At 42.0% G+C, this 72,089-nt stretch overlaps 1 protein-coding gene across 6 annotated transcripts; it reads right to left on the reverse strand.

The window, feature by feature from the left end:
- Nucleotides 1–23,361: 23,361 nt before the first annotated feature.
- Nucleotides 23,362–30,341, reverse strand: LOC103696020 (nuclear transcription factor Y subunit C-4-like). 6 transcript variants are annotated; one of them, XM_026800751.4, is made up of 5 exons: nucleotides 29,774–30,303; nucleotides 29,611–29,670; nucleotides 28,369–28,401; nucleotides 28,214–28,285; nucleotides 23,362–24,463 (listed from the first exon to the last, which is right to left on the reverse strand). In XM_026800751.4, exon 5 carries the CDS (start codon nucleotides 24,411–24,413, stop codon nucleotides 23,583–23,585), a length of 831 nt encoding a protein of 276 aa, XP_026656552.1. In that variant the 5' UTR covers nucleotides 24,414–24,463; nucleotides 28,214–28,285; nucleotides 28,369–28,401; nucleotides 29,611–29,670; nucleotides 29,774–30,303; the 3' UTR covers nucleotides 23,362–23,582. The 6 variants fall into 6 exon arrangements, with proteins under 6 accessions (XP_026656552.1, XP_008775728.1, XP_008775727.1 ...); XM_008777506.6 differs by having other exon boundaries at nucleotides 28,369–28,391; nucleotides 29,774–30,301; XM_008777505.6 differs by lacking the exon at nucleotides 28,369–28,401 and having other exon boundaries at nucleotides 29,774–30,341.
- Nucleotides 30,342–72,089: the final 41,748 nt, after the last annotated feature.

Consider the following 72,089-nt stretch of genomic DNA (forward strand, 5'->3'; position numbering starts at 1 on the left):
TCATCTCAGAACCTGTCAACGAGTCGACTCCTGAAGAATTCGAGTCGACTCCGATGCTTGCCGAGTCGACTCCAGCATAGTACGAGTCGACTTCATGGAGTAACAGACAGAAAGACAGATAAGCCATTTTGGACTCTGAGAGCCGAGTCGACTCCCGAAGAACTCGAGTCGACTCCGACGGTTGGCATGTCGACTCCTAAGGAAGCAAGAGTCGACTCCCAGAGAAATGCAAGGCTAAAAGTCAGAGAGCCAACTTCGATGTCTGAGAGCCGAGTCGACTCCCGCAAAGTCCGAGTCGACTCCGAGGCAGTTCAACTCCAAAGACAGAAGATTGGTATTTCGTGTCTGAGAGCCGAGTCGACTCCCGCAAAGTCCGAGTCGACTCCGAGACAGTTCAAGTTCAAAGACAGAAGACCTGTCTTTCCGGCTCTGAGAGCCGAGTCGACTCCAAGGAAATCCGAGTCGACTCGAGGAAGTAAAATCGAGAGGATGAGTTTTGAAGCCCTGAAGATCGAGTCGTCTCCAGAAGGGAAAGTCATCTCCGGACAATTGGCGAGTCGACTCCAGGTTCAGCTGAGTCGACTCCAGAACGGGACGGCACTCGATTTCAAATTTTGAACAGTGGCCGAGTCGTCTCCAGCAAAGCATGAGTCGACTCCAGCAACACTCCAGTCGACTCCTGATCGAGCGAGTCGACTCCGATCCCAACGGGCATTTTGTCAGGAGTTGCAGAATGTGTAGAACGGCCTTGAATCTATGTCTAATGGCTATTTTTCTTTGGGAATGGTTTAAATAGCCTGAGTGAACAGTAATAGAGTAAAAAAGAGAGACTCCATTCAAAGCTAAAGGGATTTCCACCAACCAAAAGCTCTCTAGAGTGATTACACGAAAAAGAAGGAAGAAGTGCATTGAAGTCGACTCTCCAACTGTCTTCCTCACATTCAAGGCTCTCCTCCTGACAGCAAGTCTACATCTAATTCAAGAGGAGTCAAAGAGTTTGAAAAGCCCCTTCCTCCATCTCCAAAATCAGTTTAAGGGCTTCTTACTCTTCCTTGCTTAAATTGTTTAAATAAGCTTTTGAGAAGCTTCCTTTTTGTTTGTGTCAAACTATTTGTTACTTACTTGATTCAATCAGGGGATTGAATCAAGGGTGTTAAGGTTTGTTGGTGAGCCAAGGTTAAAACCAATGGTGTAAGGGTTTGATTGTGATCCCGAAAAAACAATCGGGTGGTTCTAGTCGGTGAGCCTGTGAAAACCGACCGAGTTCGTTGTGATCTCGTAAAACAACAAGTTGGGTTGTGAACTTGTAAAACAACCGGCTGTAATCCGAGGGATTATAGTGAACTCCCAAGTGAGGCTTGGGGAGTGGACGTAGGAGCAAGGGTTAGCTCCGAACCACTATAAAATTGCTTGTGTTTGTGATTGTTTCATTGTCTCTTCCTTTTTCTTCATCCACTGCATATAGCAACTAATTAATCCACTCCAAAAGTTTTAATTAGTTACTCACAAAGTCTTTTAATTGCAATAATTATTTTAAAACCCAATTCACCCCCCCTCTTGGGTTGTCTATCTGGGCAACAAGTGGTATCAGAGCCGGAACTCTTTTACCAAAAGAGTAAAAGATCAAAATGACAACCCCATTTGGATCTTCTCATATTGAGGGCCAGTCCACCCATGGACCACCATTCTTCAATGGATCCGACTACTCATATTGGAAGGCTAGGATGAGAATATTTATCCAAGCACAAGACTATGAGATGTGGACCACCATACTTAATGGATCATACATCCCATCAATTTTTGTAGAGGGTGTTACAATACCCAAACTTGAAAAGGATTGGAATGACAATGATATAAGGAAGGCACAACTAAATGCCAAAGCAATGAATGTACTTTATTGTGCTTTAGACTGAAATGAATTCAATAGAGTCTCTACTTGCACTTCTGCAAAAAAGATTTGGGATAGACTTGAAGTGACCCACGAGGGCACAAATCAAGTAAAAGAATCTAAAATAAATATATTAGTTCATAAGTATGAATTATTTAAGATAAATTCCAATGAAACTATCACTTGCATGTTTACTAGATTTACTGACATTGTCAATGGCCTAGAAAGCCTTGGCAAAAATTATACTAACAGTGACCTTGTCAGGAAGATTCTTCGTTGTTTGCCAAGGTCATGGGAGGCCAAGGTGACGGCAATCCAAGAAGCCAAGGACTTGAACAAGCTTCCACTTGAGGAGCTTCTTGGATCCCTAATGACGCACGAGCTCACAATGAAACAACACAGCGAAGAAGAATCCTCTCATAAGAAAAAGGTAATAGCTCTCAAATCTACTTCTTCTAACAAGGATTTATCTTGCAGTAGCAGCAGTGAAGAAGAAGATCATGAGGGAGATGATGATGAGGCTCTTCTCGTGCGTAAGTTCAAAAAATTCATCAACCGAAAGAAGTCCTTTCATCAAAGGAGAGGTCCCTCAAGTTTCTATTACAAGGATAAAGGTAAGGAAAGGAAAAATGAGGAAATCGGATGCTACGAATGTAAAAAGCCGGGACACTTCAGAGCGGACTGTCCTTTGCTCAAGAAGGCCAGCAAGTACAAAAAAAAGAAAGTCCTCGTCTCCACCCTATCGGACTCCGATTCATCATCATCATCATCGAATGAGGAACAAGAAGAAAAGGCCAACCTATGTTTTATGGCAAACAAAAATAAGGTAACATCTGAAACGCATTTAGATTTTACCTTTGATGAATTGTATGATGCGTTTAATGAATTAATGGATGAATATAAGACAATAAATCTTAAGAATAAAGAACTAAAACTAACCAATCAATCTCACCTCCATAAATACGATAAATTAGTTAAGGATAAAGAGTTTATCATTAAAGAAAATTTAGAACTTAAAACAAGCAAGCAAATGTTAATTCAAAAAACTAATACCTTAATTAAAGATAACGAAAAACTAACCAAGGAAATTTCTGAACTTAAAAAGGATAAACAAACTATTAGAGATAATTTCACAAAAGACTTAAATGCACTAAAAACAGAAAAACAAAAGTTGGCACTAGAACTTGAAAAGTACAAACCTTTTGTAGAAAAGTTTATATATAGTTCTGAAAAATTGAAAATGATACTTAATAGTCAACGAGCTGTGTTCAATAGAGCTGGTTTAGGGTATAAACCTAAAAATAAGCAAAAGCTCCTTAATAATTTTTTTGTAAAAGCAGGGGAAAGCAAAACTAAGAAAATAACCTGTTTTTGCTGTGGAACAGTAGGACATAAAGCTAATGTGTGTGATCATAGAAAAGGAAAAGCTAAAGAAAAAATTAAAAGGGTTTGGGTTCCAAAAGGAACCAACATTACTAACCATGAAGGACCCAAGAAAACTTGGGTACCTAAAATTGTATGATTTCCTTGTGTAGGAGTGTCTTGCAGCCAAGGTCGACAAAAACTGTTGGTACTTGGATAGTGGCTGCTCAAGACACATGACGGGTGATAAAGACCAATTCTTCACCCTTGAGCCTAAGAAGGAAGGTGCAGTGACATTTGGAGATAATAACCAAGGTCACATCGTTGGTATAGGTAAAGTACAAATCACCTCCTCAACCTTTGTTGATAATGTACAATTAGTAGATGGTCTTAAACATAACTTACTTAGCATAAGTCAATTATGTGATAAGGGTTTTGATGTTTTGTTTAAACAATCCTTATGCATCATAACCAACTCAATTGATAATAGCTTAGTATTCAAAGGAATAAGACGTGGAAATGTCTATGTAGTAGATCTAGATGATCTTGCTAAAAACAGTCCTTGCTTAGTTGCTAGTGATACTAAGGAGAATGATGCAAGTTGGTTATGGCACCGTAAATTAGGACATGCAAGTATGGATACGATATCTAAGTTAGTTAAAAGAGATTCTGTAATAGGTTTGCCAAAACTAAAATTTGAAAAAAAATAAAATCTGTGAAGCGTGTCAATATGGCAAACAATCAAAAAACTCCTTTAAATCCATAAATTGTGTCTCTACCTCTAGACCTCTTGAACTACTACACATGGATCTATTTGGACCAACTAGAACCACAAGTCTAGGTGGAAACAAATATGGTCTTGTTATTGTAGATGATTTTTCTAGATATACTTGGGTCATGTTGTTAGCTCATAAAGATCAAGAATTTTCAGTATTTAAGAAATTTCATAAGGAAGTAACTAATGCTAGAGATGCTTCAGTCATAGCTATTAGAAGTGACCATGGAACAGAATTTGAAAATCATCTATTTGATGAATTTTGTAGTAAAAAGGGGATAACTCATAATTTTTCTGCACCTAGGACACCACAACAAAATGGAGTTGTAGAAAGAAAGAATAGAACCCTAGAGGAAATGGCTAGAACCATGCTATGTGAAAGTAACCTCCCTAAGTATTTTTGGGGAGAAGCCATTAATACATCATGTCATATATTAAATAGAGTTTTATTGAGACCCATTATAAAGAAAACACCTTATGAACTTTGCAAAAATAGAAAGCCCAAAGTAAACTATTTTCATGTTTTTGGATGTAGGTGTTTCATTCATAATAATGGGAAGGATAACTTAGGTAAATTTGATTCTAAATCTGATGAAGGTATCTTTTTGGGATATTCTACATCAAGTAAAGCATATAGAGTATTTAACAAAAAAAATCTTGTTATTGAAGAGTCTATACATGTTGTTTTTGATGATACTAGTGATATCTCTTCTAGCAAGAGAGTTGTTCCTGATGATGATGCAGAAATTCTTGAAGAAAAGATTGATGAGATGACATTACAAGAAGATGAACAAAAACTAATTGGAAATGCATCAACAAGCCAAGAGGCAATTGTGGATCATGGGCTGACTAAGGCTTGGAGGTATGCTCATGGGCATCCTAAGGAATTAATTTTAGATGATCCATCTCAACCTGTTAGGACTAGAGCATCTCTTAGGAACTTAAATAATCATCTAGCATTTGTCTCACACTTTGAACCTAAACACATAGAAGAAGCTGAAAAGGATGTAAATTGGATAAATGCAATGCAAGAAGAGCTAAACCAATTTACTAGAAACAAGGTATGGAACCTAGTTGAACGACCCTCTGAATATTCAATAATAGGTACCAAATGGATATATAAAAATAAACTTGATGAAAATGGAATTGCGATTAGGAACAAGGCTAGACTAGTAGCAAAGGGCTATAATCAAGAAGAAGGTATAGACTTTGATGAAACTTTTGCTCCTGTAGCTAGACTTGAGGCAATTAGATTGTTACTAGCATTTGCATGCTCTAAAGACTTCAAATTATTTCAAATGGATGTAAAAAGTGCATTTTTGAATGGGTATATTAATGAGGAGATGTATGTAGAACAACCTCCTGGTTTTGAAAATCATCAATACCCCAATCATGTTTACAAACTAAATAAAGCACTTTATGGTCTAAAGCAAGCTCCTAGAGCTTGGTATGAAAGACTTAGCAAATTTCTACTAGACCATGAGTTCTCTATAGGAAATGTAGATACAACACTGTTTTTAAATAAGAAAAATAAAGAAATGTTAGTAGTGCAGATTTATGTTGATGATATTATTTTCGGTGCTACTAACAATCGCCTCTGCGAAGAATTTGCTGACTTGATGCAGAGTGAATTTGAAATGAGCATGATGGGAGAGCTGAACTATTTTCTCGGGCTACAAATCAAACAATCTAAGGAGGGCATCTTCATCTATCAAGCGAAATACATCAAAGAGATGCTCAAGAAGTTTGATATGGAAGGAAACAAGCCAATCAGCACACCCATGGGTACGTCATGCAAACTTGATAAAGATGAATCAGGTAAGTCAGTAGATCAAAAGATGTATAGAGGTATGATAGGATCTTTATTGTATCTTACTGCAAGTAGACCTGATATCATGTTTAGTGTATGCATGTGTACTCGATATCAATCTAATCCTAAGGAATCACATTTAATAGCTGTTAAGAGAATCTTTAAATACCTAATAGGAATAAAAACCATAGGTCTATGGTACTCTAAAGATTCAAGTATAAATTTAATTGGGTACACTGATTCAGACTTCGGTGGTTGTAAACTTGATAGAAAAAGCACCAGCGGATCATGTCAATTCTTAGGAGAAAATTTAATCTCTTGGTTTAGCAAAAAACAAAACTCGGTTGCATTATCTACAGTTGAAGCCGAATATGTTGCTGCCGGGAGTTGTTGTGCTCAAATCTTGTGGATTAAACAACAACTTGAAGATTATGGCATTAAACAAGATAAAATTCCCATTAACTGTGATAATACAAGTGCCATTAATCTAACTAAGAATCCAATTCAGCACTCAAAAACTAAACATATTGAGATAAGACATCACTTCATAAGAGATCATGTACTGAATGGTGATGTGACACTTCAATTTGTGTATACTGATGATCAACTTGCTGATATCTTCACAAAACCCCTGTGTGAGGATCGATTTTGCATACTTAGAAGAGGGTTAGGAGTGATTGATCCATTCTTGTGATACTCTCCTCTAATTCATAGATTTTGAGGATTAGTCTAAGGTAAACATAGGACTTCTTATCTATGATCATCAATTCAGCTCCTAAAGCATAGATAAGTCTATAACTATCTCTAGTGGCATGAAAATAACATGATTTTTGGGTGCGTGCTAGAGTTCGAGTCGACTCGGACACATTTTAGAGTCGGCTCATGGGGGAGTCGACTCGTGTATATTTTGGAGTCGACTCGAGGTCGATGCCATCATGGGGGGAGTCGATTCGCGCATATTTTAGAGTCGACTCGAGGTCGAGTCGACTCGCGACTTACTGGAGTCGACTCGAGGTCGAAAATCCGATGTTTTAACCCTAATCGAAACGTTCAATCGACACTTTTATTCACCGCCATCACTGTTTCAAAAACCCTAGAGTCGTCTCCGACCTCGTCTCCGACCCTTGTTAGGCCATTTCCGTCGAGTTTCCCTCCGTCCCTTGTGTCCTTTCCCCCTCCTTAGGTCTAGGATGCCTCGCAAAGCCACTGTCCCGAGCCGGAAAAGGCCCCATTCTGCGAGCGGCACCGAGCGACAGTCAAAGGCTCGGAATGAACCCGCGAGGCCACAACCTCCGGTTCCTTCCCCGCCGAGGCCGGTTCCCTCGCGTCCGTGCACCGGGAAGGCGGTCTCCACCGGGAGAAAAGTCAACTTTGACTTTCTCTCCTGGGAAGGCTTTACCCTAGGGCATCGGTTAAGGGCTCAAGGATTAGAAAGGTTTTGTTCCCTAGATCTCCCTACTTACCCGGGGTTAGTTAGGAAATTTTACGGTACTGTAGCTAGGGATAATGGTGGTATTCAGGAAACTGTAGCGGATGTCCCTATATTTATTTCGGAGGACTTCATTGCTCAAGTCCTCCATCTTCCCCAAGTAGGGGTGTCTCCCCCTCACCCCGTGGATAGGACTGAGGCCCTTACGGCCATACTAGAGAGTCCACCTCAGTCCCCCCTAGAAGAGGTGTCTGCAAATCAGCTATCAGCTGAAATGCGGCTCCTCTTAAGTATCATATCTAGGACCCTCTTTCCCAAGACAGGCCGTTTTGACTTTGTGTCTGAGAGGGACCTAGCCCTAATGTTCTATATACTTCAAGATACTCCAATCAACTTTCCAAAACTCATCTACAAATACCTATGTCAGCCTCTAGACAAACCTAGGCTCAGTCTTCCCTATGGCATGCTGTATACCTTGATCTTTAGGGAGTTAGGGGTTCCTATTCCTGAGGGAGAACCCTCTTGCTCACTACGTCACACTGACCGAATGGGTGAGGGGACTCTCCATAGGATGGGGTTCCATAGAGTCGAGGGAGTCTGGGTACGGAGACCATCCACTTCCACACCTTCTGTCCCTACTACTCGACACTCCCCCAGCCCTGATCATAACTCAGATTTTTCCACCTATCCCTCCACTTCAGCACCATCTACTTCAGCCGGACCCTCCACTGCACCACCTTCTCAGCCACTGGAGGTCCGGATATCTCCTGAGCAGCTCCGGGAGTTGCGGCAGGAGATCGTGAGGGATCTCCGAGATGATCTACTGAGGGAGATCCGAGGCCCTCAGAGTGCTCCCTCCACCCAGCTAGTACCCTCCTTAGCAGCCGTGACAGAGATGGTTGCAAATCTGAGGGAGGAGATATTCAACATTCGAAGCCTAGTTCAAGGACAATACTGGAACATAAGTGACGTCAAGGACGACACAAGGGAGATGCGAGATAGCATCAAAAAGGAACTAGGCAACCAGAGTCAGGGTGCTGAGAGACTAGCCAACGCACTGATCTTCAAGCTCGACACCCTCCAAGAAAGTGTGAACAACATATCGAGGACTCAGTCTAAAACCACCTCGGAGATACTCGAACAACTGAGGAACATCAATGAGGGGTTAAGCATGGTCATCCAACACACTAGACTGAGCAAGGGAGCCACATCCTCCACCACAAAGAAACCCTAGTATCTTTTGTTCTTTTTACTTTATGATGTACAGTCCCTTGAGGACTCACTTGATATGTAATCACACTTGTACTTAATTTTGGATAAATACAATGAGTAGAACTTCTTTTCAAAAATTGTGCATTCTTGAGTTTTTTGCATCTTACTGTGCTTTCTGCCTTTTTGCTATGATGACAAAAAGGGGAAGAAAATATATTGAATAGACATGTAAAGGGAATCAATAAAAAGAAAACTTTTAAAGCACAAAATAATTTGTTTTAAGTGGATTCGATACCTCGAGGCTCATTATCTCTCTGTTGGGGCTCCTAAAGGAGTAATCTCCAGAATCTATTCAATGGATATTCGGAGATTAGTTGAATCATACTCAAGAACAAATTGACAGATTTTCCCTCTAAAACCAAAAATTTAAGTTCAAAAGCTTCAATACACTAAAAAAAAATTCAGAGAATCTAAACAAAGTTGAATGCATGTGTTAAGGGGGAGAATCTGAAATCTTAAGAAAGCAAACTCATTAAATATATATAAGCCAAACAATTGATTGCATGACATGAAGGCTTATATAATTCCAAATGAAAGGGGAAGCTTTAACTTCAGAATTTACTGTTTCACACCTTTCAGTTTTGGATAAATTAAATGACTAGACACTTGAATTCATTTTAAAACTTTACTATAAATCTCCTTTTTGGTTGAGCAATTCACTTTACAAATACTCAATGTTTTGTCATCATCAAAAAGGGGGAGATTGTGGAGTGATTGATTATAACCCTATTTGATTTTGATGAGCTCAAAGCATTTGAGTATATCTTATGTTATACTAATGAATTCAATCTAATGTTTCAGTCAAATATTTGTGAATTTATGTTTAAGTGTCTCAAGCTTTGATTCAATACACTTTGGATAAGTATGGAAATCAATTTGAATCAAAGTCTGAATCACGAGTCGACTTCGGAAGATTACGAGTCGACTCCAAGCGTATCAGAAGCACTGGCACAAGCTCGAGTCGACTCCTGCACATTACGAGTCGACTCTGACTGAGAACAGACAGCCGGACAGAAAGATTCATCTCAGAACCTGTCAACGAGTCGACTCCTGAAGAATGTGAGTCAACTTCGATGCTTGCCGAGTCGACTCCAGCATAGTACGAGTCGACTCCATAGAGTAACAGACAGAAAGACAGAGAAGCCATTTTGGACTCTGAGAGCCGAGTCGACTTCCGAAGAACTCGAGTCGACACCGACGGTTGGCCGGTCGACTCCTAAGGAAGCAAGAGTCGACTCCCAGAGAAATGCAAGGCTAAAAGTCAGAGAGCCAACTTCGATGTCTGAGAGCCGAGTCGACTCCCGCAAAGTCCGAGTCGACTCCGAGGCAGTTCAACTCCAAAGACAGAAGATCGGTATTTCGTGTCTGAGAGCCGAGTCGACTTCCGCAAAATCCGAGTCGACTCCGAGATAGTTCAAGTTCAAAGACAGAAGACCTGTCTTTCTGGCTCTGAGAGCCGAGTCGACTCCAAGGAAATCCGAGTCGACTCGAGGAAGTAAAATCGAGAGGATGAGTTTTGAAGCCCTGAAGATCGAGTCGTCTCCAGAAGGGAAAGTTATCTCCGGACAATTGGCGAGTCGACTCCAGGTTCAGCCAAGTCGACTCCAGAACGGGACGGCACTCGATTTCAAATTTTGAACAGTGGCCGAGTCGTCTCCAGTAAAGCATGAGTCGACTTCTGATCGAGTGAGTCGACTCCAATCCCAACGAGCATTTTGTCAGGAGTTGCAGAATGTGCAGAACGGCCTTGAATCTGTGTCTAACGGCTATTTTTCTTTGGGAATGGTTTAAATAGCCTGAGTGAACAGTAATAGAGTAAGAAAGAGAGACTCCATTCAAAGCAAAAGAGATTTCCACCAACCAAAAGCTCTCTAGAGTGATTACACGAAAAAGAAGGAAGAAGTGCATTGAAGTCGACTCTCCAACTGTCTTCCTCACATTCAAGGCTCTCCTCCTGACAGCAAGTCTACATCAAATTCAAGAGGAGTCAAAGAGTTTGAAAAGCCCCTTCCTCCATCTCTAAAATCAGTTTGAGGGCTTCTTACTCTTCCTTGCTTAAATTGTTTAAATACGCTTTTGAGAAGCTTCCTTTTTGTTTGTGTCAAACTATTTGTTACTTACTTGATTCAATCAGGGGATTGAATCAAGGGTGTTAAGGTTTGTTGGTGAGCCAAGGTTAAAACCAATGGTGTAAGGGTTTGATTGTGATCCCGAAAAAACAATCGGGTGGTTCTAGTCGGTGAGCCTGTGAAAATCGACCGAGTTCGTTGTGATCTCGTAAAACAACAAGTTAGGTTGTGAACTTGTAAAACAACCGGCTGTAATCCGAGGGATTATAGTGAACTCCCAAGTGAGGCTTAGGGAGTGGACGTAGGAGCAAGGGTTAGCTCCGAACCACTATAAAATTGCTTGTGTTTGTGATTGTTTCATTGTCTCTTCCTTTCCCTTCATCCACTGCATACAGCAACTAATTAATCCACTCGCAAAAGTTTTAATTAGTTACTCACAAAGTCTTTTAATTGCAATAATTATTTTAAAACCCAATTCACCCCCCCTCTTGGGTTGTTTATCTGGGCAACAAAGATTATAGAGGAATCTACTACAATATCAATCAATATGCATAAGTGGAGTCAATTCACACTTGGCGACATTCATAAAAATGAATTAAGAATGCTCATGGTGCAAAGTACATGACTCCCACTTACCTGCTAATCCGGCACGGTCTTGATACACCTCCAAGATCTACAGTAGGTGATAGGAAATTTCTTCCTCTTGTTTTCTAGCTTCTTGCCCAACTGTGATATGCATTAATTATACATTCAGTCTTGTATCAAGGACTCATAATCTATGTATCAATCATAAACATAGAAAACTTTAATTGACTCAACTTTCCCCTCACTAAATCTTCCTTTTTCTATTAATTAAATTGCTATTTATGTGTATTTTGATGCAGGAGCATCTCACTCACACCTTGGGCCATTGCTGTTGGGGCAAGGTGCGATAAAAAATTGAATTCTTTCTCTTTCTAAAATTTTCCTGACTCCCGAGTCGTCTCCGACTTTTCGAGTCGACTCCGCTGAGGCTCGAGTCGACTCCGGCACCTTCCGAGTCGACTCCGCCTAGCTCGAGTCGACCCCAATCTGTGCCGAGTCGACTCCAGTTGACCTTGAGTCGACTCCGGCGTGTTTTGAGGCAACTTCCATCATTTTTCTCACCCACTTCATCCCGGATGAACAGTAACATGGACTGATATCCGGTTACTTCACCCCGGATTCGATCCACTTTTCAAACTCCAATTTTTATGAAATTTATACCTAATACTTTACACTCATAGGGATTTCCAGAATGGTGGCATGCATCCCCATCGGAGGTCGATTGACCTCCGAAACAATTCACTGAAATCAGAACTTCGACACAGGTTTTCCACAGCCTCAGAAAATCTTGTCGAAATCCAATTTCCTCTCTTTTAACGCCCTCTAACACTTCTATCTAACCTCTCTAGACCACATTCACCCTTTGTATAGCCTAATTTCATTAGAAGACTAGGTAGGGATGGGTATTTATCTTTTTTTTCTCTAAAAACTAGAATTTTTGCATAGAGGGGAAGGAGACCTACACTTTTTTCTTCAGCTGGCAGCGCAATCGGGGCTCCCTTCCACCTCAAACTCCCTTCCTCTTTCTTATTTTTCTTCCTCTTCCTTCACCGCCTGAGACCTCCTCTTCCTCTTTTCTTTCTGTGTCTCCCTCTCTGTCTAATTTCCACCGCCACAGCACAAATCACATCAAGCACTGTTCACCCTTTGTTTAAAATTATTAAATTTCCATTTTGCCCCTAACACTTCAACGCATCTACTGTTATGCCATTAACTTTTGTTTCCTTCCAATTTTACCCCTTATATCAATTTTAAGGACTATTCTATCCTTCTTTATATAGAAAAAAAAATTTGAGGTTATTACAGGAAGCCTGGATTCGAGCAGCTTTTAGGACTGGTTGATATCGCTCAAAGATTACTTCGAGTGATACAATATGAACAGCGAGAGAAAGTTCGGTTTGTGAAGATAAAACTGAAGGGCCAAGTGCAAGTTTGGTGGCATGGCATGGAGGAGAAGGTTTATTATCTTCGTTAGCCTCCTATCACCGTTGGAAAGAGATGAAGCTTTGGTTGAAAGAGAAGTTCCTTTCTCTAGATTATGAAAAGACCCTCTTTGAAGACTTGCTGAAACTTTGCCAAGGGAGTTCATCTGTGGAGGACTACATAGCCCGAAACTGACGATTCATAGCCATGTTATGAAGATGGAGCGAAAAGCCTTGGCTCGGTACCGATCCGGACTGAGGGAGGACATCCAAAGAGAGTTGGTAACATCTCGATTTTTTAGTTTGGAGGCGTATCAATTTGCTCTTCATGTGGAGGCACAACTGCAACAAGGGCGCCCTGTCAATCCACAAGTTGAACGACACCCTCCAGCACATAGCAACAAGGGCGCTCCTTTTTCTCGAGGTATTCCCCTTTTCACAAGGCCTGAAATTTCTGAAAATAGGGGTACATATCTAGAGCGAGGAGTAGCAAGGACCAGCAAGAAAGAAAAGGTCCTATGCTGCAAAGAGGAAGCCAAATCGATTGCTGCAAGTGCGGCGACAGAGGGCACTTTGTTATTATTTGCCCCACCAAAAACCAGTGTTTTGCGTTGGTTTGCGAAGAAGATGAGATAACGGAGGCATCTAAAGTACATCCTAAATCTGCTGAGAATATAGAAGAGGAGAAAGTTAATGAGGAAGAAGCCAACGCAGTGGAACTAGAAGATTCAGATTTACCAGTCTGTGTTGTTTGTAGGGTCTTTTCAGGTCACAAGCAAGGTGAGGACTTGGAGGATTGGCTACATACCAACATCTTCCACACCCATGTCAAGCACAAGAACAAAGCAATGAACCTCATCATCGACAACGGGAGCGGGATGAATATCATCTCCTACGAATTGCTGAACAAGATGAAGTTGAAATCGGAGCCCCATTTCGAGCCATACCAAGTAAGTTGGATTCACGATACTTCTATTTTCGTGAAGTAGAGATGCCTAGTTAGTTTTTGACTAGGCAAGAATTTTTCTGATGAAGTATGGTGCGATGTTCTACCCATGAAAGTATGCCACAACCTTCTAAGAAGGCCATGGTTGTATGATCGACAGGTGAAGTATGATGGCCATTCCAATTATTATTCCCCGATTCATGGTAATAAAAGAAATAGTCTTAAAGCCACTACGGGTTGCTGATTTCAAGCCCAAAAATCAAGTAATCCAATTGCTGTTATTTATGAGGTGATTCGAGGAGATCAGCCATGAAGTTGGAGCCATGTTCGCATCGGATGCTAAGGAAGTCGGTTCTAAAAATTTAGAGGAGATGCCATTTGATTTAAGAAGGATAATTTGATTGTTAGTAGAAGCCGAGAGGAGCAAGCGTCTAACCATGTGTGGTGCCACGCCCAGCGCCCACACACAAGGCTGCAGACAAGTGCAACAGCAATAATAGTCGCACGTAGTATAGTCTCCTAATGTTCGCCTAGACCCGCATCCCGTGCACACCAGACCCGCATCCGTGCATGTCCATCCAGCTGGCAGCCCGCCAGCACATGATGAGAGCACAAAAGTGCGATCTACATACCACTTAAATTAGTCTTATTGTTAACAGATGATGATAATATTACAGAGTTAATATTATATTTTTGTTTCGCATAGGTTATCATAAATCAGAGATAAAATGCACATTTGATACAGATTTAGTTCAAGAAGATGCATAGCCCAAGCTGTGCGCACCCAATCTCGCCATGGCCTAGTCGAACCCATCATTTATCAAGCTCACAATTATGGGCAACAGCCAAGCCTGACCATATTGGAGCGACACTTGGCGACCATCCACATGGAATGCACAATGGAACATCTACGATCCCAGCACTTCTGCGTGCAATCTCCCGGATACCCAGCACTCGTCTGCGCCTCCCAGCTTTCTCGCATGACATATGCCAAAGATCCCGTGGCAGATTCCTTCAATCATCCGAATCCCAGCATCCTCCCTGCGTCCGCGAGTCCACGCTTCATTTCCAGCTTATCCACGCCCAGTGTTCCCAGCTTTTCGTGGCCAAAGAAAGAAATCAGAAGCAACATTTCAATCATCCGAATCCCAACAATTCTGGCTCAACATTCTGGATTGATCCCAAGCGCCCGTGTCCGTGATTCACTTCCCGAATTTCACCCGTCTGCGTGCAATCTTCCGCGTCAACATCACATTCCTCCTTCTGCAAGCATCTCAGCTTCACTCCGTGTCCCAGCCACCTCCCAGATTTGAGAAATTCGTCCCTTCCGAATCAGCTTCCGGATTCGCGACCCAGATTCCAGCCTCATGCGTCCGAAGATCCTGCGTCCAGCCATGATGGTTTCCTTCCATCTTCGCTTTCCATCCATCCGTCCGACCGCATCCTAAGCGCCCAAGATCTAGCCGTTCGCCTCTTCAGCATCGATCTCCAGTGTGTTCCCAAGATCCATAGAGGGGGAGAGTTGAGTATAAGAGGTAGTCGGCTGAGAGGGAGAGGGGGGCCTCTGCCATTCAAAAAAAGAAACGAAGAAATAGAGGAGGCTCTGTTTTCCAAAAAGATAAAAAAAAGAGAGAAGAGATGCTGATGCCTGTAATGAGAAGCTAACTCTCTTGGTCAAGGGTGATGGAAGAACCCTTGGCTTATTGCTCTCATGAAGTAAACTCTAAACTTTGATTTTAATTGATTTACATCTTTTTATATGTTCTGATTCTCTCATATTTATTTATTAGATAGATTCATCATGTTTTATATTTATTGATGCATGGATCGCTCTGATATTTGATTTGTTGTAGACATAACTGGCACGATGAATGGCTTAGACATTGAGTTCATGTATTCAAACGATATATTCCATGATTAGAACTAGTTTATTTATTTGATCCTTGATCGAGAATCGTCAAGTTTATTTGTTGAAAGTAATATTGTCAAGGAGGATTCCAGATCCCTAACCGTCTCTATTTCATTGAACTTTATTTATTTACTTATTATTCTCTGCTTTTAATTTCTGAAAACCATCTAAAATTGCATCCGAAATTATGCTAATAATACATATACCGTTTCCTGAGGATTCGACCTCGGACTTTCGAGTTTTACTGCTTGTGCGATTCTCCTGCACTTAGAAGAGTAATTTTACGAATGCATCAGCACACTAGCCTAGAGTCCCAGTTCTGCCAAGACTCTCTCAACATGCACCAGCCCGCACCGTGCATGCGCTAGATGGTGGATCCTAGCGCACCCACATGTCCAACATAGTGGCAGCAGCCCAAGTTCAGTTGGGCTAGGAATCTTCAAGCCAACCCCAACTCGACTTCTTTCTCAGCTGGAGGAAATTGATGAAGGAGCATAGGCCCAAGCATGAGGCATACATGGATATTGAGTCCTCTTCCTTGGGCGTGTTTAGTTACATTGGGTTCTAGAGTTTTAACGCCAAATTACATTGAGTCCATGTGGCATTGAAGAGTCCTAATTTATTTAGAGTCTTGAGTTAAGGAGTTTGGGTCTGACATTGGGTGTGTTCAATGTTACACTGAGTCTAGAATTTTCAGCCTAAAGTTTGAAAGAGTCCTTTATTGTTTGTTTAGTTGTTTGCTTGTTACTTGTTTCAAAAAAGTCTGAATTTAGGAATGGAACTAAGGCATGCATGAAAATCCTTCATGGGCGTGTGCAAGCTCAAAATCCTAGTTGATTCGAGAGTCCTAGTTATTTGGGAGTCTTAGTTGATTTCGTCGGTTGATTTAGTTAGTTGATTTCGTCAAATGATTGAGTCTTTGTTAAAATAGAAGTTTGATTTCTCTTTGGTTGTAAAATTCTAACTTTTCCAATTTCTTACTCTATATAAAGAAAGTATTGAAGAATAAAATTCGATTGAAGATTGAATTGAGTTTAGAAAAATTGAGAGCATTCTCTTATGAAGTGAGATGCCTCTCTTCTCCCCTTGGTGCGACACCAAGATCTTTGGAAGAAGTTCAATGAAGGTCGGACTCTTTCACCCTGTTCATGCCAACCCTTGGAAGTTTGTGTGAGAGTAAGACTCTTTCACCCAAACCTCCTAGTTATCCTTCCCCTTCCACGCCGACTACCATTCTCATGCCATATCTCTTCCTTCCCATGCCCCCTTATTTGAGAGTCTTAGAAAAGTAGGACTCCTTCCCTTCTCACGCCATAACTCTTCCTATTTCCACGCCATCTTAGTTATTTCCTCATTCTCATGCCACATTCCTTTCTCACACCATATTCCTTTCTCACGCCCCAAATTAAAGAGGTTGAGTGCCATTGGGACTCTTCCAATTAGCCATGCCACATTCATTGAATCATGCCACAAACCCAATCCCCAAATTGGGTCCAACCCAATCCCATCACACCCTCAATTCCCTCAAGCATGACTCACACCCAATTGATTCTTTCCCACACCCAATTAACCATCTTCCTTATCCCTAACCTAGTCATCCGCAAGGAAGAAACCCTAGCCTAACCAGCCTCCAAAGAGAAAAAGAAAAAATAGGAGCTGCAATCTTCGTCAAGGCCGGCCTCCTTTCCATCTTCATCACGTTTCAGCATCCCTTTTTCTTCCAAGCCGCAGTCACAATCAAGAGAAAAAATATTGCCATGCCCGCCATCCCCATCTTCATCCTTCCCCTTCCCATCCCCGTCTGCGTCAGCAAGGCTAATAGAATTGAATAGGGTCTGAAATATCTTATCCGGTCTCTTTTATCATCTCACCTCTTCAGTAATTATAAAAATGTGTTGGAAAAAGCCCTAAATGTTGAATTAGATTTGATGAGATCATATAAGGAAAGGGGCAACAAGAAGAGGCACAGACTTGCAGGAACTCAAAACGATCAACACAAAAACTTAGAAAATAACTCTAACAAAAAGAACGGATTAAACGCTTGTGGGTATTGTGAAAAAAATCATCATGGACCTTGTCCTAAGAAGCTGGGAGTATATTTTTCATGGGCGAGGTGGGACATATGGCACGAGATTGCCATATCAAGAAAAAAGGATAATCTAAAACCTACCAAACTAGCCGATCAAAAACAAAAAGAAAATGCACGAGTGTTGTGTTCTTTTTGACCCAGCAGGATGCTAGTGCAAGTGATCAAGTAGTGACAGATATCATTCTAGACAACTCTATAAATGTTCATGCACAATTTGATTATCACTCTTCTATTTCTTTGCATCTTCTAAGTTTCTACCTTTTTAGAATGCATATTCGAAGAATTGAACCTGCTTTTATGTGTTGCCATCTCTCTTATTCTTATAGATGTTTTGTTTAAGAATTTGATCATTTAGATGAGAAAGTTAGGGTTAGTACAAATCGGTCAAGAGTTTTAAGCCATAGAAGAGTTGGTTTTGTTAAGAGTTGCACATCGGAAGTACAGTCGAGTAGATGCAGACTAAGTATCCTTATCTGTTAAAGAATGAAGATGGGTTAGGTTTTGAGGACGAAACTCTTTTAAGAGAAAAAGAATATGAGGACCTAGTCCACTGACCGACACGCACTTATATTGGGCTTGTGGGCCGGCCCGAAGAGGCTAGGCTAGCCCTTCACGTGCCCTTCACATGATGAATCAGGAGAGGAGGACTCCAACTGGAAGTCTCCGTCCTCTCTAATTTCGATCGCGATCAGAATAACTAAGTTCCAAGCCTAATTGAATATTAAAAGCTTGGATCTTTGTCTATTTAAGACTCCCCATTCTTCCCCTTTTAGATCCATCAAAGAATAGGGGTTGTTTGCTCTCGATTTCAAGCTTTCTTCTCAAAAGTCTTCCTCCATTTTCCACCAAGAAAGGTCACTAGGGAGTCTCATCGAACCTAAGTACGAGCTCTCCATCTTTTCCTCTTCATTCCTTTGCATTATGGGTTCTCGTTCCCTTGGATTTGAGCCGACAATCATCGAAGACGTTTCCGAAATAAAGCACCTCTGTTTCTATTTCTTCCACCGGGTTTGGGCACCCTCGGCCGCCTGAGGTCACTGTCAGGTGGGCAACCAGGCCATCGTGGCTGCCACCTATTGCCGGCGAGAAAAAAGGAAGAAGGAAGATGGAAAGAAGGATTCTTCTCTCTTTTTCTCTCTCCTCTTTCTACTTTCTTTCTCTAGAAGATCTAAGAAACTTAGAATTGGGTCAAGTCGACTTAATCTACAAACCTGAGTTGATCCTTGAAAAGAGGCCCTAAACAGTCCTAGTATTCGGATCGCCTACTGGACCGATCACCCAGCCTTGTCAAGTGTCTATGGAACCTATGATGATGAGCTATATTAAATGACTTTGGCCATGATCAAATCTATACCTATGATTTATTGATTGAATCGCTCAGGCCTGGACCATCCAGAATCGCCGAATGCTATTATCCGGCTAATCATCCATATTTCCTATTATTCGATTAAAATCGTCAAACAGAAATTAATTTTGTTTTTAATGTTTTTAATAGGGATAACTGAATTGCCTTGTGAAGTTTGACGGTTTAAGACGAAAGAGCTAAGTAGACCTTACACTTCTGATTATTTTTTCAAATGATCATGATTTCCGTGCTAAAATTTGCTTGTGAAAATATCATACCTTTTTTAAAATTATGGTTCAACATGTGTGTTATAAAAATTATGCTTTATTATGAAAAATAGTTCTATGAATATTTTAATAAAAATAGTTTTTTTATGATATATGAATTTGATCATACCATTTAGTGTTTTTCATCTATTTATATGTATGTTTTATGAAATATAAGCTTTCTAAACACTCTCAGATAGCTATATATGATTCTTAGAATTAATAAAATCGATATCCGGAGATAGCATCCATACGAACACTAGCCCCGCCAATAGATATAAAGTTGGCATACGAAGCACGAATCTATGTCGATTACGAACATGGGCCCTGTCACGGGTATAAAGTCATTGTAGCACGAATATCTATGAGTAATGTTTGAACTATGATATGGCTAAATGAAAGAAGAATGATTTATATATTTATTAGCAAAATGAACTTTGAGACATGTTTATGAAATAAAAATGATTTATGCACGCACGATTGAGTTGTTTTATCATATTGTATTATGTAATGCTTATTTTAAATGATGCATTAATATGAAAAAACTTATGCTTGATCCAGTACGGTAGTGAAAGGTTTACTTACTGAGCTATATATATTGCCCGTACTCTATTTTTTCTCTCTCTCTCTAGGTGAATAGGGTTGATAGAAAACTAGAGGGGGAAAAAAGAACAATAAGAGAAGAAAACTAGAGGGGAAAGAACAATCAGAGAAGAAAACTAGAGGAAAAAAATAAAGAATGGAAAAAAAGAAAAAAAAATTCACCTCGGAGAGTTTGCCGCCAACATCAGCTGGGGGGGTGGGGGGTGGCGTAGGTGTAGGTGGTGGCGATGGAGTTGAGCAAGCCTGAGCTTGGATGGGCTCGTGAATGGAGGAGTTGGACATGTAGGATCGGAGATACCTCACAGCAAGCTAAAACTTTTTCACTCAGACCCAAGCAGTACCATTTCTAAACCAATTGAATTGAGCGGTTCAGCTCGTAAAAAGTTAACGAAGCCACATTTTTCAATGTGCATCATGGATGCCTTGATCCTAGCATCTAGAAACAACTCAAGACAACTGAAAATGAATAAAATAATGAGAAATATAAGGATAAAATGTCTGATTTCTTTATGTGAACTAAAAATGAGCGCAAGAAAAGCAACAGAGTGACAGACAACAATACACAACGATAACAAACAATCAACAATAGTAGCAATCTATGTTACATAAGCATTCCTTAAATTATTCATCAACGAATACAAGATGTGCATTGTACTTTGCAGAATAATTGGGTTGATAAAAAAGTCTTAAGCAGTCTTAGATTGCTCTTGTAATTACAAGAAATATTGTTCCCATAGCCCATATTTGGTCTAGTCCCAGGATGGAGAATTGCTTATATCCCTATGATATAGGTTTCACACAAGGCCAAAAATATGTGTCGAGCACATGTCCTCTAGCTCCATAATCTATTGGTTTTGTTGTCCGTTTGCTGATATCTTCTTGGAAATTCATAACTATTAAAACAAGACTATCTAAATCAAAGGCTCATATCCTTTAAAAAAAAAAAAAAAAAAAAGAAGAAGAAAGAAAACAGTGGCTTATCGTAACCTCGAAATAGACCTAAAATGTGATCAATCTTTTACCTACATTGTATGATGGACGAACATTCTTAAAAAAAACTCAAAAATGATGGATGGTCACAGTCCTCCATACACTCGGGAGCAAAAACTATGAATGATGCTATAGGCAATCAGATACTAAATAGTTCCCATTGAGGATGACTTGCAAGAATAGGAAAAACGCAAGAGCAGCAATATTAGCGATATTCTTTATACAAGTGAGCAAGGCAAATGACTGAGAGAAGCCAAATATTAGTATCAGAGCTCAAGTGTGCAAGCCGACCTCACTTTTAGAGCAAAAAAAATTGGTATCAGAGCTGCAAGAAGATAAGCAACAATAGAAGGTTGTTCGAGAGGAATGAGGTTCCGATTGCTGGGATAGTGTAACACCCCTAACCCAGCCTCAAACTCAGCCTCGACTCCGCATCAACTCAAATGAGTCGCATGGCGAACTCACCAACTAGAGCTCAACGACCCAGCTGCGCGAGATCATAGCTTGGTGATGAGGCAGGGGGTTAATTCCCACTCGAGTAGAATGGCCGTAGCTGCAATCCATGGGAGGACCCTGAGTCTGCTGCAGAGTGCGTAACAGTCGCTGAAGGCGTGTGAAAACACCTGGATCAATCTCCCCCGTTCCTTTATTTCTCCACCTTCCTCCCTTTATCTTTCCTACATCAAAGCAGCCACCCACCGATCCACCAACTCCTCCAACCTCCTCAGCCCTCGACCTTGTGCCAGTCTCTTTCTCCTCGCTGGATTCCAACGAGAAATCAGACCGCCACCTTCCCTGTTTGGAAGGTTGTTCCCTGAGATGACAATCCAAAAGGAAGGGTAAATTGGGTTTTCAAAAGTTCAACAAAGCCTAATCGATCACAACCTGCTACTTTTTTGGATAGGCAAGGCTCACAAGGCAGCTAATTTTTCATAATATCAGCTACACCAAAAATTCTATACGAGATTTTCTAATCTCGTGCATGAAAAAAAAAAAAAACAATATAACCCCTATAAAAATTGGATTTATGCCATTGTAGTTTGAGTTTGATTGCTCTAAATATTGGAATCTTCAAGTAAATAGAATTCAACCCTTAGTTCTTTTTCTTTCTTGCTGGCTCTTGATTCTATGATGGAACTCAATAAATAGATGTTAAAGCTCTCTCTATATAGATATTTGAAAATTTTCTTTAAAGTTGGTGAAAGCTCTAAAAATGGTCATTTTTCATATTAATATTCAAGTTGAAGCTCTAAAAATGGTGGTTGACTTGTATTCCTTTTTTTCTTTTCCTTATCCACTCAATCTCTTCAATCCACTACTCCTCCAATTGAATTTGAAAGCATTTATAGCTTATAAAACTATTGGACAGCCGTTTCTAATTGTTAGAAGTTATTTTGTACGTTCTATGCTCGTAGAAAAAATAGCTGTTGGAGCTATCACATGTAAAGGGATCGACGCCTAAAGTCATAATGTTAACTTTTGAAATTCTAAGATAAACTCCTAAAATTTTGGGGTCGATTTTTGAAGTTTTGAAATCAATTCCTGAAGCAATTGTTGTCTTCTATTTTTATTTTTAGCCTGTGGCTTCCTAGAGTCAGACTCTTGGAGTTCTAGGATGGACCTTTCTTAACCTTGGGTTGACTCTTCCACCGCAGAAGCTCCCAAAACACTTCAAATACTTCTCCAACTTTGGAATTTTATTCTTGTAGGTTTCTCCACACTTCCCTAACCTTTTAAACTCATTGAGCTTTCTACAAAACTCAACTTTTCTATTTCTAAGAAAGTCAAACTATTAATACTTGTACTCAAAAGTTTTGCAATCATTAAATTCAATCCTTTAGGTCAACAAAGATAAAGAGCTACCTCCCTTTCTCCTATTTTCACCTTATATCTCCTCCTTGTGGGCTCCTCATAGAACGTTCATGCTCATCGGATCCCGTTGCTTGGCTAGCGGTCAATCCTGAGCTATTCTCAGGCACCATGTTTCAAGACAGGGCACCTTGTTCCCCTTTCCTTATTTTGGAGATCCAACACCATCCAAAATTCCTCCTTCAACTATTTATCATGCCCTATCCCACTGGCATGAGCAGCATGTGATAGACGACCACATATCCTACAAGGTTTGACCCACAGGACATGCAAGGCCTACCTAAAATATTGAATCTTTTCTCGATCCTGCATAACATCGTGTAGTAGTAAAACTGAAATATTTAGAAAATATTTAAAGTTCCATAGTGAAAACAAATTCAACAGTCACTGCCTGATGTTATGCAAGATCCAAAAAAAATTAATATCTTAAATAGGGCTTGCTTATCTTATGGGTCGAACCCTGTAGGATGTATAGCCATATGTTATATGTCACTTGTGCTGGTGGGACGAGGCATGATAGATTTAGTGGTCTCAGAGCGATCAAAGACTACTTCAAACGAATTCTATACCAATTTCTAACTACAGACATGAGGTACTCCAAACACTAAGCTAGTAAGCTTTTGCATGCATTCCATGCGACTCCCATCTTTACCACTGTAACATACGATGAGCAAATAAGAACTGTCTGAAGATCCAAAACCATGGTCCCCACTCCCAGTAAATCCTCTCGAGATCACCAATATCAGTTTTAGATTAAGAATGTTATTCCCTACCACGTCAGAAAAATACAGGTTTTTTTTCTACTTGACCTACAAACCAACAAGAGGTCTATTGAAAGCTAATCATAACAATCACTTGTACAGTAGGTGAGTCCATGCCATTCCATCGAGCAACCTTCCTTTTTGGGACTGAAATTCCTGACCCATTAAGTAGCTCCCTATCCTTTTCATACATTTAGCCGCTGCCAGGCATTTGTTGTTGGTGCTGCGCCTGTTGTTGCTGAGGCTGTGCCTGAGGCTGCTGCCACATGTAAGCCATTGGATGAGGTGGCTGGGCAGCGTACATTGCTGCCGTGGTTGCTTGATCAACCGGCTTCCCCATGATCAACCCTGGTCCTGCCACCTGATGCTGTGCTGGTACATAGTAATAGGGGACTGAGTCAGCAGGAGCACCCATGGTAGGCAAAGCAGCTCTGGCAATCCCAATGCCCTCTTCCTTTAGCTCATCCCTGGGAACTATATCAACTAGAAAGTCAAATATGTCAGTCCTGGTTATAGCAGCAGCTATATCATTCTTTTGTAGTGTCCTTCTCTTGTTCTCCTCCGTATGGATCCACGATCTTAGTGTCAGCTCCAGTATAAACATCTCGCATGCCTTGGCAAAGATCACAGGGGCCTCAGCTGAGATCATCCTGACATCCTCGTCAGCCTTCATGATTTTCTTTATCCGAGCAAGCGGCAGGCTATGGTTCTTGAAATCCGCAGCTTGTTCGATCTCTAACATCTGGTTGGCCCAGAAGGCCTGGAGCTGCTGCTGTTGTTGCTGCTGCTGCTGGTGATGGAACTGTTGCACCTGCTGGTAAGCAAGCTGGTGCTGGCTTGTGAGCTGGGCCGGGCTAGTGGGGAAGGTTGAGGTTGGTTGTGCAGGGGGTGCCATGGCTCCAATTACTGCTGGAGCCCCAGTTACCATTGCTGCAGATTGGTAAGTAGGAGCAGCATATGCTATTTGGGCAGCACCAGTTACAACTCCCATCACCGGCTGAGATGGCTGCATGGACTGTTCCATGCTCAGAGCGCCCGGTCAGTGTTTCAACTACTTGAGTTTTGACCACATGACTGGAAATATAATAAGATATTTAGAAAAAAAACTAAGAGCATCAGCAGTTACAGACTTACAGATTTCAAATGTTGCAAATAATTTGATGCTTGATGTTAAAACCTAATAGTATGGCAAAAATTTACACTTTCATATGCTTACCAATTACAACAAGCAAACAAACTATGAGAGTTATTAGTTGTATTACATTTTTTCCTCTTTATAATAATTCCATTTATGTATTTGAACATGGTCAGCAATGAAGCTGTGATATATTCCATACTCTGAAATAATAACCATCAAGCTTTGTGCCAGTCATACAGGGCCAGCTTATGGATTTGCATTCGCCAAGAATTCCTTTAGTTGCTTGTTAATGGGTTTTACTGATGACAGTGTTTATTCTTAATTATCCTTGATCACCTTTCTTTAGTTCAGTAAATATTAAATTATTGAGTGACCAAAAAACATATATTACTGCAATCTCCACATTCAGAACCCTAACCACTTAAGACCTTCCACCCTGACAGTGTACTTTCGAGCACACTTTTCAAGCCCCTATTATCTAATGAGTCAATTTCTCAGAGTCATTTGTATGTCAATTTAAGTATAGAATGACCGCAATCATGCAAAGATTGATGAAACTCTTCTTCCCCGAAACCATATTGATCCATCATCATAAAGTGAGTTAAGATATTAGAATTTGAAAAATGGCTGCCCTCACTAGATGCATGACCGGTAGCCACTTTCACCAGATCAGATGAAACTTATGTACAACTGGTTCTACCCAACAATCCAATTCCCTGTGCTATCAAGTGTTTCTAATTGCATATATTTTTATTTGTTATAATCAATATCATTAATACTAAAAGATTTAAGACTACTAGGGCAGGAGTCCCTAAGGCTGCCTTCTTTCCCATAATAAAAGCTCTTCTAGTATATCATACAAAGGAAAACTATGGAAAAAACAAGGCAACTATTGAAGAAATTTGACCTAGGAATGCATATTGCGGTGTAACTTTACGGACTCTATGCTTCAAGAGTCACAGACTCCTCAAAATTTTGTAATCTTCTTGACTGCTCACCTACAGATTCTAATAATATGGTTTCTAACAACCATATCCTATTCCAAATGACAATAGAAAGCATCCAATTTCATATTCTTTGACACATTTGAGTTCTTTCAGTAATGTTGATTATGCTCATCATTCCTGCAATTGTCTTTGTAGCTTCTAGAAAATTAGGCCAGTTTAAAGAAATTTCAAAGGATTGGACAACAGCTTTGATATCCATTGATAAGAGTAGAGATAGTACTCAAGTTCCAAAATGTATCAGCAATACCGAAACTGCGCTTTTGAGCTACATAATGAAGTCAAGGGAAAAGTCGAAAGAAGAAACATTATGATAAATAATAAGGACCTTAAGGAACCAAATTAAACAAAGAAAGCCAACAAAGGAGACTATCACTTAGAAAGGCAATTGATAGATTTGGAGAAGAGGGGATAAACATATACATGGCTTTTTCCAGCTTGCAAGAAGCATATGAAAATATGAAAATAGTACCATTTAGGGTTCACCAGCAGATCTCATTGGTCCAGAAGATCTTCTCTGCTGGTCCTTATGGTTTACCAATAGATTGAAATCAAGTTGGATCGAAGAAATTGACGAAGCCAGGCAACAACTAATCCCTATCTCTTAGGGATAAGATAAATCACCTTGAAAAAAAGGATCAAATCTCCCAAAAAGAGATGCCCCTGCCAGGAAGATCTTATCAGAACGATAGGATCTTCTGTATCCCAACAGGCCCTTATTGTGAACTGGTGGATAACTGATACAGTGAAACTGTTGAAGGGCATCCATGTTGAAGCATTGATGAGTGTCAAAAATAATTTTGGTGAAACAACTGTGTTTCTAATCATGATCAGCATGCATTGAGGGTCAGCAATATGTCCATATTTTCTTTAAAATTCAAACGATACAGATTTGCTCACTGCTAAAATTCAAGATGTATCAAGATAACTTATACTTGCAAATAATATAGTGATTTATGGGAATGAGGACTAAGTTAAATGCTATATTGGAGTTTGTGAATGAAAATCTAAGACAAACAAGCCTTTCAAAATAAGAAGAATGGAATAGAGAAGGTGTAACTTTAGTAGAAGTGAAAACAAAAATGAGGCCCCTTCAAAATTAATGGCTAAGAGATACTCCATTTCAGTGGTTCTTATCTTAGTCTTATGAAAAAGAATACAGAGACAAATAAAGGCATATAACATGATCTGATCAGGAGATGTAAGAAGTTTAACCACTTGATCTAAACCATGATGGACCTTAATAAATCTTTATCATAAGAAAGAATATTATCCTAGAAATATATTCAACCTTAAGCTGGATTCAACATCCCAACCAATAGTAAGTATCATGCACATGCATAGCAAAGGAAAATATGCCTGCAAGACATATAACAGATACAAAAGGATCAACTCAACTACTTTTTTCTACACTTTGAAATGTGACCACATGACTGAACTTATCCATCCAAACTTTAAAAGATCTCCTTAACCTATAGATATAGTTTTAGATTTACAAAACATGCCTATCCTTTAAATTAGTAACTACAAAGTTGCTATATTATACTGGGGCATTTTCAGCACATCCACCCCTTCTCAAATTTCGGAGGGCTTGCACAAAGGTTCTAGACTCCAGGAGCAAAGCCGAGCCAAGCCAAGATATTTTAGGCCCAATGACTTCTACGATGAGCTTAGGTTCTCTCCCAAATAAGATTACCAGACCTGAATCCTAAGTAGTTATAAAAAATATAAATGTAAGAATGTATATTGATATTACCACCTTGAAAATACCAATTAGAATTTCCAAATTAACTGTTCTACCCTTTCAGGAGAGAGATTCGCCTCCTTCCCTCATCATCACTGCATTGAATATTCAACAGCCCAACCACCAAGGGACACCTGTCATGAGATTGAGAGGATGTACACATGCTGCCACCCCTCCTTATCGCTCTTTCTTCTCCTCCCTTCTCACTGCCAGTCTCAATCCCACCTTCCTACGGCCACCATAATCAATACCTTCATCACTCATCCAGTTCCCCTCCATCTCCCTTGACCCCCCCTACTCTCTTCTCCATAACTAAGCAGCTCATGAATTGAAATGAACCAAGGATTTTTCTCAAAGTCAGATTATGTTTTTGATCTCAGTCTATATTGCTAGCTTCCAACAATCATTTGAAAAATGTTAAGCCACTAATAATGTGAGCAAGGATGACATGATCGAAAGAGGCAAGCTTTAAAAAAAAAAAACACTTACCTTTTCTTCAGGAAAATTCAAGAACTTTAGGATGAACATGTTGTGAAGTAGATTATTGGTGTTGCTAAAGAAAAATAAGAAATTTCTTCCTTTGTTTGATACAACTCTACAGCAGAACCTATTAATAGGATAATCTCCTGATGGAGCCCCTTTGAAGTTCTAGGATACCCACTATGATTCTCCAATATGTTTTGGTTTAAAATTGTTTTGAAATAAGAAGTAACAACACATTTATTTACATCTGATTTTCAGAACTCAGAAAAGGCAGTAATTTTCTTGTGTTTTTATCAATGCAACAGACAAGCTGAATAAAGAATAGAGAAAAAGAGCGAATATATAAGAGGAGAAGTAGAACAAGAAAAGGAAGAAAGGTAGGAAACAAGAAGAAGAAGAAGAGCCTGCAACCATTTTGTTTATCAGTTTTCATGCTCAAATTTAGAAATACATACTTGACCAGAAACCGACCCCAATGGCCTTTCAAATAGACTCAGCCAACCTCCTTCCCTTGCCTCACTAGGACTCTGAAAAAAAGAGAATCATAAATCTCAAACCAGCTGGCCAAATGTATTCCTCAATCGAAGTAGCCATCCAGTATTTGCTTTACCAAATTGAGCCCTTTTAGGCACCCTACAATCAACTAAAATCTTCTCAGACTAATAGACAGATGTTATAGAAGAACTAAATCATAATTAAATAAGATGACTTGCATCTCAAGCAAAGAGCTGGTCAAAGCCATTTTTGAATGCAATGATCATCGAACCAGCAGGAAATGGATAAAAGAGGAAATGGATAATCTTATTAAGGTCGTACATGCCTTCAACACTTGGCTGGTAAAATTAGGAGAGGGTGCAGAAGAAAGTATGAGTGCCAATTCAAGAAAGTGGATATTTTAAAACCTCTTGAAGCCAGAAGTGCTCAGGAAAATGTGCAGGTTCAAGTTTCCATGGAGATTCTGAAGCTGAGTGTCACTACTAAGCTTTAACATCCAACTTCACTTTGTTTTCACCAACTTCATGTCTGAAATACTTCTATACCAACTTCTACTCCTACTTGTTTTTTACCAGAAAATGACAAAGACAAGCTTGATCAAAATTTTGAATACCTTATATGAAAATTGCATTTCGTCGTTGCCAATGTATCATACCAACACTATTAGCAATCATAATATGTTAGGGAACAAAAACAGTGAAATATATTTGAAAACAGAAATGCCTTCAAATCGCTCTTAACTACTCCAAAGAAATATATTTAACATAAGAAATGCCTCCAAATCGCTCCTAAGTACTCCATCCAAGTCAGCCTTGGACACCTCTTTATCCAATATGCCTCCTCATGAGAACTGTCTTGGATCTGTGTTGCATATGGCCAAATCACCAGCCTGATCCTATCATCTACACATTCTAGTTGATGTCCTCTGGCACTTCCAACTCCATCATTAGTAGTGCAGCCACACATCCACTTCAACAATCTCATCTACTCAATGCACCAGATCACCTCTTAATTAGTTCATTGATATTGTTAGGAGTAAATATATATATATATATATATATATATGTCAGTAGTATTCAATAATCGCATGAGCAGCATGACATTCAAACAGGATATCTAGCATTCTTTCCTTTAACTAATTAAATGGATCCCCAAAATTCCCTTTTCTTTTACTGATAAAAGATGTAAAAGATTGATATATGTTAGAAGTTTACTCATACTCACTGAATCTAAACGACACCATGCAATCAGTACTTCCTTTTAAGGCAGTATGATATTATTGTTCAAGAAATTGGAAATATACAAATTAGTGCTAGCAAGTAAAGTGTCACTTCCACCGGAATACTGTCTTTCATACCTTCAAGAATGGAAAATGTGTGTATGAATCGAGCCCAAAATCTCAAGCCACCCAAAGAACCTGCAAATTGTGTCAATAGTTAACCGCACATCCATCTTAAGCCTTAACAGCAACAGAAACTTATAAATCAAAGAACGATATAAAGAAAGGAAAATGGAATTACCAGAGCTAAAAGTAAATCCAAATTCCACAGACAGTTAACTCGACCTCGGCTTAATCAGTCTTCAAGCGTAAATCGAGCCGAGCTCGAGCTCTCATCCAGCTCGTCTATATCTCGAGAACAAAGCGGGGGAATGGAAATATCACTTCTTCATATAGGATGAAGCGAGGAATCACCAGATCAAGCACGGAGGCCAACGTTTCGAAGGTCAGCAGCGAGCCGTCGGATGGAAGACTGGGGCTGGGTGGTGGTCTCGTGGGCTGTTGCTCCAGAGAGGTGAGGGACCGCCGGATCAGCCTTAGAGAACCGCCGTATCGGCCACGAAAGCCGGCATTTTTATGATCAGCGGCGCGGCGTCGACCGCCGGACGGAGGATAGGGCTCGGTGGAGAGCGGAGGCGTTGCTCGAGATAGGTGGAGGACGCGGGACCAGCGCGGAGACCGATGGTTCGAAGGTCAGCAGTGTGGCGGCGGCCCTCGAAGAGAATAATTGGGAGTATTGGAGGTTTTGCGGCTGTTGCTCGAGAGAGTTAGGCGAATAGACGAGAGAACGGGAAATTTGAAGGCGGTCCGATTCTCGGAGCCGTGTTGGCTTCTAAACTCTAATTTATGGTACGAAGAGATCCGCCGTTGGATTCAAAATCTAAGCTCATCACAAGTTATTCCGTTGTTAGATTGAAATCTAACAGCCAACCTGATAACTACTTAGAGCGTGTTTACTGTTAAGGGGATTGTTCCGTACGAAACTCCAGGTCAGTTTGGGTTATTAAAAAAATGAAGTGTTCTTTGACGTGTGTGTATATATATATATATCCACTTCGTATTGGAATTTATGTAAATATCCGTTCAAATTAATATTTACATATATATATATATATATATATATATATATATATATATATATATATATATATGTATGTATATATCCTCATTAAATACTTATTTTGTATATATATTCTTCTATTTTATTTTTTTTTTTGCATATATACTAATGTTATCTCACGCCGTTAAGAAATTAGTGGTGTAAAATTGAAATGACTGAAATATTCTTAATAGGAGGATATTTGCAAAAAAAAAAATATTTATAAGAGTATACATGTGAATACCAACTTTGAGAAGGTATTCATGCAATTTCATATATTTATGAGAGTATACATGCAAAAAAATCTAATTTTATTTATATCAATTTTAACTTTATTTTTTTTAACACTGAGATTAGTTTGATGCGTGCTTCTTAATATTTTCTATAAAAATATAGCTTAGGAAAAGATAGATTTGACAACTAGATAACAAAGTGTTGGGAATTGTATCCTAAATGTCAATCGTCAGCATATTGATGATTGAATATTGTAAATAAATTGACAAATTAATAAAGTATTATTTGGCATTATTCATCATTTCATCTTCAAATGAACTCTTATATGATGAAGTCCTTAGGACTTATGTTATGATAAAGGAGGATTTATCTTTGAGTCCTTAAACTTGTTCGCGACCAAATGATATGTTGTTACTAGGACGACAACATTATCGAGATTAGGTCGTTGTGTGACATATACGTTGGTTGTCCTCTTAACCAAGGAGTGTGGAGACACTGGTATGCCATACAGGTGAAGTGTAGGAGTACATTTCACTGAACGTGACCAATTCCGGAACGCTCTACTGTCGAGAGATGTTCCGAGTGAATATGGGTATAAGTTTGGCCCTCTGACCTGAGACCGCAATCTGTGACTAGCAAGCAACTCACTGTACTTTGGTACCGGACTACCTGAATTTCTAATTCAGTGACGGAAGGTCACTGGGTGCAGTCAAGTACTTGCGTAGTCAGTTGTGAGTCAAGATGGAATTGACCCCTCCTGCAAACAGGAGATAATGTCTTGTGACTAATTTAGCAAAACCTTGGCCAGGGTAATCTCAGTGAGGAGTCACGGGATATCTAAAGTTAATCACATAATGGATGTACTAATTATAGGGTTGACAGTGAGCTCTAAGTCATCCTGGCATTAAGAGTCAAAGGGATTGAATTATACAGTAACCATAGTTCAGGGTTCCAGAATATTTGCTTCGCATATATTCGGCCTATTCGGACGTCGGGTACCATTGCTAGATGGTCACATCGATTAGTGTAGGAAGTCGTTCCTATACTACCGGCTTAGGTTCGAACCTATGAGGTCACACGCATAGAAGATTCCTGATTGATCAAGAAGGCTGATGAATGATTAAGAATCATTCAGGGGTAATTTGGTCAATTCGATTGGCAAATTATCTTATAAAATAATTAAAGTAATTATCGGAGGATTAATTAGTAATTAGATTGCTAATGAACTCAATTGGATTGAGTAATTAGACTAAGGATGAGCCAAATTGAATTAGATTCAATTCTGGGCTCAATCAGGGTTTTTGACCTGATTGGATTAGGTCTGAATCAAGAGGACTTAGGTTGACCAAATTAAATTAGATTAAATTTGTGCTTAATTAGGGATTGACCTAATTGGATTAGGTTCAACCCATGGTAATTGAATCATTCTAATTGTTAGGATTTAATTAAATTAAATGGGTTTGATCTGAAACTATTCGGATCTTGAAATCCACTTGTCACATATCCATGCATGGCGCCATAAATTGATTTTTAATATGATTAAAAATTAATTTAATTTATTTAATGGTGCCATGGGACACTTGGCAACATCAGGGACCTCTTTCATCATTAGATGGGTCGAAATGGAGAGATAAATTCATGAAAAGAATTGGATAAGATCAAATTCTCTCTCTTCATGACATATGCCATCCTTATCTTTATCTTACTTCTAATTAAGGTTGAATTTCGAATTTAATCACCACAAAATCACCACGTGACCCTCTAATCTGATTAGGGGCATGGGAATTTCGAAATTGAAAGAGGGAAGTGGCAACATGATGAATGGTTTAGATTAGATCAAGCTTCATCATGTAATGGCACATGAACTTGAATTTTGAATTCAAAATTCAAAACCCCACAAAATCCTCCACAAATATGGGATGGTTGGCATGAAGTTAGGTAGGAGAGCAACATTAAAAGGACCTCCATTATCTGGTGGTCGAATTCAAGGAAAAAAGAGAGAAAAAGAAGAAGAAAAAAGGGAAAAGAAAAGAGAGGAACCCTAGTTCATGCATGGAAAAATTCTGCATTCAATCTAGCTGACTTCTTCCTCCTCTAAGTCCATCGCGCCATTAGTGTTAGGGGTCCCTGATAAGAGTCTTTAGATCAGATCTAAGTCCTCTTCAATCCCTTTAAACCTTTCCTCCAAGTTCTTCCAAGAAGGCGGATCAAAAGTTGATAGTGTTTGGAAGATCAAATTTCAGCCTCAAGAAATTCTGCGCAAGCTAGCACTTCCGCAGGATTGGATCTCTTCAGGAACTTCGCGTGGACTTCTCGTAGAGGCCATTCGTGTGCGTGGCTGCGAAGTCGAGGATCAGATCCACAAGTTTCATCCATCATAAAAGGTATTAATCCTACATTAATCTTTTATTATGGTGTCAAGATCTAGGTCTGATTCCCCGAGGTTTTACCCTCTTTTGGGGCTCCTCACGGAGATATCTCCAGAATCCATTCAATGGATATTCGGAGATTAATCGGAATAGAGTTCTTAAGTTTCAGATCTGATAGTTAATCATGCATGAAAGTTTTAGCATAATTGTTTAAACGATTCCGGCATAATCCTATGTGTTCTTAAGGTGCTGATTTCTAGATTTGATCTTGTAAGCATGCATGAATTAAATTGTTTGATTCGATTTTTTCGCTGCATTTTAAAACTTAAAAAGAACTACGTATGGCTTGATCCCCCTTATGAAGGAGTACGTAGGCAACCCGATCAGGTTCAGCCATGGTTTTTAAAAAAAAAAAAATCCGCATGCTTAACACCGAAGAACCTAGGATTCACTAACAGTGGTATCAGAGCCAGGTTCATGTTTAAACTTTTATGTTTTAATTCTTGTAATTAAATCTGAAATCATGAGCATGCTTAGATTAGATCTAAAGTATTTTTTATGATTGATTTAATTGCTGATTATGCATGATTAACTAGATCTGAAATTTTGAATGCATATGATGCATGTTTGTGTTAAGATTTGTAACATAAATAAATCTGAAATCATAATATTGTTTAGATTAGATCTAAATAAAATTTATGATTCATATGATCTCTGATTTTAATGAACAAATCAGATCTGAAAATAAAAGTGAAAAAACAAATACATAAGATGTATGTTGTTTGTATTAATTCATGTTGTTATGTATATGTGATGCATGAACATTAAATATAATGACTTAAACATGAATTTAATCTGATTACATGTGATTAATTACAAAAACTCAGATCTGAAAATATGTTTTAAGAACTGAAAGATTGTAATTAATATGTAATTAAAAAGAAATATGCAATGATCAAAACTTTCATAAGTCTAAACTTAATTGAGAATTAAGTGTTATGAAATAGAATTGTAACTCAATTAATTGACATTGCATAATTCTTTGGGCATATGGGTTAGCTTGAATCAAGTTTCTAGGATTGGGTTAGACCTAAGGTTAGAATCATACATGGACAAATAGAATTAATTGATCAAATCTAATTAAGTAGTAACTAGATTAGGTCAAGAAAATTCTAGATCAATTTACAATAGTTGTAGATGGATCAAGTCTATGTCTTTGATTAGACCAAGATGGAACTTGATTTAGGCTCAGAGGTGTAGCCCGAGTCATTTGAGTAATCAAATCGAAATTGATTAACCAGTCGGTGTCTAAGGTAAGTTTGGCAGTTTTGACCGGTGGTTTTTAATTGGGAGCTACTCGCACTGATTCGTCTTTGCCGAGTTAATGGCATATCCCTTCCACCGATCTCACTTACCTGGCCGACATGGTCAATCACATTTTGATTGGATCACTTAATGATTCGAGTTAGCCCATGCCTATAAGAAAAATCAGTTTGACTGATTTAGGTGTCTCCTTAACCGGTTTGAGTCTAATCTGATTTGGTGAAGTCAGTGGGAGAAATTAGACTAACCGGATCTTCTCATCTATCCTAATTATGAAATCCTCTAAAATTATTAGGTCCTTAAAATGAAATGGTTATGGGGATAACTAGGTCATAGCCTTCCATTAAGTTGGGTGATAATGGGTCCAATATTTTGATAATTATTGGAGGCGCGACACGCCTGGTACTTATCAAGCATTGGAATTGTCATTCAATATATGATGAGTTAAGTGTACCTTCAATAGGCGGTCAGGTGAGCCGAGCCACACTCGGGCTTGGTCGTCTATTAGTTGATTAGACTTAACCCTATCATTTAATGGTTGGACCTGACTAGGGTATTCGGTGGAGGCGCCACACGCCTGCCGAAGAACCTAGGGCAAAATTATCACTAGAAGTTGCTTGGTGAAGCAACTGGTTTAGAACCTACCAATAGGTGCATATGGGTTAGCCGAGCCACACTCGGGCCTATATGCGATCTATTGGGTTCTAGTGCCCGCTAAAGAATTAGGAGTAATTTTTCGAATTGGAGGTAGAGGCTACCAATTTGTATAAAATAGTGGGAGTATCTTTAGACTAAAGTCCAAGTCTACTGTGTTTAGTCAATTCATATACTAATAGCCAAATTTTCTTTTATGTAGAAATGGCCACAAGTTTGTCACTTCGCTCATTATTGGATAATGACAAGTTGACTAGTCCTAACTTCAATAATTGGTATAGAAAGCTGAAAACTCAGCATAGTCAGACCAAAAGGATTAAGGATGACCAAAGTCAGGCAGAATGCTTCTATTGTAAGAAGCAGGGGCATTGGAAGAGGAATTGTCCTCAGTACCTTACCTCACTTGACCCGAACAGGCTAAGCAAGAGAAAAGGGCAATCAGTTGCTGATCAAGGTATTTATATGATAACACCTTGTAATTTCTCTATATGTGATAATTCAACCTGGGTATTAGATACTGGAAGTCCGTTTAATATATGCAATTCATTGCAAGGACTTCAGGTCAATGAGAGATTTGAAAACAGCGAGAGATTCCTGAATGTTGGAGATGGAAGATCTGTTCCAGTTCTAGCTTTAGGAAATCTCAAACTTGTTTTCAATTCTCATGTAGTTGTCTTGAGTGATTGTCACTATTGTCCTGCATTCTTATTGAATGTAATTTCCGTAGGCATTTTGGCCATGAACGGTTATGAAATTTCAATAAAGAAATATTCTTGTGATATCATTATGAATGGTGTTACTGTAATGAATGGACAATTGAGCAATGGCATCTACTTGTTATCACAACCTGTTAATGTAATGTACACGTCAAGTAAGCGTCCTAGAATAGATAATGTCACGGATGTCTACCTTTGGCATCATAGGCTAGGTCATATTAACAAGAACAGGATGAACAGGTTAAGTAAAGAGGGAATCCTCAATGTTAATGATTGTGAATCATTGACAACCTGTGAGTCATGTCTTCTTGGTAAGATGACCAAATCACCTTTTACCGGAAAAGGTGAACGAGCCAGTGATTTATTGACCCTTGTACATTCTGATGTATGTGGGCCAATAAGCACAGATGCTAGAGGTGGGTATTCATATTTCATTACGTTTACAGACGACCTTTCTAGGTATGGTTATGTCTATTTAATGAGACATAAATCTAAAGCATTTGAAATGTTCAAATTGTATCGTAATGAAGTAGAAAAACAAACTGGAAAGAGTATTAAAACTCTTCGATCAGATCGAGGAGGCGAATACCTTTCCAATGAGTTTTTGACATATTTAGGAGAGAATGGGATTCTCTCCCAATGGACTCCTCCTGGTACACCACAGTATAACGGTGTATCAGAAAGAAGAAATCGAACTCTGTTAGACATGGTTCGATCCATGATGGGGTTTGCAAGTCTGCCCATATCCTTTTGGGGATACGCACTTGAGTCAGCCTGCTACATTCTAAATAAGGTTCCAAGTAAGTCTGTAAATAAAACACCACATGAGATGTGGACTGGACGTAAGCCAATGCTGTCTCACCTTAGGGTTTGGGGGTGTCCAGCATATGTCAAACGTTTGAAGACAGACAAACTTGAACCCAAGTCTGACAAATGTTTCTTTGTTGGTTATCCTAAAGAAACTAAAGGATATTACTTCTACTTTGCTGAAGAACAAAAGTTATTCGTAAGCAATAGAGCTGTTTTCTTAGAGAAAGAATTCCTTAGTGAAGGAACTAAAAGCTCTAATGTTGAGCTTAGGGAAGTTCAACATGTAGAAGATCCGACACCATCTACTGAACTAGTTGAGTCAGATTTGATTAGATCAGATCCAGAACCCATCTTAGATGCACCATTAAGGCGATCAGGTAGAGTACCACGTCAGCCGGACAGATACTACGGTTTCTTGGTCCAGGACGGGGATCCTGTCGAACTTGATGAAAACAATGAGGATCCGATCACCTATATGGATGCTATGCAGAGGCATGACTCTGATGCATGGCTTGGAGCCATGCAATCCGAAATGGAATCCATGAAGGTCAATGATGTATGGACATTAGTTGACCCACCCGAAGGGATTAAACCCATAGGGTGTAAGTGGATTTTCAAAAGAAAACGGGGCGCAGACGGAAAAGTAGAGACCTATAAAGCCCGTCTGGTTGCCAAGGGATATCGTCAATGTTATGGTATTGACTATGACGAGACGTTTTCTCCTGTGGCAATGCTCAAATCCATTCGGATTATGCTTGCGATAGCAGCACACTTAGATTATGAAATCTGGCAGATGGATGTTAAAACCGCTTTTCTAAATGGAGATTTAGAAGAAGAGGTGTATATGATGCAACCTGAAGGTTTTATATCTGCAGATGAGTCTAAGGTGTGCAAGCTTCAAAAATCCATTTATGGATTAAAGCAAGCTTCACGGAGTTGGAACATACGATTTGATAAGGTGATCAAATCATATGGCTTCATTAAGAATGAAGAGGAACCTTGCATTTATAAATGGGCAAATGGTTCAGTTATTATATTTCTTGTTTTGTATGTGGATGACATTCTTTTAATCGGGAATGACATTCCTGCATTACAAGGAATAAAGGTTTGGCTATCATCTCAATTTGCCATGAAGGATTTGGGAGAAGCATCTTACATCCTAGGGATGAAGATCTATAGAGATAGATCTAGAAGATTGCTTGGATTATCCCAATCCACATACATTGATACTATACTGAAAAGGTTCAGTATGATTAATTCCAAGAAAGGCTATCTTCCAATGGGCCATGGAATTAACCTCTCTAAAAGGGATTGTCCGACAACCTCTCAAGAAAGAGAGACTATGGATAGAATTCCATATGCTTCGGCAGTGGGATCTATAATGTATGCCATGACATGTACTAGACCAGACGTGGCATACTCACTAGGAGTAGTGAGTAGATACCAGTCTGATCCAGGTAGCAACCACTGGAAGGTTGTCAAAACCATCCTTAAGTATTTGAGAAATACTAAAGATCAGTGGCTTGTCTACGGTGATTCTGACTTAAAACTTGAGGGATATACCGATTCAAGTTTTCAGTCAGATCAAGATGATAGCAAGAGCGTGTCGGGATATATCTTCACTCTTAAGGGTGGGGCCATCTGCTGGAAGAGTTCCAAGCAGCATACAGTGGCAGATTCTACATGTGAAGCAGAATACATTGCAGCATCTGATGCAGCCAAGGAAGCCGTATGGTTGTGCAAGTTCATCACCGAGCTGGGAGTGGCACCTTCCATTGATGGTCCAGTTCCTATATTTTGTGATAACACTGGAGCCATAGCTCAGGCAAAGGAACCTAAAGCACATCAGCGGACCAAGCATATTCTGCGACGTTATCACCTGGTTCGAGAGATTATAGAACGAGGTGATATTGATCTTCAGAAGATTGACACAAAAGAAAATCTGGCTGACCCATTTACCAAAGTCCTCGGCATCAAAGAGTTCAACGAACACAAGTCGAAGATGGGTATTAGATACTGTGCCGATTGGCTTTAGGCTAAGTGGGAGTTGTTGGGAATTGTATCCTAAATGTCAATCGTCAGCATATTGATGATTGAATATTGTAAATAAATTGACAAATTAATAAAGTATTATTTGGCATTATTCATCATTTCATCTTCAAATGAACTCTTATATGATGAAGTCCTTAGGACTTATGTTATGATAAAGGAGGATTTATCTTTGAGTCCTTAAACTTGTTCGCGACCAAATGATATGTTGTTACTAGGACGACAACATTATCGAGATTAGGTCGTTGTGTGACATATACGTTGGTTGTCCTCTTAACCAAGGAGTGTGGAGACACTGGTATGCCATACAGGTGAAGTGTAGGAGTACATTTCACTGAACGTGACCAATTCCGGAACGCTCTACTGTCGAGAGATGTTCCGAGTGGATATGGGTATAAGTTTGGCCCTCTGACCTGAGACCGCAATCTGTGACTAGCAAGCAACTCACTGTACTTTGGTACCGGACTACCTGAATTTCTAATTCAGTGACGGAAGGTCACTGGGTGCAGTCAAGTACTTGCGTAGTCAGTTGTGAGTCAAGATGGAATTGACCCCTCCTGCAAACAGGAGATAATGTCTTGTGACTAATTTAGCAAAACCTTGGCCAGGGTAATCTCAGTGAGGAGTCACGGGATATCTAAAGTTAATCACATAATGGATGTACTAATTATAGGGTTGACAGTGAGCTCTAAGTCATCCTGGCATTAAGAGTCAAAGGGATTGAATTATACAGTAACCATAGTTCAGGGTTCCAGAATATTTGCTTCGCATATATTCGGCCTATTCGGACGTCGGGTACCATTGCTAGATGGTCACATCGATTAGTGTAGGAAGTCGTTCCTATACTACCGGCTTAGGTTCGAACCTATGAGGTCACACGCATAGAAGATTCCTGATTGATCAAGAAGGCTGATGAATGATTAAGAATCATTCAGGGGTAATTTGGTCAATTCGATTGGCAAATTATCTTATAAAATAATTAAAGTAATTATCGGAGGATTAATTAGTAATTAGATTGCTAATGAACTCAATTGGATTGAGTAATTAGACTAAGGATGAGCCAAATTGAATTAGATTCAATTCTGGGCTCAATCAGGGTTTTTGACCTGATTGGATTAGGTCTGAATCAAGAGGACTTAGGTTGACCAAATTAAATTAGATTAAATTTGTGCTTAATTAGGGATTGACCTAATTGGATTAGGTTCAACCCATGGTAATTGAATCATTCTAATTGTTAGGATTTAATTAAATTAAATGGGTTTGATCTGAAACTATTCGGATCTTGAAATCCACTTGTCACATATCCATGCATGGCGCCATAAATTGATTTTTAATATGATTAAAAATTAATTTAATTTATTTAATGGTGCCATGGGACACTTGGCAACATCAGGGACCTCTTTCATCATTAGATGGGTCGAAATGGAGAGATAAATTCATGAAAAGAATTGGATAAGATCAAATTCTCTCTCTTCATGACATATGCCATCCTTATCTTTATCTTACTTCTAATTAAGGTTGAATTTCGAATTTAATCACCACAAAATCACCACGTGACCCTCTAATCTGATTAGGGGCATGGGAATTTCGAAATTGAAAGAGGGAAGTGGCAACATGATGAATGGTTTAGATTAGATCAAGCTTCATCATGTAATGGCACATGAACTTGAATTTTGAATTCAAAATTCAAAACCCCACAAAATCCTCCACAAATATGGGATGGTTGGCATGAAGTTAGGTAGGAGAGCAACATTAAAAGGACCTCCATTATCTGGTGGTCGAATTCAAGGAAAAAAGAGAGAAAAAGAAGAAGAAAAAAGGGAAAAGAAAAGAGAGGAACCCTAGTTCATGCATGGAAAAATTCTGCATTCAATCTAGCTGACTTCTTCCTCCTCTAAGTCCATCGCGCCATTAGTGTTAGGGGTCCCTGATAAGAGTCTTTAGATCAGATCTAAGTCCTCTTCAATCCCTTTAAACCTTTCCTCCAAGTTCTTCCAAGAAGGCGGATCAAAAGTTGATAGTGTTTGGAAGATCAAATTTCAGCCTCAAGAAATTCTGCGCAAGCTAGCACTTCCGCAGGATTGGATCTCTTCAGGAACTTCGCGTGGACTTCTCGTAGAGGCCATTCGTGTGCGTGGCTGCGAAGTCGAGGATCAGATCCACAAGTTTCATCCATCATAAAAGGTATTAATCCTACATTAATCTTTTATTATGGTGTCAAGATCTAGGTCTGATTCCCCGAGGTTTTACCCTCTTTTGGAGCTCCTCACGGAGATATCTCCAGAATCCATTCAATGGATATTCGGAGATTAATCGGAATAGAGTTCTTAAGTTTCAGATCTGATAGTTAATCATGCATGAAAGTTTTAGCATAATTGTTTAAACGATTCCGGCATAATCCTATGTGTTCTTAAGGTGCTGATTTCTAGATTTGATCTTGTAAGCATGCATGAATTAAATTGTTTGATTCGATTTTTTCGCTGCATTTTAAAACTTAAAAAGAACTACGTATGGCTTGATCCCCCTTATGAAGGAGTACGTAGGCAACCCGATCAGGTTCAGCCATGGTTTTAAAAAAAAAAAAAATCCGCATGCTTAACACCGAAGAACCTAGGATTCACTAACACAAAGAGAGTTATAGAAGTTCCTTCACTAATCATAAGATTGTTCTACTTTATTCTTCTTTATTTATAACTATCCTTCTATCTTATTCAAACGAAAGCCAGCTTATAATATTTATTACTATAGCTGTATATGTAAGGGCATGGATCGAATTGATGGTGTGCGTGCACAGGGCTAAGCATGAATTTCAGAAAATTTTTATGCGGAAAGAACGGGTTAAACATTTTAACCCAAAATATGCTTGATATTTTAAATATTTTGACTCTAGTACCAGTCGAAGACAGTCTTCAACTACACATCGCATGTGGCGCAGGCTCAGTCCCAATACATAGGGTGACACCCGCGCGTGCCTATCAAAGCACTCATCTTATGAGCCCCCGGGTGGAGAGCCACGCTTCATCATACGATCACGCGTGAGAGTTTCCAGAAATCAGATAGTCTCTACTAATCCTTTGCTTTGACACCAAATATCACAAAGCCCTCAGATTCCGAGGATTGTGTGATTCAAATAAATATGCATAAATCACAACTTCTTGTGATTTGAAGATTGAGATCATATCTCAACCGTAAAAGAGATCAGATCTCTTACCTTTAGAAGGAGGTTCCTTCAAGGATGCTTCGCAGCCGCACAAGCGTCCGACCTCGATGACTCGTCCACGCAAAGCTCCGGAATGATCAGCTTCCCGGGGAGTGCTAGCTCGCAGGGAGGCAGAAGGTTGGCTGAAAGGGAGAAGAAGGAAGAAGATGGACCTTCACAGCTCAAGAACTCCTTCTTGGGCTTTCACCTTCAGAACTACTCTCTCCTCTCACTCTCTTTCTCTGGTGCTCTTGATGGGTTAAGAAGAAGGAAGAGGGGTGGCCTATTTATAGGCCAAGAAGAGGGTGAGGTGTCCCTATGAGGTGTCCGATGAGGTGTCCTGCCAGGACACATGTCACACATGCAAGGAACAGAGGTGTCCTGCTCCGCCATGTGTCACGCATGCAAAGGGTTGAGGTGGCCTCGAGGGTGATGTCATAGATGACCTCATGAGGCAGATGAGGTCATGGATGATATCAGGAGGAGTGTGAGGTGTCCAGGCCCGCCACGTGTCACGCATGCAAGCAAAAGAGGTATCCTACTCTACCACGTGTCATGCATGCAAGCAAAAGAGGTGTCCTGCTCCGCCACGTGTCACGCATGCAAAGGGGTGAGGTGGCTGGGATGTGGGTCCCACATATAGTATGTGGGTCTCATAAATGTAGGACGTAGGTCCTACATACAGTATGTGGGTCCCACCTAGGCAGAACATGGGTCCCACATAGGGAAGGAAGTCCTAGTCATACTAGGATCATAATTGATTTTGATCCAATTTGACTCAAGCCAAATCTGATTTAGTTGGAGGCAAATTAGACATTTTCACCAAACCAATTTTGGTGTCAATTACGGTTTTACCAATTTCAAATCATATTTGAATTTGGTCAAGCCCAATCTCTATTACTCAATCAAATTGAGTCTAATCAGTGATCCAATCATCAATTAACTTCTCCAAGCAACAATTGCTTAGGGCAATCAGTTAATCATATTGACTATTTTACCTCTAGACGATTCTCAATCATCAATCAACCATTTGATCAATCCAGAAACTTCTAAGCGTGTGACCTCACAGGTTCGAACCTAAGCTGGTAGTACAAGAACACTTCCTGCACTAATCGAAGTAACCATCTAGCAATGGGACCCGACGACCAGATAGGCCGAATAGATGCAAAGCAACATTCTAGAACCTATGGACTATGGTTACCGCATAATTCATCCTCTTGACCAGAAAATGCCCAGGGTGGGTTCAGAGTCTGTCTACCCTGAAACGATCCATCCGGAAATATGTTTCAATTCAATAAGTCAAGCGATAGTGATTTGACTTTCCCTGGCCAGGGTACTACTTAATTGAAAACACAAGGCATTCACCCTTATTTCTAAGGGAGGTCAATCCCATCTTGATCTGCAACTGACTACCACAAGTACTTGACTGGACCCAGAAACCTTCCGTCGCTGGATTAGAAATCCAGGTAGTCCGGCACCAAAGTACAGTGAGTTGCTTGCAAGCCACCGGTTGCAATCTCAGATCTAAAGGATACATATACCCATATCCACTCGGAACAACTCTTGACAAGAGAGAGTCCGTCAATTGGTCACGTTCAGTGAACGTACACTACCATTCACCTATATATCATACTAGTATCTCTATACTCTTTGGTTTGGAAGACAACCAACAAATATGATACACAATGACCTACGCCCGATAATACTTTCGTCCTATTAATAGTATATCATACGGTCATGAACATTTAAGGACCTGTATGACAGAATCATATTTCATTACACAAAGCAGTCCTAAGGACTTCATCACATCGGAGTTTGTGAAGATGTTCTGGTGATGAATAAATACCATGTTATTTATAATTGATTCAAATATATCTACAATCAACAATTGATTGGATTTAGGACACAATTCCTAACAACTCCCACTTGACCTAAAGCCAATCAGTATAGTATCGTATACCCATCTTCAAGTAATGATGGTCCAACTCCTTTACACTGAGGGCCTTAGTGAAGGGGTTGGCTAAGTTATCCTTCCCGTCAATCTTTTGAAGATCAACGTCACCTCGTTCTACTATTTCACGAACAAGGTGATACCGATGCAGAATGTGCTTGGTGCGCTGGTGTGCCTTTAGTTCCTTAGCTTGAGCGATGGCCCCAGTATTATCCGAATAGACAAGGACTGGTCCACTAAGGGAGGGTGCAACTCCAAGCTCAGCAATGAACTTCCGCATCCACACAGCTTCCTTCGCCTCGCACACAGAGTCCACTATAGTAGTCTGCTTGGAACTCTTCCAATAGACAGCCCCACCATACAGGATAAAAACAAATCCAGACACTCTTGCTATCATCACGATCTGACTAAAAACTGGAATCAGTATATCCCACAAGTTTCAAGTCAGAATCTCCATAGACCAGCCACTTATCCTTAGTATTTCTCAAATACTTGAGGATAGATTTTACAACGGTCCAATGGCTCTCTCCTGGGTCAGACTGGTACCTACTCACTACTCCTAGCGAGTGTGCCACGTCCGGTCATGTATATAATGGACCCCAAAGCTGAAGCATAGGGAATCTGATGCATACAGTCTCTCTCTAGTGGAGTTGTCGGACAATCTCTTTTAGAGAGGGAAATTCCAGAAGCTATCGGAAGATAACCCTTCTTGGAATTCGTCATGCTGAACCTTTTCAGACGGTTTCAATGTACATGGATTGGGACAGACCGAGCAACCTCCTAGATCTATCTCTATAGATCTTCATTCCAAGGATGTAGGATGCTTCTCCCAAATCCTTCGTGGAGAATTGTGATGAAAGCCATATTTTTACTCCCTGTAGTGCAGCGATGTCTGATAAGTGCTTAATAATCTATAATTTAGTTATCTTTTCATAGTACTTATCAATGTTCTTAAACTGATAAATACGTATTTTACCATGAAATTGAATGATCATTGAAATTAATTTAAAATATGGTAAAAAGTAAATAGTTCTTTTCTTAAATCAGACTCTGAACTTGTCTCTCTTTTGTTTGCAATCTTTTATGAAAATTATAGAAAAATATATAAGGAAGAGATTGTGTTAACCCGGTTTGGTAAACTGATAGAGTTGTAATCAAGCTAAGGTTATAATTAAATGGGTTTTGGTCCTAATTAGATTGAAAGCTATAATTAATTATTTTTGTATGAGGAAAATGTTTGATTAATTTTATTAAGTCACGGTCATGTTTTTAGTTTTGTCGAGTCTGGTCTGAAGCAGTTTAGCAAGAATTGAATAACATTGGGCTCGAGACCAAGTTCAAGCAAATTAAAGATCATAACCTACCTCTAATCCAAAGCCAATTCCCAAACCAATCCTATTCCTTTCCCGCAACCACTATCCAAGCAATCCAACGGTTCAGAAACTCCCGTCTCCACATCACGTTTCCAAACTAAGCAAAATAGAGGAGATCCTTGTTTTAAATTCATATATGCCCATTTTCACGTCAAAATAAAGCAAGACAAATAATTTTTTCCAAAAATTACTGGAATCACTGTTCAGGTGAACAGTATTCCGAGGTAACACTGATCATATGAACAGTGTTCCGTGAAAAACACTGTTCATATGAAAAGTGTTACAAAAATATATATATATATATATAATATATAAGCCACTGTTTATCTTCTTCCTCCCTCCTTGCATCAGGGCCGTCCACCTTCCTCCCGTCGATCCCGCGTCGTGCCCACCGCGTCCATGCCATCTCCTCTTCCGGATTCCCAGCTCCTCCGCCATCAAACACGTGCGGCATCTCCTCTTCCGGATTTCTAGCTCCACGCCGTGACCAGCGCCTTCGCACGGCTGCCATTCCGGGCGTCCGAGACAAGCTCCGCATGCTCCCAGCGTATCACGCCATGGATCCGGCCACCTCCTTCTTCCGCTCCTCCCAGCATCGCGTCCCAGCCGCTCTCGGAGTCAGCCATCCTTCCGCATCAGGCGTCCGGCGATCCCGCATCCATTCCTTCCACGGTCCAAAGAAAGAAGTCGTCCGGAGCGATCCTCCCAGCCATCCCACAACCAAATCTCCTCCATGATCAACGCTTCCAGCATCCCATGAGATCAGGCATAAGCCCAAGCATCTAGCCGTCCCCCTCTTCCGGATTTGAGCCATCCATCCGCGATCTGTCCTCCGCTTCTTCTTTCGCGATGCATCCGGAGCTAGCCATCACGTTGATCCCGTGGCTCCTCCCATCGAGTATCCCGGATTTGCATCCCCACCGGCACGCTCCCAAGAGATCCATCATCGGGTGAGAGGGTCTATATGAAGGAGCCATCGGCAGGAAGGGAGAGGGGGGAGCTGGGTTGTGAAAGAAATAGGGGAACCCCTGTTTCGGTGAAGAGAAGAAGAGAGGTTCGGTTGGGAGAAAAAGAAAAGAAAAGAAAAGAGGGGGGAAAGAGAATAGTTTGTGATATTTTTGGAAGAATGGGAGGTGAAGGCTTTCATTTGAAGATGGAAGGACATCCGGCCACCATGCGCGGCTGAACACCTAGTCTAGGGCTGGATGAAGCCCTAGCAATGTATCAGGGCGTTGTAGTTCTTATTTTCTTTATTATTTTGGAGCTTGTTTAAATTCTTATTTTCAATGAAATACTCTTTTATGATGTTTAAACCTTGAGCATGCCACTTACTAATCATGTTTGCTAAAGTAGTCTAAGATGATTCATGCCTAGGAAGATGAAGTGTGCTGCATCCTAGATTAGCATACTTAGGTAGACACTTCATGCTACACCGAAGATGGATCTTCCTAGCACTCTTTATGCTTTTATTTTAAAAGGCTTGTAGCCAATTTGCATGCCTCTCCAAAAGATAAAAATTAAGAACACAGTCCCTAATGCAATGCTACGCGGTGGATTCCAAACCCTAGATCTATTTACTTTGATAAATTTTAATTCGTACTCATAGATTAATTTAGTTAAATCAAGTTAGCACATCCTTCTTCTTGATTTATTTTTAAAAGAAAAATAACTTATTCTTCAATCCCTGTGGACCGACACCCGTAATCACTATCCTACAGGATACATGCTATTGCGTGGTTTACTTTTGAAATTGAAAGAACCGATCAATGTCATTCCCTATTAGGAGAATATCATCCACATACAGTACAAAAAATAAAACTACCGTACCATTAGCCCATTTGTATATGCAAGGTTCCTCTTCGTTCTTAACAAAGCCATAAGTTTTAACAATCCTGTCAAAATGAATGTTCCAACTCCGAGATGCCTGCTTTAGTCCATATATGGACTTTTGCAGCCTACACACCTTAGACTCATCTGCAGAAATAAAACCTTTAGGCTGTATCATATACACCTGTTCCTCTAAATCTCCATTTAGAAAAGCGGTTTTAACATCCATCTGCCAGATCTCAAAGTCCAGATGGGCAGCAATCGCAAGCATGATCCAAATGGATTTCAGCATTGCCACAGGCGAAAACGTTTCGTCATAGTCAATACTATAACACTGACGAAATCCCTGGGCAACCAGACGGGCTTTATAAGTTTCCACCTTTCCGTCTGCGCCTTTTTTCCGTTTGAAAATCCACTTACACCCTATAGATTTAAATCCTTCGGGTGGGTCAACCAATGTCCATACATCATTGACCTTCATGGACTCCATTTCAGATTCCATGGCTCCAAGCCATTTATCAGAGTCAGACCTTTGCATAGCATCCATATAGGTGACGGGATCCTTATCGTTCTCATCGAGACCAATGGGATCATCGTCCCAGACCAGAAAACCGTAGTATCTATCCGGTCGATGCGGTACTCTACCGGATCGCCTAACGGTGCTACCTTAATGGGTTCTGAGTTTGATCCAATCAAATCAGACTCTAACGGTTCAGTTCTAGTTGTCTGATCCTCTACCTGTTGAACTTCATCAAGCTCAACCTTAGAGCTGTTCGTTCCTTCACCAAGGAATTTCTTCTCCAAGAAGACAGCTCTATTGCTGACGAACAACCTTTGCTCATTAGCCTGGTAGAAATAATACCCTTTGGTTTCTTTTAGGTAGCCGACAAAAAGACATTCTTCCGACCTAGCTTCCAGTTGTCTGCTTTCAAACGACGGACGTAGGCTGGAGACCCCCAAACTTTAAGGTAAGAGAGTACAAGCTTTTGACCAGTCCATATTTCATATGGAATTTTAGTCACAGATTTACTGGGAACTCTATTAAGAATATAATAAGCGGTCTCAAGTGCATAACCCCAAAATAATAAGGGCAAAACTGTAAACCCCATCATGGACCGGACCATGTCCAACAGAGTCCGATTCCTCCTTTCAGACACACCATTATGCTGCGGTGTTCCGGAAAGGGTCCACTAAGGGAGAATCTCATTCTCCTCCAGATATGTCAAAAAATCACTAGAGAGGTATTCACCACCTCGATCAGATCAAAGTATCTTAATACACTGTCCAGTTTGCTTCTCTACTTCATTACGGTATAATTTGAACATTTCAAATGATTCATACTTGTATTTCATAAGAAACACATACCCATACCGAGATAGGTCATTGGTAAACGTAATGAAATAGCTGTATCCACCTCTTGCACTAGTGCTCATAGGTCCACATACATCCGAATGTACAAGACCTAATACAGCATCGGCTCGTATACCTTTTCTAGTAAAAGGCGACTTGGTCATCTTTCCAAGAAGACAAGACTCACAGGTAGGTAATGATTCACAATCATTAATATTTAAAATATCCAGTGAGGCCAACCTGTTGATCCTGTTCTTGTTATTATGACCTAGCCTACAATGCCAAAGGTAGATATCAGAGACATCATCAAATCTAGGACGTTTACTTGTAGTGTACATTACACTAACAGGTTGTGACAATACATAAATGCTATTGTTTAATCGTCCATTGATTACTGTAATACCATTCATAATGATATCACAATAATCCTTCTGTATACAAATTTCATAACCGTTTAAGACCAAATGACCAACGGAAATGACATTCATTAAGAAACTAGGACAATAGTGACATTCACCAAGGGCAATTATGTGAGAATTTGAAACAATTTGAATATTACCTAATGCTAGAACTGGAACAGTTCTTCCATCTCCAACATTTAGGAATTTCTCATTGTTATCGAAATTCTCAATGACTTGCAGTTCTTTCAACGTATTACAGATATTAAAAGGACTCCCGGTCCAATACCAAAGTCAAAATATCACAGATAGAGAAATTATAAGGTGTTATCATATAACCACCTTGACCAACAACTCTTTGCTGACTTCTCTCACTAGCACTCGAGTTAGCCTGATTCTTAATCAAAGGTCTAGTCGGCTCATCACTATCCAATAGTGATAGGGGGAACTTATAAGAGGACATTTCTGCATAAAGGACAAAACCATGGCCTTATTAGTAAATGAATTAATTAATCTAAAGACATGGATTTTAGTCTAAAGATCCTCCCACTATTTTATACGAATCAGGAGCCTCTACCTCTAATCCGAAGAATTACTCTTAATTCTTTAGTGGGCACTAGAATCCAATAGGCTATACCTGGGCCCGGCTTTGGTCGGTATTAATCCAAATACACCTAAAGGTAGGTTCATAACAAATTGTTTCAACTAAACAACTTCTAGTGATCATTTTGCCCCAGGAAGCACTTCAGCAGGCGTATATCGACACTACTGAAAGTCCCGGTTAGGTCCAACCATTAACATGTAGCAATCAATGCAAACTATCTAATAGATGGTCAAGCCCGACTTTGGCCGGTATCCAACCGGACCACCCATTCCAATAGTTGCAACTGACTCATCATTATTGTATGACAATTCCAATGGCCGATACGCACCAGTGCGCGCACGCGCCTCCAATGTATATAGACGCATTGGACTCATTATCACACAACTAATGGGAGGCTATGATGTGGACATCTCCGTTAACCATATCATTTTATGGACCTAATAATTTAGAGAATTTTTATAATAAAAAGCTGACTCAATCCAAATCCTCCCACTGACTTCATAAGTCAGGTATCATAGAAAATAGATTCAAGTTAGTGCACCTAAATCAGTCCAACTGATTTTCTTACAGGCATGGGTTAATTAGAGTCAATCAAAGATCTGATCAAAAGAGATTCACCAAGATTGCCAGGTAAGTGAGATCAGCGGAAGGGTATGCCATTAACTTGACTGGACCGAAACCCAGCAAGTAGCTCCCAATTAAAAACCTACTGATTACAGTTGCCTTTGACACCAACTGGTTTATCAATTTCAATTCGATCAATATCATAACTCAAGCTCAACCACGAAGCCTAAATCAACATCCATTTGGTCTAATCAAAGACATGGACTTGATCAACTACAACTATTGCAAAGATCAAGAGTAATCTTGACCCAATCTAAGAAACAACTTTAATTAGATTAGATCAACTACTCTACCAAGTTTGATTTCAACCATTGATCCAACTCAATTGGATTTGTTTTAGCTAACCCATTACCCCATGAATTATGCAATGTCTTAGACGTTCAAATCACATTTAAAGTCTAAGATCTATATCATTATTCAATTCATAATTAAGTATATTGCATTATTCATGTCTTATCTTTGTTTTGCATGCTCCATAACTTTAAATCCTTAAAACACTTTTAAGATTCAAGTTAATCATGCAAACAAACATATTCATTCATCATATAAATAACATAATAAAATAATATAATCAGTTTACATCATATGTAAAAGATCACATCTTGCATAGATATTTGATATCACAAAGAACCTGAACGGGCTCTGATATCACTAATGGTGTGCGTGCAGAGGGCTAAGCATGAATTTCAGAAAATTTTTATGCGGAAAGAACGGGTTAAACATTTTAACCCAAAACATGCTTGATATTTTAAATATTTTGACTCTAGTACCAGCCGAAGACAGTCTTCAACTGCACATCGCATGTGGCGCGGGCTCAGTCCCAATACATAGGGTGACACCTGCGCGTGCCTATCAAAGCACTCATCTTATGAGCCCCCGGGTGGAGAGCCACGCTTCATCACACGATCACGCGTGAGAGTTTCCGAAAATCGGATAGTCTCAACTAATCCTTTGCTTTGACACCAAATATCACAAAGCCCTCAGATTCCGAGGATTGTATGATTCAAATAAATATGCATAAATCACAACTTCTTGTGATTTGAAGATTGAGATCATATCTCAACCGTAAAAGAGATCAGATCTCTTACCTTTAGAAGGAGGTTCCTTCAAGGATGCTTCGCAGTCGCACAAGCGTCCGACCTCGATGACTCGTCCACGCAAAGCTCCGGAATGATCAGCTTCCCGGGGAGTGCTAGCTCGCAGGGAGGCAGAAGGTTGGCTGAAAGGGAGAAGAAGGAAGAAGATGGACCTTCACAGCTCAAGAACTCCTTCTTCGGCTTTCACCTTCAGAACTACTCTCTCCTCTCACTCTCTTTCTCTGGTGCTCTTGATGGGTTAAGAAGAAGGAAGAGGGGTGGCCTATTTATAGGCCAAGAAGAGGGTGAGGTGTCCCTATGAGGTGTCCGATGAGGTGTCCTGCCAGGACACATGTCACACATGCAAGGAACAGAGGTGTCCTGCTCCGCCATGTGTCACGCATGCAAAGGGGTGAGGTGGCCTGGAGGGCGATGTCATGGATGACCTCATGAGGCAGATGAGGTCATGGATGACATCAGGAGGAGTGTGAGGTGTCCAGGCCCGCCATGTTTCACGCATGCAAGCAAAAGAGGTGTCCTACCCCGCCATGTGCTATGCATGCAAGCAAAAGAGGTGTCCTGCTCCGATACGTGTTACGCATGCAAAGGGGTGAGGTGGCCGAGATGTGGGTCCCACATACAGTATGTGGGTCTCATAAATGCAGGATGTGGGTCCCATATACAGTATGTGGGTCCTACCTAGGCAGAACGTGGGTCCCACATAGGGAAGGAAGTCCTAGTCATACTAGGATCATAATTGATTTTGATCCAATTTGACTCAAGCCAAATCTGATTTGGTTGGGGGCAAATTAGACATTTTCACCAAACCAATTTTGGTGTCAATTACGGTTTTACCAATTTCAAATCATATTTGAATTTGGTCAAGCCCAATCTTTATTACTCAATCAAATTGACTCTAATCAGTGATCTAATCACCAATTAACTTCTCCAAGCAACAATTGCTTAGGGCAATCAGTCAATCATATTGACTATTTTACCTCTAGACGATTCTCAATCATCAATCAGCCATTTGATCAATCCAGAAACTTCTAAGCGTGTGACCTCACAGGTTCAAACCTAAGCCGGTAGTACAAGAACACTTCCTGCACTAATCGAAGTAACCATCTAGCAATGGGACCCGACGATCGGATAGGCCGAATAGATGCAAAGCAACATTCTAGAACCTATGGACTATGGTTACCGCATAATTCATCCTCTTGACCAGAAAATGCCCAGGGTGGGTTCAGAGTTTGTCTACCCTGAAACGATCCATCCGGAAATATGTTTCAATTCAATAAGTCAAGCGATAGTGATTTGACTTTCCCTGGCCAGGGTACTACTTAATTGAAAACACAAGGCATTCACCCTTATTTCTAAGGGAGGTCAATCCCATCTTGATCTGCAACTGACTACCACAAGTACTTGACTGGACCTAGAAACCTTCCTTCGCTGGATTAGAAATCCAGGTAGTCCGGCACCAAAGTACAGTGAGTTGCTTGCAAGCCACCGGTTGCAATCTCAGGTCTAAAGGATACATATAACCATATCCATTCGGAACAACTCTTGACAAGAGAGAGTCCGTCAATTGGTCACGTTCAGTGAACGTACACTACCATTCACCTGTATATCATACTAGTATCTCTATACTCTTTGGTTTGAAAGACAACCAATAAATATGGTACACAATGACCTACGCCCGATAATACTTTCGTCCTATTAATAGTATATCATACGGTCATGAACATTTAAGGACCTGTGTGACAAAATCATATTTCATTACACAAAGCAGTCCTAAGGACTTCATCACATCGGAGTTTGTGAAGATGTTCTGGTGATGAATAAATACCATGTTATTTATAATTGATTCAAATACATTTACAATCAACAATTGATTGAATTTAGGATACAATTCCTAACACGAATATATATAGAAAGAGAATAGAATATCTTAAAGAGACACAATAGATTGTTATGATCAAGTTCATTGCTACTATTGTGCTCATGGATGGAAAAACAACATCAATCATCTCCAAGTAAAACCATTGAAGAACTTCACAACTCCTTAGACTTACTAACAACTTGCTTGTGTGATACAAGGTCATTTCTTACATTAGGTAACCTAAGCCACTTTTCTTTGGAGCTTTAATTTTTTGGAAGAAGAAAAGATCTAATATATGAAACCCATCTTATCTTAGAGATTTTAAATCAACATTTGCATGCACACAAAAAAAAATTTAACTCTAAAAGATAAATATTGTAAATATCACACACTAAAAGATAAACGTTACAAATATCTTACACACTTTTTTTTTAAAATAATATGCAGGATCCGGCCATCTTTATGTAAAAAAAGATATAATAAAGGGAGAACTCTGACGGTGATGAAAGAGACTTAAATTCCGGTGGCAAAAATTCCGACAAAGAGAAGATCATAATTTTAATTATTTTTTTAATTATATAAATATAATTTTGATTAATAGCGTCAGCTAAACCATTATGTCAAGGATGTTCATGCAAAAATAGTATTTTGTGTGGGTACTCATCCTAAGAGTAGAACTTGAAGGATATATAGATAAAAATTAATATTACGTATGTATGTATGTATATTCATGTGTGCATATAAAGGAAATAAATTCATGTAATTATGCTAGTCTAACAGAGGTTTAAGTTAGGGTGGAGCCTACAAAACTCAGATCTAGGCCTAACTCAAAAGTTTCAATTGATTTGACTTTATTCCCATACCCAACCCATTTATTATTAGGTCTGGTACATCACATGGTCGGTCAAGTCCGAGTTTGGTACTAAGTTTGTAAGTCCGAGTGGCAGCCCTACTTATTGGTATTAAAGAAAATCTAGAAGAAAGATTTTCTAGCTTTTTCTAGAAGTACTTTTTGACTTGTTGTAGAAGTACCTTTTGACTTGTTGTAGAAGTACCTTTTAGATGGTATTACCAAATCTTATTTTCAGAAAGTATTTTTTTTTGTTTTAAAAGTGATAAAAATATTTCCTAAAGCAATGCCAAATATGCCTTAAGCTATCTGGTTTTAATATCTACTATATATATATATATATTATTCTTCTCGAATCTAAAATTGATAATAGGAAATCCAAATTTAAGATCCATACTGCTTATCATTATTTATGACACTAAAAATATATAGAAATCAAAAGTTATATATTTGGTCATCTCTAACCAATATATCATATGCACAAAAAATGAAGGTTTAAAATGATATGAAACCATATTTTGCTATGATCCAAGCAAATCTTTTTAATTTCAATTTATAAATATTTTAATGTATCTAGATAATGATCAATAAGGTGGTTTCCCTTTGGTGAAAAAATCTCCACATGAAGCGTAGGATCGTCACATGATCACGCGTGAGAGTTTCCGGAGATCGGTCACAACTCTTGGACCTTGGCTCTGATACCACTGAAAGTGAATCCTAGGTTCTTCGGTGTTAAGCATGCTGATTTTTTTTTTTTTTAAACCATGGCTGAACCTGATCGGGTTGCCTACGTACCCCTTCATAAGGGGGATCAAGCCATACGTAGTTCTTTTTAAGTTTTAAAATGCAGCGGAAAAATCGAATCAAACAATTTAATTCATGCATGCTTACAAGATCAAATCTAGAAATCAGCACCTTAAGAACACATAGGATTATGCCGGAATCGTTTAAACAATTATGCTAAAACTTTCATGCATGATTAACTATCAGATCTGAAACTTAAGAACTCTATTCCGATTAATCTCCGAATATCCATTGAATGGATTCTGGAGATATCTCCGTGAGGAGCCCCAAAAGAGGGTAAAACCTTGGGAAATCAGACCTAGATCTTGACACCATAATAAAAGATTAATGTAGGATTAATACCTTTTATGATGGATGAAACTTGTGAATCTGATCCTCGACTTGGCAGCCACGCACACGAATGGCCTCTATGAGAAGTCCACGCGAAGTTTCTGAAGAGATCCAATCCTGCGGAAGTGCTAGCTTGCGCAGAATTTCTTGAGGCTGAAATTTGATCTTCCAAACGCTATCAACTTTTGATCCGCCTTCTTGGAAGAACTTGGAGGAAAGGTTTAAAGGGATTGAAGAGGACTTAGATCTGATCTAAAGACTCTTATCAGGGACCCCTAACACTAATGGCGCGATGGACTTAGAGGAGGAAGAAGTCAGCTAGATTGAATGCAGAATTTTTCCATGCATGAACTAGGGTTCCTCTCTTTTCTTTTCCCTTTTTTCTTCTTCTTTTTCTCTCTTTTTTCCTTGAATTCGACCATCAGATGATGGAGGTCCTTTTAATGTTGCGCTCCTACCTAACTTCATGCCAACCATCCCATATTTGTGGAGGATTTTGTGGGGTTTTGAATTTTGAATTCAAAATTCAAGTTCATGTGCCATTACATGATGAAGCTTGATCTAATCTAAACCATTCATCATGTTGCCACTTCTCTCTTTCAATTTCGAAATTCCCATGCCCCTAATCAGATTAGAGGGTCACGTGGTGATTTTGTGGTGATTAAATTCAAAATTCAACCTTAATTAGAAGTGAGATAAAGATAAGGATGGCATATGTCATGAAGAGAGAGAATTTGATCTTATCCAATTCTTTTCATAAATTTATCTCTCCATTTCGACCCATCTAATGATGAAAGAGGTCCCTGATGTTGCCAAGTGTCCCATGGCACCATTAAATAAATTAAATTAATTTTTAATCATATTAAAAATCAATTTATGGCGCCATGCATGGATATGTGATAAGTGGATTTCAAGATCTGAACAGTTTCAGATCAAACCCATTTAATTTAATTAAATCCTAACAATTAGAATGATTCAATTACCATGGGTTGAACCTAATCCAATTAGGTCAATCTCTAATTAAGCATAAATTTAATCTAATTTAATTTGGTCAACCTAAGTCCTCTTGATTCAAACCTAATCCAATCAGGTCAAAAACCCTGATTGAGCCCAGAATTGAATCTAATTCAATTTGGCTCATCCTTAGTCTAATTACTCAATCCAATTGAGTTCATTAGCAATCTAATTACTAATTAATCCTCCGATAATTACTTTAATTATTTTATAAGATAATTTGCCAATCGAATTGACCAAATTACCCCTGAATGATTCTTAATCATTCATCAGCCTTCTTGATCAATCAGGAATCTTCTATGCGTGTGACCTCATAGGTTCGAACCTAAGCCGGTAGTATAGGAACGACTTCCTACACTAATCGATGTGACCATCTAGCAATGGTACCCGACGTCCGAATAGGCCGAATATATGCGAAGCAAATATTCTGGAACCCTGAACTATGGTTACTGTATAATTCAATCCCTTTGACTCTTAATGCCAGGATGACTTAGAGCTCACTGTCAACCCTATAATTAGTACATCCATTATGTGATTAACTTTAGATATCCCGTGACTCCTCACTAGGATTACCCTGGCCAAGATTTTGCTAAATTAATCACAAGACATTATTCCTGTTTCCAGGAGGGGTCAATTCCATCTTGACTCACAACTGACTACGCAAGTACTTGACTGCACCCAGTAACCTTCCGTCACTGAATTAGAATTTCAGGTAGTCCGGTACCAAAGTACAGTGAGTTGCTTGCTAGTCACAGGTTGCGGTCTCAGGTCAGAGGGCCAAACTTATACCCATATCCATTCGGAACATCTCTCGACAGTAGAGCATTCCGGAATTGGTCACGTTCAGTAAAATGTACTCCTACACTTCACCTGTATGGCATACCAGTGTCTCCACACTCCTTGGTTAAGAGGACAACCAACATATATGTCACACAACGACCTAATCTCGATAATGTTGTCATCCTAGTAACAACTTATCATTTGGTCGCGAACAAGTTTAAGGACTCAAAGATAAATCCTCCTTTATCATAACATAAGTCCTAAGGACTTCATCATATAAGAGTTCATTTGAAGATGAAATGATGAATCATGCCAAATAATACTTTATTAATTTGTCAATTCATTTACAAAATTCAATCATCAATATGCTGACGTTTGACATTTAGGATACAATTCCCAACAACTCCCACTTAGCCTAAAGCCAATCGGCACAGTATCTAATACCCATCTTCGACTTGTGTTCGTTGAACTCTTTGATGCCGAGGACTTTGGTAAATGGGTCAGCCAGATTTTCTTTTGTGTCAATCTTCTGAAGATCAATATCACCTCGTTCTATAATCTCTCGAACCAGGTGATAGCGTAGCAGAATATGCTTGGTCCGCTGATGTGCTTTAGGTTCCTTTGCCTGAGCTATGGCTCCAGTGTTATCACAAAATATAGGAACTGGACCATCAATGGAAGGTGCCACTCCCAGCTCGGTGATGAACTTGCGCAACCATACGGCTTCCTTGGCTGCATCAGATGTTGCAATGTATTCTGCTTCACATGTAGAATCTGCCACTGTATGCTGCTTGGAACTCTTCCAGCAGATGGCCCCACCCTTAAGAGTGAAGATATATCCCGACACGCTCTTGCTATCATCTTGATCTGACTGAAAACTTGAATCGGTATATCCCTCAAGTTTTAAGTCAGAGTCACCGTAGACAAGCCACTGATCTTTAGTATTTCTCAAATACTTAAGGATGGTTTTGACAACCTTCCAGTGGTTGCTACCTGGATCAGATTGGTATCTACTCACTACTCCTAGTGAGTATGCCACGTCTGGTCTAGTACATGTCATGGCATACATTATAGATCCCACTGCCGAAGCATATGGAATTCTATCCATACTCTCTCTTTCTTGAGAGGTTGTCGGACAATCCCTTTTAGAGAGGTTAATTCCATGGCCCATTGGAAGATAGCCTTTCTTGGAATTAATCATACTGAACCTTTTCAGTATAGTATCAATGTATGTGGATTGGGATAATCCAAGCAATCTTCTAGATCTATCTCTATAGATCTTCATCCCTAGGATGTAAGATGCTTCTCCCAAATCCTTCATGGCAAATTGAGATGATAGCCAAACCTTTATTCCTTGTAATGCAGAAATGTCATTCCCGATTAAAAGAATATCATCCACATACAAAACAAGAAATATAATAACAGAACCATTTGCCCATTTATAAATGCAAGGTTCCTCTTCATTCTTAATGAAGCAATATGATTTGATCACCTTATCAAATCGTATGTTCCAACTCCGTGAAGCTTGCTTTAATCCATAAATGGATTTTTGAAGCTTGCACACCTTAGACTCATCTGCAGATATAAAACCTTCAGGTTGCATCATATACACCTCTTCTTCTAAATCTCCATTTAGAAAAGCAGTTTTAACATCCATCTGCCAGATCTCATAATCTAAGTGTGCTGCTATCGCAAGCATAATCCGAATGGATTTGAGCATTGCCACAGGAGAAAACGTCTCGTCATAGTCAATACCATAACGTTGACGATATCCCTTGGCAACCAGACGGGCTTTATAGGTCTCTACTTTTCCGTCTGCGCCCCGTTTTCTTTTGAAAATTCACTTACACCCTATGGGTTTAATCCCTTCGGGTGGGTCAACTAATGTCCATACATCATTGACCTTCATGGATTCCATTTCGGATTGCATGGCTCCAAGCCATGCATCAGAGTCATGCCTCTGCATAGCATCCATATAGGTGATCGGATCCTCATCGTTTTCATCAAGTTCGACAGGATCTCCGTCCTGGACCAAGAAACCGTAGTATCTGTCCGGCTGACGTGGTACTCTACCTGATCGCCTTAATGGTGCATCTAAGATGGGTTCTGGATCTGATCTAATCAAATCCGACTCAACTAGTTCAGTAGATGGTGTCGGATCTTCTACATGTTGAACTTTTCTAAGCTCAACATTAGAGCTTTTAGTTCCTTCACTAAGGAATTCTTTCTCTAAGAAAATAGCTCTATTGCTTACTGTTACGGGGGAACTAAGCCGCCATGCCCCATGTGACCGGCACGCGCGCCCATGAAGACTACGGCTGTCCTTTGATCCAGCAATCCGACCCCGAGTCGGACATCTTCGGCTTCGCGGCCCGACCTCGAGTCGGCTGCCCTTCGATCCAGCAGTCCGGCCCCGAGTCGGACATCTTCGGCTTCGCGGCCCGACCCCGAGTCGGCTGCCCCTTAATCTAGCAATCTGACCCCAAGTCGGATATCCTCAGCACCGCAGCCCGACCCCGGGTCGGCTGCCCCCTGATCCAGCACTCCGACCCCGAGTCGGAGATCTCTTGATAACGACAGGCTGCTTCCCAGAGGCACGCCGAGGCCTCCTGCTCCACTACTCCCTGCAACGGCTGTATCCGATGCTGTTCCACGATCTCCTGTATCAGCCGTACAAAGCGGAACTCCACTACGCCCTGTCATGGCCGTACCCAGCGCTGCTCCACGACGCCCTGTAACGGCCATGTCAGTGGCCACTCCATCGCGCCCCACGATGACAAACCCCCCTGAGAGACCCCCCAGCCAGGTATATATGCGGCTGGGGGGAGAAGGGGGGGGGGGTAAGCAATATCTTCCAGAGCACTCTCTTGCTTGCGATTATTATCTCTCCTTCTCCTCCAATCTCCTCTGACTTGATCGTCGGAGGGCCCCCACTACCCCAGTGGTGGTGCGAGGCTTGCTCGCAGGTTTCCCGGTGGAAGGTGGAGCGTAACCAACACCAACCAAGACAACTCAGACGGAACCCCGTTCACACCGCTGTGTCAATCGTTCTCGGTTTGGACCACCAGCAACAGTTGGCGCTAGAGGAAGGGCCTGATCTCAGAGCGATCGTAATGGCACGGCGAGGTGGTCGTGGAGCTTCCAATGCCTCCGGTCGCGGGGCCTCTCGCGCCTCCGGCCGGGAGGCCGCTGCGTCTCCAACACATTCTCAGCAACACTCAACCGTTCCACCCCCGATTCAGATGGTCGAAGCCGCTCAGTTCGACCAGTTAGCCCAGCAGGTCCGCACCCTCGCGGAGGCAGTGCAGAACCTGCAGGGTGTGATGTCTCGGGCGCCGCAGCGGGCCCAGGAGCCGCTGCTCCCTGAGCGCTCACCTGTCCTCCTTAACCCGCGCTCCTTCCTCTCCCATGGGGAGGAGCGCCGGCGCGAGGAAGATTCTCGAGCACGGTCCATTCTGCCGGGACCGTCCCATCGAAGCTGCGCGGGGTACAAGAGGCGGGCCCGGGCGCGTTCCCAGACCCCCCAGTCCTCAAGGAACCCGCGCTCCAGTCGGTCCCCCTCTCGGTGCTCCTTGTCTCCCACCCACCGGTCGCGCTCCCTGGACCGGCGGGTGGACGATCTCCACCGACAACTCCAGGTCCTGAAGGGCCACTCTAAAGATCCCTTCGCCGACTTGGAGATCTCCTCCCAACCGGCGCTTGCCTCGAGGATCCTGCGGACCCCAAATCCGCCGGGATTCAAAATGCCGGCGATCGAGCCCTATGACGGGGCGGCGGATCCGCGGGATCACGTGGAGAGTTTCAGGACTCTTATGCTCCTCCATGGAGCATCAGATCCCCTCCTCTGCAAGGCCTTCCCGGCGACCCTCCGTGGCCCAGCCAGGGCGTGGTTCGCCGGCCTGGAGGCTGACTCTATCCAGTCCTTTGACCAGTTCACTCGCCTCTTCATCAGCCATTTCGCCGTCAGTAGCCGGCGGCGATTGGTTTCCGACTCCCTCTTTGATGTCCGGCAAAACGAGGGAGAAAGCCTGCGGGATTACCTTACCCGCTTCAACAAGGCTACATTGGAGGTCCGGAACCTGAGCCAGGAGGTGGCTCTCTCAGCCCTGAAGCGTGGCTTCCGGAAGGGCAGACTCACCTTCTCCCTGGACAAACGCCTGCCGCGGAGCTTCCCGGAGCTGTTGTCTCGGGCGAACCAGTATGCAGACGCCGAGGAGGCAGCCGCCCACCGGAACAAGGAGGCCGCCGAGGCCCCTCTAAAGCTCGGGAAGAAAAGGCGAAAAGAGGCACCCCAGAGGAGGAGCCCGACGCCTCAACATCGGCGCAGAAGCCCGTCACCGGCGAGGAACCACGGCGCCCCACGCCCTCGTTCTCCGCACCGACGCTTCAACCGGTACACCCCACTCCTGGCCCTCGGGGCCCAGATCCTTATGGAGGTCAAGGGGCGGGAGAACCTCCCGGTCCCGAGGCAGATAAAGAAAATCCCTGGGAGGAGGCCCTCTCGAGCGTACTGTGAGTACCACCGAGACCACGGCCACGACACCGAAGACTGCTTCCAGCTTCGGGACGAGATCGAGGCTCTCATCCGCCGAGGGCGTCTCGGTCGATATGTAAACGACCGACGTCCCCCCGCAGACCCGCGCCCGGCCGACCCGGCCCCTCAGGAGCCTCGGGAGCAGAATCGACCCGTCGCGGGCGTGATCCACACCATCACTGGGGGCTACTCTCGGCCTGTGAGGAACGCAGGGGGCTCGGTGGAAGCATCAGGGGTGGCCGCGCACCGACCCGAGGCCAATTCGGAACAACTCCGAGGGAACCTGGATCTCTTGGAAGAAGCGAGGGAAATGGCGCAGGTTCGGATGGCGATGTATCAGCGGAGGGTGGCCCGATATTACAACTCCAAGGTCCGACCGAAGCTTTTCAGAATCGGAGATCTGGTGCTAAGGCGAGCTAAAGCATCTCGACCTGCGGAAGGTGGGAAGCTAGCGCCAAGTTGGGAAGGCCCATATAAGGTTCGCTGGGTAAACCGACCTGGCTCCTACCAGTTGGAGGCCCTAGATGGTCGAGAAATTCTAAGGAGCTGGAATTCCGCTAACCTGCGGATGTATTACCAGTAGAACGACGATGCCAGAAAGACAGTTCAAAAATGTATAACGTTTTGCATTTCAATAATTTCTGGTTACAACGGCGTGCTCGTGTGATTACAAGGAATTCCCAGAGGGGAATTAGGGCGTAAAGAAAGTAAAGAAGAGGTGGAGACTCCGAGGAGCTGAAGATCTGGGATCCCGAAACCTCCATCTGAAGCGGTTGCAATCCCGTCGGAAGTGGGTGCTTCCAACCGGAGGCGCCATCGGCGTCTCACGAAAGAGACGAAGAGCCGGCGCGGATGAAGAAGAAGTGGACGAAGGAGAAATCCACACTGCCTCCAACCGGAGGCGCCATCCACGCCCCACGAAGAGGATGAGGAGCCGCCGCCGACGAAGCTCCCGCTGCCTCCAGAGGAACGCCACCTCCAAGGGATATTCCGGTCCTCCCCAGTGTTAGGGGAGAGAAGGAATACGAGGGGGAAGAGCATATGGAGGCGCGGTCCCGGATCAGGCGTCTGGTGCAGAGCTCAATCGGGAGGCTGAACTTCAAGGAGGGGAGATGTGATCCCGGATGAAACGCCTAGAGCGGAGTTCCGCCGGGGAGACCCTCCTTGCTGATCCCAGATGAAACGGCTAGTTGGCTGAAGTCGCGAGGGGCGCGCCTCCCGTTCCTTCGGCAGGAGTCTCTCAGCCATGCGCCAGAGAGAAGGTCCACGATCCATGGCAACTTGAACAGCTCCGGCTTGGTAGGCTCCATCGCACCTGCACCTATATTTATAGCCAAACTGCGGCCCCCCGGTCGTTCCGATACGGGTGGCTCCAATAAATGCGGGCGCATTGAATCCGGAGCCGATCCGGCTCTCAAGGCGTATCTTCCCGCGATTTCCTAAGCGTCATTCTCCTTAATCGCATTTTTTGTGCAGGACACTCCGGGTGCCCTGTACCCCTAGGTCCACGTATCTCCGCCCGCGCCCAGGCCGCATCCGCCTCGAAGAACGCGCGCATCGCGGCCGCTTAACTGACACTCCTCGCAAGCAGCAACTGGCGATCCGATTTCCCAGGTAACCCCTCAATTAGCATTTAATGCCCATCTGGTGTTCCCCAGGCGACGCTTGGAGAGGAGGAGAAACACGATCGCAGCTGGCCACGGAGAAATCCCGTCGGGCGGCAAGCGACAGGCGCACGACCAGCGAGCGGAATTTTCCGAGGCTCGGCCCTCGGATGCCAGGCTAACCCGATGATCATCCCGGGAGCAGACTAGCCTGAAGCCCCGACCGGTCGCCTCGGCTTGCGCCAGCCTTGGCCGACCAACGAGCGGAATCTCCCGAGGCACGGCCCTCGGATGCCAGGCTAACCCGATGATCATCCCGGGAGCAGACTAGCCTGAAGCCCCGACCGGTCGCCTCGGCTTGCGCCAGCCTTGGCCGACCAACGAGCGGAATTTCCTGAGGCCTGACAACCCTCGGATGCCAGGCTAACCCGATGATCATCCCGGGAGCAGACTAGCCTGAAGCCCCGACCGGTCGCCTCGGCTTGCGCCAGCCTTGGCCGACCAACGAGCGGAATTTCCCGAGGCCCGGCCCTCGGATGCCAGGCTAACCCGATGATCATCCCGGGAGCAGACTAGCCTGAAGCCCCGACCGGTCGCCTCGGCTTGCGCCAGCCTTGGCCGACCAACGAGCGGAATTTTCCGAGGCCCGGCCCTCGGATGCCAGGCTAACCCGATGATCATCCCGGGAGCAGACTAGCCTGAAGCCCCGACCGGTCGCCTCGGCTTGCGCCAGCCTTGGCCGACCAACGAGCGGAATTTCCCGAGGCCCGGCCCTCGGATGCCAGGCTAACCCGATGATCATCCCGGGAGCAGACTAGCCTGAAGCCCCGACCGGTCGCCTTGGCTTGCGCCAGCCTTGGCCGACCAACGAGCGGAATCTCCCGAGGCTCGGCCCTCGGATGCCAGGCTAACCCGATGACCATCCCGGGACCAGACTAGCCTGAAGCCCCGACCGGTCGCCTCGGCTTGCGCCAGCCTTGGCCGACCGACGAGCGGAATTTCCTGAGGCCTAACCCTCGGATGCCTGGCTTAGTGCCGGAAGAATTTCCTGAGGCCTAACCCTCGGATGCCTGGCTTGGTGCCGGAAGAATTTCCTGAGGCCTAACCCTCGGATGCCTGGCTTGGTGCCGGAAGAATTTTCTGAGGCCTAACCCTCGGATGCCTGGCTTAGCGCCGGAAGAATTTCCTGAGGCCTAACCCTCGGATGCCTGGCTTAGCGCCGGAAGAATTTTCTGAGGCCTAACCCTCGGATGCCTGGCTTAGCGCCGGAAGAATTTCCTGAGGCCTAACCCTCGGATGCCTGGCTTAGCGCCGGAAGAATTTCCTGAGGCCTAACCCTCGGATGCCTGGCTTAGCGCCGGAAGAATTTCCTGAGGCCTAACCCTCGGATGCCTGGCTTAGCGCCGGAAGAATTTCCTGAGGCCTAACCCTCGGATGCCTGGCTTAGCGCCGGAAGAATTTCCTGAGGCCTAACCCTCGGATGCCTGGCTTAGCGCCGGAAGAATTTCCTGAGGCCTAACCCTCGGATGCCTGGCTTAGCGCCGGAAGAATTTTCTGAGGCCTAACCCTCGGATGCCTGGCTTAGCGCCGGAAGAATTTCCTGAGGCCTAACCCTCGGATGCCTGGCTTAGGGCCGGAAGAACTTCGAGAGTTAGGAGTCGGCAAGACGCTGCCAAGAGTTAAAAAGAAAAAAAAAGAGGAGGACGAAAGCGAGATGAAGAAACATTCGACTTGTATTAATTTTCATTGTTTCAGGGCCAAGGCCCATACAATTTGGCAAAACGCCGACATACAAAAAAAAAGAGGACAACGAAAGGTACAAGAGGTCAGCTTGGAGGAACCCCCGGGTCGGGAGCGTCGGGCTCGTCCGCAGGGGGTAGGGAGGCGGTAGGAGAATCAGCAGGCGATGGCGCCGGAGAGGAGTCGAGAAGGGAAATCCCACTCAGGTCAACTTCGGGGTACTTAGCCGACACCCTTGCCAGGCCCTCCTCGAAGCCTAAGATGAAGGATTCGGACCCCGCGTCCGACGCGTCACGGATGAACTCGTCAAACTGACGATAGGCCCGTACCGCCTCCGACATATCACGGGTGAACTCGGCGGACTGACGATAAGCCTGTACCGCCTGGCGCCCGATCTCCGCACTCTTCTCGGCCAGCGCCGCCTCTGCTCGCTCCGTAATCTGAGCCTTAGCCTCCAAGACCTTCGCCACAATCCGGTCTTCAGCCTCGGAGGAGACCCTCAGCAGATTAGCCTGAGCCTCCTTATGCTTCGCCTCGGCAGCAGTGCGAGCGGCTTCAGCTTCCTCCAGGCGCGAACGGAGCTCTTGGTCGTTCACGCGGGACCTCTCCAAGGCTGACTCCAATTCGCCCAGTTTGGCTTCAAGAGACCGGGTTCGGTTGCGGGCGCTGTCGGCAGACCACTGAGCCTTCTCCCACCTCTCTCGATAGTCCGCGACCTTCCGGGACTGCTTTTCAGCTCGTTCCTCCGCCTTCTTAACCCTGCTTTCGAGGCCCGAGGCGACTTTGAGCTGCTCCCGAGCTTCCAACAGTTGCTTCTCGAGGGCGGCGAAGCCGAGTGCCCGCTCTTCGGCCTCCCGGAGCCTCGCCTCGAGGTCCCCGGTTGTCCTGCCCGCCACGGCCTGGCCTCCCTCTTCCACTGCTTTCAGTCGGTCCTCGGCCTTCGCCAGAAGCCCCGCCTGTTCCTTGTAGCACTCCTCTAGACGGATCATGTACTGGGCGAGCTAAGAGATAGGAAAAGTGAGGGCGTCAGGCGGAGAACAACAGAGCTAATAAATGGTGAAAAGCGGCCAGAAGAACACTCACCGACATGAGACAGACACAGCTGGCAGCCCCGACGTCAGAGACCCCCAACTCCCGGACCCGCCGACGGTCCTTCTCCAGCAGCACTGTTTCGATGAGGTTTCGGGCGCCATCGGTAGTGAAGGCCGACCCCGATTTCTCCCCGGAGCCGGATGGTGGTTCTGCAGCCTTACCCTTATCCATCGCCTGGGAAAGAGTCCTGCTGATTGTGCTCGGGGCGGGGGTCACTCCAGAAATTGATAGGGCCCCGCTCGGCCGGGGCCTCGGCGCGTCCCTCCTCGGATCATCAGGAGCCGGCTGAGTCGAAGGCCGGACCGGGGACCGATCACGCCCGACCCGTCCGTCTCGAGCGGGCTCGGATGATACCTCCGGAATAGCGGCAGTCTCACCACCGAAGGGTCGCTCGCGCCCCAAAGGCAAATCGACACCATTAAGGAAGGATGTCCGCCGAAATCCTCAGACTGCCAGGTCAGCAACAACCGCCATACGCCATAAAGAAGGCGGGGAGCTCGAAGCGCGCGCGCCTCTCCGAGGGATGGCGGCAATCTCGAAGCATCACTCCCTTCATCCGTTCCCCTTCTGGTTCCAGGCTCGGAAGTGGGAGGCTACTGTTACGGGGGAACTAAGCCGCCATGCCCCACGTGACCGGCACGCGCGCCCATGAAGACTACGGCTGTCCTTTGATCCAGCAATCCGACCCCGAGTCGGACATCTTCGGCTTCGCGGCCCGACCTCGAGTCGGCTGCCCTTCGATCCAGCAGTCCGGCCCCGAGTCGGACATCTTCGGCTTCGCGGCCCGACCCCGAGTCGGCTGCCCCTTAATCTAGCAATCCGACCCCAAGTCGGATATCCTCAGCACCGCAGCCCGACCCCGGGTCGGCTGCCCCCTGATCCAGCACTCCGACCCCGAGTCGGAGATCTCTTGATAACGACAGGCTGCTTCCCAGAGGCACACCGAGGCCTCCTGCTCCACTACTCCCTGCAACGGCTGTATCCGATGCTGTTCCACGATCTCCTGTATCAGCCGTACAAAGCGGAACTCCACTACGCCCTGTCATGGCCGTACCCAGCGCTGCTCCACGACGCCCTGTAACGGCCATGTCAGTGGCCACTCCATCGCGCCTCACGATGACAAACCCCCCTGAGAGACCCCCCAGCCAGGTATATATGCGGCTGGGGGGAGAAGGGGGGGTAAGCAATATCTTCCAGAGCACTCTCTTGCTTGCGATTATTATCTCTCCTTCTCCTCCAATCTCCTCTGACTTGATCGTCGGAGGGCCCCCACTACCCCAGTGGTGGTGCGAGGCTTGCTCGCAGGTTTTCCGGTGGAAGGTGGAGCGTAACCAACACCAACCAAGACAACTCAGACGGAACCCCATTCACACCGCTGTGTCAATCGTTCTCGGTTTGGACCACTAGCAACACTTACGAATAACTTTTGTTCTTCAGCAAAGTAGAAGTAATATCCTTTAGTTTCTTTAGGATAACCAACAAAGAAACATCTGTCAGACTTGGGTTCAAGTTTGTCTGTTTTCAAACGTTTGACATATGCTGGACACCCCCAAACCCTAAGGTGAGACAGCATTGGCTTACGTCCAGTCCACATCTCATGTGGTGTTTTATTTACAGACTTACTTGAAACCTTATTTAGAATGTAACAGGCTGACTCAAGTGCATATCCCCAAAAGGATATGGGCAGACTCGCAAACCCCATCATGGATCGAACCATGTCTAACAGAGTTCGATTTCTTCTTTCTGATACACCGTTATACTGTGGTGTACCAGGAGGAGTCCATTGGGAGAGAATTCCATTCTCTCCTAAATATGTCAAAAACTCATTGGAAAGGAATTCGCCTCCTCGATCTGATCGAAGAGTTTTAATACTCTTTCCAGTTTGTTTTTCTACTTCATTACGATACAATTTGAACATTTCAAATGCTTCAGATTTATGTCTCATTAAATAGACATAACCATACCTAGAAAGGTCGTCTGTAAACGTAATAAAATATGAATACCCTCCTCTAGCATCTGTGCTTATTGGCCCACATACATCAGAATGTACAAGGGTCAATAAATCACTGGCTCGTTCACCTTTTCCGGTAAAAGGTGATTTGGTCATCTTACCAAGAAGACATGACTCACAGGTTGTCAATGATTCACAATCATTAACATTGAGGATTCCCTCTTTACTTAACCTGTTCATCCTGTTCTTGTTAATATAACCTAGCCTATGATGCCAAAGGTAGACATCCATGACATTATCTATTCTAGGACGCTTACTTGACGTGTACATTACATTAACAGGTTGTGATAACAAGTAGATGCCATTGCTCAATTGTCCATTCATTACAGTAACACCATTCATAATGATATCACAAGAATATTTCTTCATTGAAATTTCATAACCGTTCATGGCCAAAAGGCCTACGGAAATTACATTCAATAAGAATGTAGGACAATAGTGACAATCACTCAAGACAACTACATGAGAATTGAAAACAAGTTTGAGATTTCCTAAAGCTAGAACTGGAACAGATCTTCCATCTCCAACATTCAGGAATCTCTCGCTGTTTTCAAATCTCTCATTGACCTGAAGTCCTTGCAACGAATTGCATATATTAAACGGACTTCCAGTATCTAATACCCAGGTCGAATTATCACATATAGAGAAATTACAAGGTGTTATCATATAAATACCTTGATCAGCAACTGATTGCCCTTTTCTCTTACTTAGCCTGTTCGGGTCAAGTGAGGTAAGGTACTGAGGACAATTCCTCTTCCAATGTCCCTGCTTCTTATAATAGAAGCATTCTGCCTGACTTTGGTCATCCTTAATCCTTTTGGTCTGACTATGCTGAGTTTTCAGCTTTCTATACCAATTATTGAAGTTGGGACCAGTCAACTTGTCATTATCCAATAATGAGCGAAGTGACAAACTTGTGGCCATTTCTACATAAAAGAAAATTTGGCTATTATTATATGAATTGACTAAACACAGTAGACTTGGACTTTAGTCTAAAGATACTCCCACTATTTTATACAAATTGGTAGCCTCTACCTTCAATTCGAAAAATTACTCCTAATTCTTTAGTGGGCACTAGAACCCAATAGATCGCATATAGGCCCGAGTGTGGCTCGGCTAACCCATATGCACCTATTGGTAGGTTCTAAACCAGTTGCTTCACCAAGCAACTTCTAGTGATAATTTTGCCCTAGGTTCTTCGGCAGGCGTGTGGCGCCTCCACCGAATACCCTAGTCAGGTCCAACCATTAAATGATAGGGTTAAGTCTAATCAACTAATAGACGACCAAGCCCGAGTGTGGCTCGGCTCACCTGACCGCCTATTGAAGGTACACTTAACTCATCATATATTGAATGACAATTCCAATGCTTGATAAGTACCAGGCGTGTCGCGCCTCCAATAATTATCAAAACATTGGACCCATTATCACCCAACTTAATGGGAGGCTATGACCTAGTTATCCCCATAACCATTTCATTTTAAGGACCTAATAATTTTAGAAGATTTCATAATTAGGATAGATGAGAAGATCCGGTTAGTCTAATTTCTCCCACTGACTTCACCAAATCAGATTAGACTCAAACCGGTTAAGGAGACACCTAAATCAGTCAAACTGATTTTCCTTATAGGCATGGGCTAACTCGAATCATTAAGTGATCCAATCAAAATGTGATTGACCATGTCGGCCAGGTAAGTGAGATCGGTGGAAGGGATATACCATTAACTCGGCAAAGACGAATCAGTGCGAGTAGCTCCCAATTAAAAACCACCGGTCAAAACTGCCAAACTTACCTTAGACACCGACTGGTTAATCAATTTCGATTTGATTACTCAAATGACTCGGGCTACACCTCTGAGCCTAAATCAAGTTCCATCTTGGTCTAATCAAAGACATGGACTTGATCCATCTACAACTATTGTAAATTGATCTAGAATTTTCTTGACCTAATCTAGTTACTACTTAATTAGATTTGATCAATTAATTCTATTTGTCCATGTATGATTCTAACCCTAGGTCTAACCCAATCCTAGGAACTTGATTCAAGCTAACCCATATGCCCAAAGAATTATGCAATGTCAATTAATTGAGTTACAATTCTATTTCATAACACTTAATTCTCAATTAAGTTTAAACTTATGAAAGTTTTGATCATTGCATATTTCTTTTTAATTACATATTAATTACAATCTTTCAGTTCTTAAAACATATTTTCAGATCTGAGTTTTTGTAATTAATCATATGTAATCAGATTAAATTCATGTTTAAGTCATTATATTTAATGTTCATGCATCACATATACATAACAACATGAATTAATACAAACAACATACATCTTATGTATTTGTTTTTTCACTTTTATTTTCAGATCTGATTTGTTCATTAAAATCAGAGATCATATGAATCATAAATTTTATTTAGATCTAATCTAAACAATATTATGATTTCGGATTTATTTATGTTACAAATCTTAACACAAACATGCATCATATGCATTCAAAATTTCAGATCTAGTTAATCATGCATAATCAGCAATTAAATCAATCATAAAAAATACTTTAGATCTAATCTAAGCATGCTCATGATTTCAGATTTAATTACAAGAATTAAAACTTAAAAGTTTAAACATGAACCTGGCTCTGATACCACTGTTGGGGGAGTCTCCACTCCTACATGGGTTCGGTCCTATTAAAAATAGGGTGACACCCATGTATACCTATCAGAGCACGCATCTCTATACGCCTCCGGACGGAGAGCCACGCTTCGTCACATGATCACGCGTGAGAGTTTCCGGAGATCGGTCACAACTCTTGGACCTTTGCTCTGATACCACTGAAAGTGAATCCTAGGTTATTCGGTGTTAAGCATGCTGATTTTTTTTTTTTTTTAAAACCATGGCTAAACCTGATCGGGTTGCCTACGTACCCCTTCATAAGGGGGATCAAGCCATACGTAGTTCTTTTTAAGTTTTAAAATACAGCGGAAAAATCGAATCAAACAATTTAATTCATGCATGCTTACAAGATCAAATCTAGAAATCAGCACCTTAAGAACACATAGGATTATGCCGGAATCGTTTAAACAATTATGCTAAAACTTTCATGCATGATTAACTATCAGATCTGAAACTTAAGAACTCTATTCCGATTAATCTCCGAATATCCATTGAATGGATTCTGGAGATATCTCCGTGAGGAGCCCCAAAAGAGGGTAAAACCTCGGGGAATCAGACCTAGATCCTGACACCATAATAAAAGATTAATGTAGGATTAATACCTTTTATGATGGATGAAACTTGTGAATCTGATCCTCGACTTCGCAGCCACGTACACGAATGGCCTCTATGAGAAGTCCACGCGAAGTTTCTGAAGAGATCCAATCCTACGGAAGTGCTAGCTTGCGCAGAATTTCTTGAGGCTGAAATTTGATCTTCCAAACGCTATCAACTTTTGATCCGCCTTCTTGGAAGAACTTGGAGGAAAGGTTTAAAGGGATTGAAGAGGACTTAGATCTGATCTAAAGACTCTTATCAGGGACCCCTAACACTAATGGCGCGATGGACTTAGAGGAGGAAGAAGTCAGCTAGATTGAATGCAGAATTTTTCCATGCATGAACTAGGGTTCCTCTCTTTTCTTTTCCCTTTTTTCTTCTTCTTTTTCTCTCTTTTTTTCTTGAATTCGACCACCAGATGATGGAGGTCCTTTTAATGTTGCTCTCCTACCTAACTTCATGCCAACCATCCCATATTTGTGGAGGATTTTGTGGGGTTTTGAATTTTGAATTCAAAATTTAAGTTCATGTGCCATTACATGATGAAGCTTGATCTAATCTAAACCATTCATCATGTTGCCACTTCCCTCTTTCAATTTCGAAATTCCCATGCCCCTAATCAGATTAGAGGGTCACGTGGTGATTTTGTGGTGATTAAATTCGAAATTCAACCTTAATTAGAAGTGAGATAAAGATAAGGATGGCATATGTCATGAAGAGAGAGAATTTGATCTTATCCAATTCTTTTCATGAATTTATCTCTCCATTTCGACCCATCTAATGATAAAAGAGGTCCCTGATGTTGCCAAGTGTCCCATGGCACCATTAAATAAATTAAATTAATTTTTAATCATATTAAAAATTAATTTATGGCGCCATGCATGGATATGTGATAAGTGGATTTCAAGATCCGAACAGTTTCAGATCAAACCCATTTAATTTAATTAAATCCTAACAATTAGAATGATTCAATTACCATGGGTTGAACCTAAT

This window comes from Phoenix dactylifera, chromosome 16 (genome assembly GCF_051530095.1).
Source record: "Phoenix dactylifera cultivar Ajwa chromosome 16, Ajwa_hap1_PhDact_Kaust_v1.1, whole genome shotgun sequence".
Classification (NCBI taxonomy): Eukaryota; Viridiplantae; Streptophyta; class Magnoliopsida; order Arecales; family Arecaceae; genus Phoenix; species Phoenix dactylifera.

Coding starts and splice junctions, on each gene's coding strand:
- LOC103696020 (XM_008777505.6), bottom strand. CDS start 24,413: ATGGAACAGTCCATGCAGCCATCTCAGCCGGTGATGGGAGTTGTAACT.